Source organism: Haliotis rufescens, unplaced genomic scaffold, assembly GCF_023055435.1.
Source record: "Haliotis rufescens isolate VD_foot unplaced genomic scaffold, xgHalRufe1.0.p SCAF_24, whole genome shotgun sequence".
In the NCBI taxonomy this organism is placed as follows: domain Eukaryota; kingdom Metazoa; phylum Mollusca; class Gastropoda; order Lepetellida; family Haliotidae; genus Haliotis; species Haliotis rufescens.
In genome coordinates, this window is record NW_025963935.1 from 3,483,076 (window position 1) to 3,555,164 (window position 72,089).

General features: G+C 40.2%; 2 protein-coding genes across 3 annotated transcripts; both read left to right on the forward strand.

Moving 5' to 3' along the window:
• Positions 1–904: 904 nt before the first annotated feature.
• LOC124124266 (excitatory amino acid transporter 2-like) lies at positions 905–28,269 on the forward strand. Its single transcript, XM_048401892.1, has 10 exons — positions 905–1,022; positions 14,685–14,784; positions 15,137–15,335; positions 17,998–18,205; positions 18,371–18,564; positions 19,021–19,147; positions 19,485–19,718; positions 20,398–20,592; positions 27,367–27,501; positions 27,754–28,269. Exons 5-10 carry the CDS (start codon positions 18,393–18,395, stop codon positions 27,851–27,853), a joined length of 963 nt encoding a protein of 320 aa, XP_048257849.1. The 5' UTR covers positions 905–1,022; positions 14,685–14,784; positions 15,137–15,335; positions 17,998–18,205; positions 18,371–18,392; the 3' UTR covers positions 27,854–28,269.
• A 15,701-nt stretch (positions 28,270–43,970) lies between these two features.
• LOC125383567 lies at positions 43,971–56,038 on the forward strand. 2 transcript variants are annotated; one of them, XM_048402050.1, is made up of 2 exons: positions 43,971–44,984; positions 54,756–56,038. In XM_048402050.1, exons 1-2 carry the CDS (start codon positions 44,177–44,179, stop codon positions 54,761–54,763), a joined length of 816 nt encoding a protein of 271 aa, XP_048258007.1. In that variant the 5' UTR covers positions 43,971–44,176; the 3' UTR covers positions 54,764–56,038. The 2 variants fall into 2 exon arrangements, with proteins under 2 accessions (XP_048258007.1, XP_048258006.1); XM_048402049.1 differs by having other exon boundaries at positions 54,764–56,038.
• Positions 56,039–72,089: the final 16,051 nt, after the last annotated feature.

A 72,089-nucleotide genomic window follows, 5' to 3' on the forward strand; every position in this document is an offset into this window, starting at 1 on the left:
TGAATAAAACTTGTCCCCACTGCATGGCCGGCTAGCGTAGACGCTCTCTGCACCACTGTGCAACCACTGTGGGTTCCTGTCAAAATGCGACGTCTGGCGGGACTTCTGGCAACAATCCCTCAACATCTGAGGCGACGACGTACGGTTTGTGACGATTTTCGTCGAAGGCCAGGAATGCTTCTTGCAGTCACTGTTGCTGGCTGGAATTGATTTCGTACGCTGTTGTTCGAATCCAGTTGTCTTGTCGATTATTGTTTAAGCATGGCCTGCCACTCCGAGGATGGTCTCTGACTGCATTCGTCTGTTGCCAACGTTGCCATAAACATCAAATGGTGTTTCTGTGGACGTTACATTGTCTTGCAACATCACTTTGACTCGATCCTGCTTCAAGCATACCAATGGCTCACACACGCTCATTTTCGGACAGGTGTGGCATTTCGTAATGTTGAATAATTGCGTAATTGTGTTGTTTTTCTGAGTTGTTGTTGTCAGCACGATGCTAAACAATGCATATGGAATCCTGTTAAAAGCACATGTTTTTATACCCGTTCTTGGGTAGTGAATTGCATGGGGCTTGCATAAAAGTAAACTTTTGCATGGAAAGCATGCTTTTCTGTTGCAGGTGCGATTCCATACATGAAGTACATTATTGAAAACCAAAATTTACTTGTTTGAAAAATACACTAAAATGTTGGTGTCACAGGAACCTTTGTTGTAGTAGTATATGCTGAACTGTTTATATTTAGATAATGGATGTATATGCAGAGCTGTTAAAATTGCCTTTGATTCTGCTGTAAAAAAATGAACTGGCGTCTAGTTTTCTTCATGATATGGTTCAATTGCACCACCATCCTTGGGTCCATCTTTTTAAATTAATTTGTAAGTATAATAAGTGCCTCTTAATTCATTATATTCTTGCTGATAAAGGAACTGATTTCTTTAGGTTGGTTAACGTCAGATCAAGCTGTGGCTTAACAGACTGCAACGGAGGTGAGGACAACATCTGTGTAGAAGATTTAACGGTAAGATTAATGTTAGCATCAGACATTGCAGGTTTTATTCTTATGTGAGTGCTGTTTTTTAAGCATACACATCCTCATAAGAAGGCTGAAAAAACACATTTATATGCAGAATATGATGAACTGGAATAAACTTGTTTGACATATTGCGTGCTAACTTTAAACGATGTAGTTTTAGGGATGGCTCATCACTCTCGACGTACAGACTATTAATGGGAGACGTTCTGAAGGCACCGAGGCAAATCCTCTGACCTCGATGTGAATGGTATCCAGTATATTTACGATGCAGCCATAATCTATTTTAGAGCAAATCAGTGATCAGTTCAAGTGGAGTAGACTTTGATTTGGAAACAACTTTCAGCAAATCTAGGGCCTTTAGGCATCAGGCCTAATTCTGGGTCATTGGGGTCTGAGGTTTGTATTTCCTACAGCCAAAAATATATGAAATTATATCAATATACGAAAATGGAAATCATATCAATACAAAAACAGAAATTCTATGGATACCAAAACTCGCAATAGATATGTGTACCATACTCAAACAAATAAGTCCAAAAGAGGGACAGGTCAGCCGAAATTGGTTTGACAGAAGGTGACCTCTGAAACACTTAAAGCAACAACAACAATCATTACTCAGCCAGACCCGTGAACCTCCGGGATAGAATAGGTCTTCAGCAAACCATGCTTGCAAGCTCCTTGCCCAGCCCGTGACACCTTTGTTAAATCGCTGCCACCAGTGTGGGCGCGGCCATGACAAGAATCTTGAAATTTGCCTTCTAACCCCAAATGTACTAACCTTTCTACTTGTGTTTATGTCTTTGGGAATGCCATCATTTTTCATTTTGAAAAAGTGTACGACAGACCATCTTTTCGAGATGAATTTACTATATCAATAACATGATGAATGATTTAATGAAATAGAAATTCAAATTCTCAAACAAAGAAAGTAATTTAGGAGGGGTAAGTGTATTCGGCGTCCCGATAGTCTTCACTTGTTTTGTAAACATAACGGTCATTCGGTTGCGAGTTCAACTCCAAGCATGGTTTGGGCCACCCCTCACAGAGGGGCGTTCTGACAGGTGGCAGCGATAGTACAGAGAGCTCCGCGAACGGGCTATCGCTGCAAGGAGCTTGCCATACTTGCCGTAAAGGGCGACTATGCTTGTCGTAAGAGGCGACTAACGGGATCGGGTGGTCAGGCTCGCTGACTTGGTTGATGCATGTCATGGATCCCAATTGGGTGGATCGATGCTCATTTTATTAATCACTTGATTGTCTGGTCCGGGCTCGATCATTTACAGACCGCCGTCATATATAGCTGGAATATTGCTGAGTGCTGCGTTAAACAACAAACCAACCAACCCAATTGCGTGGATCGATGCTCATGTTGTCAATCACTTGATATTCTGCTCCAGACTTGATTATCTACAGACCGCCGTAATATATATTTGGAACATTGCTGAGTGCGGCGTTACACTAACAAACACACAAACAAACAAACAAACAAACATTACTCAGCCTTGCTTGACAACATAACAAGTATCTGTACTTAGTGGGAATTACTTTAAAATATACCCACACGCAAAATAAATGCAAGTCGAGTATGCAATTAACATGTTATTTATTTTCAACAGTAAAGACAAGAAATACTAATAGGGCAAGATTGACAAAAATTTGACTGGAGACAGTTTAATGGATTAAAAGGCAGATGACATAACTAGTTTTTTTCAAATGTTTAGGGCTTACACAGTTTCGGGTCAATACCCAAATTGTCAGTCAATACCTGGTGTGACTACCATTAGCATTGACCACTGCCACACATCTCCTGTACATTTAGTGGATACGACGATTTGTGAAGGCCCTAGGGATCCTCCTGCACACACCCAGAGCAGCTGTGCGTAGTCCATCGGCAGTTGTAGTGACTGGGCGCACATTTTGTGCAGACGCCTTTGAACCTAATCCCACGAGTGTTCGATGGGGTTCAGATCAGGACTGAGGGCTGGCAACGGTAGAACACGGATGTTGTGTTGTTGCAGAAAGGCCATGGTAGCTCTGGCAACATGGGGACGATCGTTGTCCTGCTGGAAAATGTGTTGTTGATGCTGAGCAAAAAATGGAACAACGTGGGGTCTGATCACTTGATCGATATACCGTTGAGCAGTGACGCCGTGTCCCCGACCTTGACCAACATTCAGAAAGCACATGGGTCCGAGTCTCGCACTAAGTCAAATCCCTGCCCATATCATGATGCTAGGTCCACCTTATGGATCCCTTTCCACAACGTTTCTGTCAGCGATCACCTCGACACTGCCAAATTCTGACTCTTCGGCCTGCATGGGAGACACAAAAGCGACTTTCATCAGAGAAGATGACACGCCTCCAGTCACGATGACGCCAATTGTGATGGCCCTGTGCCCACTGAAGTCGTGCTTGTCGATGCAGTGGTTGGAGAACAGGACGACATGCTGGTCGGCGACATCTGAGGTTGTTGGAACGGAGACGTCGGATCACACTGTCCCGGCTTATGTGTCGATTATGTGTTCCTGTGGTCTGTCGAGCACTTTCACTTGCAGTTAGGAACGGATGTCGCTGGTGTTGACGGGTAATCTGCCGGTCTTGTCGAGGTGTGGCGACCCTAGGACGACCGCTCCGAGGAAGGTCATTTGTGGTCTGTGTAGCATTATATCGATGCAGGAGACGGTAAATTGTGGTTGTGTTAACGATGATATACGGGAAACATCTTGGACAGACTCTCCAGCTTCCAAACGTCCGATAGCCTGGTTTCCCTGAATTTAAGTTAGGCGTGGCATTGTTGACCAAGGAGTGGTAGGTCCAAGAATCGGCCACAGTTTTATACCCACTACAGTTCGCGAGTTTCGCGAGAAATGGGTGCATGATACCCCCATAATGATTTAAATGGTGCGTTTCGGCGATTGTTTTTTTAGGTTGCGTTTTTACTCGGGGCTTCCAAAATGCAACCAAAAATATTAATAACACCATCAGGCTTCACTACATGCTAAAACTCGTATCAATTTATGGTTCGGGGTTTGTTACCTATTTGCTTAAAACCACTTGCGTTGCTTTTGCGTATATAAAGGAGTTATCATAAATATTCATTTATAGCTGGAATATAGCGGCGTCACACTAACAAACACACAAACAAACATTGCTCAGCCTTGGTTGATAAACACTACAATTATCTGTAACAAAAAGGAGGAATTACGTTAAAATAAAGAAGTGAAATTATCATATATTAATGTTCCTTTGTGTGTTGTTGATATGAACATAGATAATACATGACTAGTTAGTCTGAAAGGACAAGCTGTTGTTCATATTTACCATCCAATCGCGGTGCACTGTGCAACCCTACCCATATATTATTCCGTTCTACGCAACAAAAGACATAACATACGTTGGTGGTGTTCTTCCATGATATTGGAAAGGTAAGACTGATTACAATCCCTGATTCTACATAAGCATTCTTCGTTCCTAATGTCACGAGAAGGCATGATGTAATGTTAAGTATTCTACTCACCTGACATCCACCTGTTGATTTAACGGTTCTCCTCTCCTGAAGTCCATTAGCCGTGGTCACTATTCTCTACAACGAGGTCAAAGTGTAGTGTAAACTATTCTCCTCTCCTCTCGCCATGGTGTTCTGTTGGCTATTCTGCTTTTCTGTCGTCAAGGTATTGTTTTAACTTTTCTCGTCTTGTGACGTCAAGGTGTTGTGTTAAGTGTGCCCATCTCTTGTTGTCAAGGTATTGTATAAACTATTCTCCTTGTGATGTCAAGGTGGCGCATTCTCTATTCTCCTCTGCAGCGTTAAAGTTTCTCGCCTGTCCACAAGGTGTTTTGGAAGTCAGTTTGTAGTGTTAACTTATGTTCACTCTTGAAGTCAGGATGTGATAACTGTTTATCTCCTCTGATGGCAAGGGTAGTTTAACTATTCTCCTCCAGTCAAGATGGTGTCTTGTATTGTGTTAAGTATTCTATGCTCCTGACTTCCTGTGTTTCCAAGGTATTGTGTCAGCTATTCTTTTGTGACATAAAGGTGTTCTGTTAACAATCCTCCTCTTATGGTCCAGTGTTAAAGTGGATAGAGTATCTGCCGGCAGAGCGGAAGGTCAGGCGTTCCATCCCTAGCCGCGTCATATCGAAAAACGTCAAAAGATGGTACATATTGTTACACCGTGTCTGGCGCTCGGAATTGAGGGACTTAAACAAGGACTGGTCAGCTCGGAGTCAGTATACTGTGTCTGAGTGGGGTATTCATGTTATACTGTGGCATGGTATCTCAGTGTGCTCGCACTATAACGTAGGCATTAATCCGGACTGGAACAAGCAGTCACACACACGCACGCACACGTACATACACGACGCTATGTGTGTACTGTGTTGATTGATCTCCTCTCTTGAAGCAATGGTCTACTACTCCTAACTATTACCTCAGCTAAAGTCAATGTGTTGTCCGAACCAATCTCCTCTCCTGTCGTAATTTCTTCTTGTAAACTGTCCTTCTCTCATGAAGTGCTGGGTTTGTGTCCTTCTCTCTTACTGTCAAGGTTTTATTGTTGTTGTTATTGTTGCTGCTGTAAGCGTTTAAGAGGTCGCCTTCTGCCTTAGCAATTTCGACTGACCTGTCCCTCTTTTGGGAGTCATGTATGTGAGTAAGATACACATATCTATTGTGAATTCAGATATAACATAATTACTGTTTTTGTATTGATATGATTTCTCTTTTCGTATATTGATATAATTTCATTTTTATTGTTTGCTCTGTTTATACACCTTCGAGTAGCTGTCCATCTCTCAAAAATAGAGTTAGTTTGGCCTTCCCTATTGCATCTCTTGGCTTTGGGAGATCTACGACAGAGAGAGGAACTAACAGCAATTCTTGTTTTAACCGAGGACCGGATGGGACTTGGTCTTGACATTTCAGTTACAAGTTAGCAATGGATTAAGCCTGATGGACATACCTTGTCATCGTGCTTTTTGTGACGCTGAGTCTGAAGCGCGAGATGGCAATTTCAACTTTCTTTGGAGTGTGAGTTTGGCTTTTGGTGGATCTTTGGTTAAATTTTGTGTAACCATCTGCCGATCCTACTAGCGTCCCACTGGGCCTGCCATCTTTGGGCTATGGAGGCTTTGATTTTGATTTTGCATTTCATCTCTTCTATACTAAAGGGAATAGGCTGTATCTCTGCTTTGTCTACCGGTAGTTCCGGTATGAATTGCCTCCATTTCAACAGAGATTACTGACTGACCATCAGGTATGCTGACCGAATGTACTTGGGGTTTGAAGCTGTGGATTTAGATTCCGTAACCAGTACTGTTGTTGATAGGATTCTTAGATCCATCAGTGTGTATATATAGGCCCAGCTGTCCCAGGTAGTTTGAATTTTAGTGATAGCTCCTGGCCGTAGTAGTGTTGTTGTTTTTTTTTAGTAACTTCTGCTGTCAAAGCAGTGTCCACTTTGGGAGTCCAGGGAGGGTGTAACTTTGTAGTGGCTGAATGTCATTACAATTGTGACTTTGGATGAGTTTTCGTACTAATATCCCAGATGGCCTCAGGGTTTTTTCCGAGATAGGGCATCATCTCAGGTGTTTTTGTCTTGCAATATCTTTTTCACCAAAGCGTTTCATGTTCGTCCCCAGAACGATAATAATGCCTGCTCTCTTCTTAGTTTCAATGGGAGTTCTCCTGTTTCTTCTTGTAGTGTTTCCTGTGAAGTACACGTAGCTGTACTTGTGGTTAACATTAAGACTCTGTATTGTATTCTGTCGAGGCGGCTGAAGACAGTATTTGATGCTGAGTGAAAGGCCTCACAACCATAGTCTACTTTGGATCTGATGAGTGATTTGTAGAAGTCCAGTTGAGCGTCTCTCGATGTGCCCCAAGAAGTGTCTGAAATTGCCTTAATATGTTCAGGTATTTTTGACATCTGTTTTCCACAAACTATATATTTGCGCCAAGTGAGGTGTTGATCTAAGATCACCCCAAGAGAAATATTGCAGGTTTTTCAAAGTTGATTGGTTTGCCTTTAAGGGAGACACGGGGTATCATAGCATCTCTCCCCCCCCCCCCCCCCCCCCCCTGTGTTTGAATAGAACTCCCACAGATGATTTCACTTGAAAAGGTAAACCCCCTTTTATTGCACCAATGATCTACTCCGTCCAGGGCTGACTGGAGTTCTTTTCTTACTTGTGAAATATCTCTCTGCTTTACCCATATTGCTTCATCAGCGAATTTTAAAGTTTGGGCTGGAGAGTTGACATGATCAAAAAGATCATTGATCATGATGTTAAACAAGGTCGGGCTTGTAATGCTGCCTTGTGGCGTGCCATTTCCAGTGACATAAGATCAGATTTATTGTTCCCTATTATAACTGATAGCGATTTCTCTTGCAGGAAGCTGTCTATGAAGTTTAACACGTTCCCTTCTACTCCATCTTTTGCTAGTTTTCTGAGGAATCCGTCATGCCATACCATGTAGAAGGCTTTGCTTAAGTCCAAATATACTGTGGCTAGGCATTGTCTGTTTAATTGAGCTTTTTTTATTTCTTTTTCCAATACTAGAATGTGATCGAATGTACTGTCGGAAATGCTAGAAAACTGCTTTTCTGGCTTCATTTAATAAATAAGCGTCATAGGACTATAACAAGAGCATATATCAAAATAACATACATTGCCCTAATCTAGTCCGTCCTAACTGACACTGTGATTACCCTTAAAATGATGATCAACTAAGTCTCAAAATATTGCTATTATTGTACTTAATTTGCATTTGCGTTGATGGAGTAGCAATGATGGATATGTACTGCATTATATTTGCTTGGAAACATGATGCAATAGTTAAGAGTTATGAAATTGGATGAGCTTTCGAATGTTGCGGTTTGGGTATCCAAAAGTATTTTGTTGTTCTACAGATGATTTTTTTTGGAGGTAGCATTTATCTCTGCTGATGACGTATATGAATATGTACCTTTGAATGTTGTGTTATGTAATTCGGAACTACTACTAATTCCACGGACCCTTTACACTTATATATAATTAGCAAGGATGGGCACAACAGGGTTGAGCTCACAATGTCTGACTGCCACATGTAAGACAACGTGACCGTTATGTGCTGCAAGCACATATGTCCTCTACTTTACAGGGTTCTTATTCAGCTGAATGTTCTCTATGAGTTGAACTTTTGTTATATATGGTCTGAAGTCAACAATGTCATATGTTCCAGTATGGTCGCCTTCAGACTAATCATGGAATGGGCAACAGTATCTGATTCCCGGACGTTATATTAACGCGCGTTATCTATGACAATAACGCTGACGTTGTTTAAAATGGGCAATAGCTGAAGTTCCAACCAGTCTATGAACACATCACCTCCTTTAATTTCCTAGAATGCTGGCCTATATTTTTGCTGTATGGGCGTTGGCTAACTTGAGAATCTTTGTAGGTTTAGGCTTACCCCTGATTTCGTGTTTTTTGCTCCTGACTGTTTTAACATTTATTTTGCATTTGGAGATTTGCATAAGATGCCATGACTCTTTTTTAGAAACGTCTATAAGCTGTCTTACGTTTGTCCTGGCTGATTTATCATCCCTTTTTGACCTATTTAGGGCTTTCCACTCTCCTAGTTTTTGCTATTTCCCTGTTCAACAAAGGGTACCGGGGTTTTGCCAGTTTTGTGGTCTTTTCTAAATGATTTTTCAGGCGCGGCAGTAATTGCATTGGTGAGGTTTTGGCCAAAAAGATCAGGATTATCAGAAGTAATTTCTTAGGATTCGAATGATATTCATTCCTTCATGAGTTTAGGCCAATCAGCCTTTGCATAGTCCCATCTGGGCTGAGGAATGGTCTGTTCCTCTATTTGTCCTCTAAAAGACATCAAGGATTATTCCATTTTTGCCTACTATTTGAGCTAGTCTCGTTAGCTCTCCATGTTTGTTGCATGGGTAACCTTGTGCGATATTTTGGCTATGCGTAATTCATTGCCACAGTTTTAGGGAGATCACTTAGGTTTCAAGGTTTCCTACGTTTGAATCAATATTTGTGGAGGTTCCGCTTTTTCTGCCTTCCCATATTGGGTGTACCCAGGTAGTGTGAATTTGAATTTTTCGCCGAGTTTAATCTCCTGGATTAGAATGACATGTGGCTTTTGATGTGGTTTTATGTTAATTACTCTCCTCTTGTAACGTCAAAGTGTTGTGTTAACTGTTCTCCCTTCCTCAACACATTCATCTCAGGTTACATATGTGATGTTTGTGTCAACGATTCTCCTTCCCTTATGTCGAAATGAAGTCCAGGTGTGGTGTTGAAAGTACCAAAATCTTGAAGCCGCCATGTCCTGGTAAATATCATCTTCCACTAAGGGGCTGGTGTATTGTGTACTACTTTCATTTCTTGTCGCTGGATAGAATAAACTTTTAGGCACGGACGTCCGCGCTTAGAATTTCGATCCCGAAAATAGTGATGATTCTAGGGTGTCTTGGGAGGTACCGGTTCTGACCCCAATTGCTATTTTTAGGGCTTCATATTGAATGAAGCTTAGTTTTTTAGCGGATTGTTCTACAATTGTACTGAGGACAAGTATTCTGAGTTTGGGTGTAAAATTCGGCATGTAAGTCAATTGTTTTTTGAGTGTTAATTTTGAGGCCCCACTGTGAAGCCCAATATTGGATGTCAGTAAATATAGGCTGCATTGTTTTTTGCAATTTCTTTAATTGAGGATAATGAAGTCCAGATTGAAGCGTCTTCGGCGAATTGAGCTGTGGATGTGTTTTGTGGAATTTTTGGGAAAATATCATCAATGAATGCAATTTAGAATTCTTCCATCTATGGCTTTATCCTGATTTTTTTTTAATAAGGCCGTTATGCCAAATCATATCAAACCCTTAACTGATCAGTAAAAATTGCCAGTGTGTATTGTTTTTGTGCTTGTGCTGTCTTAATGTCATGTTCTAAATTTAAAATGTGGTCTTAAGTTTGGCGATTTGGGGTAGGTCGCTCTGGTCCTCCCTGAGTAGAAATTTAGAATTTTAGCCGGTTGTTTGTTAGTTTTATCTTTGTTTGTGTATATTATATTCGGGGAGGGGTTTGATTTAGAATTGCATTTAATGGTCATATATTTATCCTAAGAATTTTCGAATTTTGTTTACCTATTTTCAAAGTACTGGTAAAAGTTTCCCAGTGCTTCTATTTGGATACTCCTATAGGTAATTTGGTTGAATTTCTGATTTTTGTTTGCCACGGGGAGTTTAGTAATGTCTTGTTTAGCTTTATTGAACACCTTTTTTGTTAATTTTCTCGAATTGATAATGAATGTGCTCCAACAGGATACAGGTTTATGTGTGATTGGTTTATGTTTTTTTTGGAGATGCATTGAGATGCTATGTCGTGTAATCACATGTGTCGACAGTTGCAACTGAACTTAGATGACAGAGATATGAGTTGTTCAACGTACAACTCTGGATAAAATGTTTGATCATTGTGGTTGTATTCTGTATGTGCTACATGGCCACCATGTACTGTTTCTAACACGTGGAACTAGTAGGATCAGATAAACCTCGTAAGGAAAATACTGTCAACTATGTCAGATGTGTTGAATGTGACAAGGGCTTTGATAATGTTACTTTGTTACTAATGTTACTCTTTTTATTTCTATCTTGTTGCATATCTCATTGCGGTATTGTATTTGACGGCCATTTCAAACTTTGTAGATTCACCAATTTCTGATCAGACAACTAATTAAAGTGCCGACTCTGCTTATGTCTGAGATTTGTTATGAATATGGAAAGGGTTTTATCGCTTATATTTATACGATCTATGAAATACCATTTTGTGCACCCTTTGTGCATCTATATGTTGTGGAGAAGTTTTAATCCATGTCGGACATATTTGATTCGGCGGTCATCTTTAAAGACCTTCTTTTACCAAATATTCATAAATGTATAAAATCTAAACAACTAAAGACCTAAAGAAATTCAGGCGTTTGCTGTGGGCGTGTCAGAGAATCATGTAGTCAGCTTGAAGTCCTGCTATTAACTTTTTCATGGAACTTCAGATCAAACACGAACCAAGCCAAAGAAAACACGGGACATAACTGGTGGGATTCGGAAGGTCACCAAGCGCGTCATGCCAGACAAAAACTTCGTGCGTTTCATGACACTAACAATACCTCTGATCGCCTTGCAAACACTAAAGCATGGAAGCACTATAAACAACTGTGTTATCAGAAATATACATGCATCGAGAGCGAGAAAGGTCATTGTGACACGTGCCAAGTGGGGCCGGGCGTTGTCCCGCTGGAAAATCTCACGTTGGACGGCAATGGCTGGCAGGAGGTGTGGTAGCAGGATGGTGTCTCTGTAGCGTATAGCCGTCAGGTTTCCCTGGACGTGGACAAGATCGGTATGATCAGTGTAGGATATTGCCGCCCATATCATCACACTCCCTCCACCAAATCTGTCCACTTGACGCATGCAGTTAGAGTCATAACGTTCATGAACATGTCTGTAGACCCGGTTCCTACCTTCACGTCTCTGCAACAGGAATTTGGACTCATCGCTAAACCAAATGCGTCGCCAGTTGCGAAGGTTCCAGGCAGTCACATGTTACACCAACGGAGACAATGAGCACGATGATGACGACGTAGCACGTTCCCGACGTAGGGTCTTCTGGCTCTCAGTCCATGTTCTCTCAGCCTGTTCCGTACAGTCTGGCTTGATATCCTCTTAAGTCCTGGCACCCTGGCTGCAGTGCTCTCACCCGTAGCAGTACAGTCACGCAAATGGAGTACCCGGATGTAGCGCTCCCGGGCTGTTGTGGTGACTATAGGTTTTCCTGTACGGGGACGGTCATTTGTTGTGCCTGTTTGGTTGTAGCGAGCTGCAAGCCGTGATATTGTGCTTTGGCGAACATTCAGACGTTGGCAACAGAAGATTGGGACTCTCCAGCCTGCAGTCTTCCAATGGTGATGTTCCTTGTGGCAGCATCAAGACGTGTACCTTCATATTCAGCACCCTTCAACTAGAATAAATGAAACGTCTTCTTTATATGTTTAACTTTAGTTAAACTCAGTAGAGTACTTGCCAAGATTCTTAGAGATTAAAACATTGAAACACCCCACAAGACCCTGATTAAATTTAACCTTTTTGCAATTACTAAGGGCATCTATGGAAAAGTGAGTGACGTTAAAACTATCAAAAGATTGAGAACAGGATCATTACCTATTGAATGTGCAAAATGGCAACAAGTAACAAACCAGATGTCAATCGATGCACTCGTTTGAGTTACAGTAAATGTATCTCCAAACAGAACCCACAGGCAGAGGCTTCATCAGAGATCGCGATCGATTCTTTGAAGATATGACAGAACTGGATTTAGCATCTGAAATGAAAATGCAAGGGGTTGCATTTGTGGAAAGATTTACCAGGTGTCACGGTACCGAAACAATCCAAACAAATACATACCTATTTTCCTTTTCTTCACCAGCAGCACAAAAACAGTAAAAGCAGACTACTGTAAAATTGATGTACAGTTGTTCATCCCAAACCCATTGAGATGTTTGAAATTTAAGCAATTTGACCATGGGATATATTGCTGCACATACAAATCACATGTGCACATTGTAGTGAAACTTCTCATGTCACTGGGGACTGGAACAGTGATTTCAAAAAGTTTAAAAACTCATCTGCAGCTCATCCTTTATACAGTAAGAAATGGACAGTTTGAAAAAAAAATGAAATCAGCACAATAAAATGTACCACAAACATCACATACACAGCAAAAAAAACCCGTTCCAAATACTGACAAGCATGAAGCCTATGCGTCACTTACTAAAACACCCACAGTTATAAAATAAAAAATTCATCGATTTGACATGGGTCAGTTCTATCAGTCCCGAGATCCTCTTACCTTCTGAATCTTCTACAAAGACTGTTGATCCCATAACAGCTGTACAGACTTCTGAACCTTTACCTCCTTCTGTGACACCATCTAAATCAAATCATATCATATTAAATATCTGAAAGCAATTGAAGTCTAGGTTTTTCGCAGGTTGAGATGTGAATCTCTCATCTCACTGGGCTTCATTTTAATTCTTAATGGAGTTATTTGTGTCTATCAAAAGTATATATATTATCAGACCCAGCGTTAATCTATAGACACCGATAGTACCCTTACAGCTCAAATAAGAACACCGAATAGTCAATTGTCTGATGTCCTTACAACGATAATGACCCCGACAGCATGTACACGTGGGCTTCACTTGTATTTAGAGCGGTAGAGGTGAACTGGTCAAGCATTTTGCTGGGTCCCACGTGGGACACAACATATATTACCCATAATGTATTAAGTAAGAATATCGTAGATATTGTCTATGCCCAGCTACACTATCGCCTACACATTATTAATTAAACTGACAAGAATAAACGTTAGTCCAATGAACATGTACTTGGTCACGCACTATCAAGCACTATTAGCCTGTTGTGTGATGAATGTAACTGAGCTGACTTAGGTTATCACAGAATAAGTTCAGTTTGGCCATTCGGAGCTGCCTACCGTTTCAGCAGCTTGCTTTTGGCTACATCATCTTACATGGCCAATGGATGTCTTAAGTAGAAACAGTGTGATCCTTTATTCTGCTTCTTTATCCCTCTTCCTTGAAAATAATATATGCCACCTCACAGCTATATATATATATATATATCAAAACAGAGTCAGTGAGTTGGTGTCAATGACATGCGTGTGGTCCAAAATTGTGGTCCAAATGTCTACTGCAATCCAGGTTGGAAGCAGTGTTTGTGTTGTTTCACTTGGTACTCAACAATATTCCAGGTACATAGTGGAGGGAAATGTGTCTTCTTGCTGGGTGTCTGAATTCCACTAACACGTACCACATCTTAAAACCGATTTATAAGCAAATCACTCTGCACTACGTGGGACAGATCTTAGAGCAAGGTATGCCACACCAGCCAGAAACACAAAACCTGAAGGAAGCCTTGGGCATTTTGTCTTTCAGAAACCAGAGCGATGCGATTTGCCATGATCATTTGTACATTGTATATCCGTCAAAAAAATCGACGCTTTTTCGGAAGCTCACCAATTAATCAATTTTAATGAATTTTCCGTCGTTTTCCCGTTCTATGCCAATATACGGAAACAAGCTCAAATGATTTCTCTAATGGAAGTTGACGTAGCCATAAACAGACCCAAGTCACACAAAAGGATAATGTCCCAAAATGTGCCGTTGGTCAGAAGCCTGCCTTGTCTGATTAATGTTTTTTACCCATTATTTTAGTCTACTTATAATCAGTTGAGAAGATTGTGTCATATTTCTTTTAAAATGCACAGGCAGTGACCATGACAAAACCTTTGACACACTGTTTTTCTCTGGGTATTAATTCTGTTTGGCCAAATACTTGATTTTTATGATCAACCTATTTCCAACATGAACATACTTGTCAGACCTGTTGTCACACATGGATACAGAGTGGCCTCAAACCAAATTCACTCACTCCAATTCATTCGTGGATATTCCCTTCCATTTGATGACAGTATTCGTGAATAAGTAGTCGAAAGGTTTCAACACTAACATCTTATCACATGAAAAAAATGCTGCTTTCCCTGAATTAAATTGATTTATCCACATTATATTGAAAGGCAAAGACAACTCTATGAAATGTACACAGCGACGAGCACAGACGATGCCACTCAGATGCAAGTCTTCAGAGCAGATAACAACTCATCAAACTGGAAGAGAGTGAGTTCGGTTTTACGCTGCTTTTAGCAATATTTCAGCAATTTACAATGGCGGGGAACACTAGAAATGGGCTTCACACATAAACTGGAAAAGAAAGGTAATCAAATTATGTTAAAACGCACTGTCAACTGTTTTTCTAAATATGTTGTATTACATTGAGCAGATGAAAATTCGTTGTTATGGTGGAGTTGGCGATACATTTGCTGTGCTTATTCTACACCAAAATGTTGATAATATTTTGTGAAATAACTAACATCTCAAAATAGAACTCTGAAACCACACAAGATGATGACCACAACATTCATGGATAGAATGGAGCAACATCACTTCTACCATGTGTCGGTATTTTCAGCTCCGATGTTGTCTGAAAACCAACTTGCTCCTGATAAGAACCATCATATCAGTGGTCCTTGGAGTGATTCTCGGAATGCTGACTCGTCGGCTAGAACCCACCCAAGACACTGTCAGCCTTATCGGTGTCCCAGGGGACCTGCTGATGCGCATGTTCAAGATGTTATTGCTGCCTCTCGTCACCTCCAGTATGGTCACAGGTCAGTGAAGCCAAAACAGAATTCATCTAATATAAAAATATAGTCAAATTAAAAACTTCACATTTTTAAAAGTAATCCCATATATGGTATACAGCGGACAAATGAATAGCGTGTATGGCCACCATGTGTGTTGACAACTGCCAGACAACGCCTCATGGATCTTGTGATGCTTGTGAACACATGACTGGGAAGCCGACAAAATGGTGCCAGGATCTTGCAAATTCTGTGGTTGGTTCTGGAGAGTGCGCAGACTTCTGCCAAGAGCATCCCAGATGTGTTCGATGGGATTGAGGTCGGGAGACCTTGACGGCCAGTCCATGACGTTGACTCCCGCATTCTGAAGGAAATTCCTTGTCAAAATTGCTGTGTGGGGTCTGGCATTATCGTGTTGGAAGATCAAACCGGGTACTTGTGCTGCCATAAAAGGCAGAAGTTCTGGTGCCAGTACCTGGTCGCGCAGCAGCGTTGAGGTTGCCACTGATGACAAGAAGCCTGGAATGTGCATTGCCACAGAAAGCACCCCACACCATGACACTTCCGCTTCGAAATCTGTCAACTTCCTGTACACAACACTGGGCTTAACGTTCATGACGGCGTCCCTACACCCTCGCCCTAACATCAGCAAATCGAAGATTAAATCGGGATTCAAGACGATTGAAGACGACCCACAGTGTGGCCGTCGTGCTTGAAGGTGAGCAGTTCTCAGATGGTTTCGAACAGTTTGCGCACTCAGTCTACCCCTAAACAGTTCATTTCTGGTTGATGTAGCGGTCAAAAATCGGTTACAGAGGTGACGTAAGACAATCTGACTATCCTCTGCCTGTGACGGCACACGAGGTCGACCTGGCCGAGGGCGATCAGCGGTGGTACCTGTTTGGTGTAGACGCGTCTGTAAATCACAGTCAGTCGACTAAAACCCATCCTTGCGACTTCAGCTACGGACGTTCCCGTCTGCAAGATGCCGATGGCACATTCACGTTGCCCATTTGAAAGCCGTGGCATTACAAATGTCCGTAAAGACTTTTGTTGTCTTGTGTTTTTCTCTTATTTTAAATGACTGCTAACAAGTATGGCTGAAAACACTTACGGTATTATAGCCACGTGACCAGTTGCACGTGAAAAAACACTTTTGCCACTATAGTGCTTTGCACATGATTTTAATCGATTCACCTGCACAAAAACGGGTATCTAAAGACAATACGTGGCCATTACTGTTTAAATACACAGTAAGGGCCCACACTGATAACTGGTCAAAATGTTAAATTTAAGGATTGTGAAGTTTTCAATTTGGTTCAGTATATGCAATGGAAATAACAAAAAGTACATGTTTACTTTACGGTGAAATACCGAATTTAATGGATACAAATTTAATGGATATCAAATACGAATGTCTCAGTGACAACATGGGTTTCAGATGAGGATCTTAAAGATCAGTCTTGTCTTGTCAAATAGCATATTTAAACCATCTAAGTTGACGTTTTCAGTTTACTGCTGTGGTCACTGGTGTCACAGTGGCGCCTCAATTTGCTGTGGAGACCTGCATCACTTGGACATGTTTAGTATGATCACCCAAAACCAATATCATTGGTTAGAATCCTGGTTCGACCTTAAAATATTTTTATGTTTGTCACTTCTATACCCATTTCTGTGGATATCACGAAAGTGGCAATGTACGAGGCAGGCATTCTGGTCAAACAGAGATGCAGCTATATGCCTACAAGCTCCCATCCGATCTGAAATTATGTCAACATGTATATATCTAAATGTTTGCAAACATAGCTTCATTGTATGCAATTGTTTTTGTTCTGAAGCAGTGATATATTTCAATACTTTCTAACATTATTTATGTATGGCAAAGGCAAAGTAAAACTCACGTGGATAGTATTCACTCTCAGTTATAAGCCTTAGAGGACAGGGGGATTTAAATGGTATGTGTTGGCCAGGGGGACCAATATAATGTTAAATATCGACCTTCAACTTAAATCAAAGGCCTTTGTGCAAGATCACTATTCGACTTTTTAGACAGGTGTTTACAAACTCAATGAGTTTAGAAATACCTTGAAAACTCCAATGGTATTAGAGGCATAAATACAATTCACGTGGTTGATATGCATCTCAGGAAACAAAAGACGGTTTTGAAACCAAGAAGCCTTCTTCTGTCATAATGTGGCTTCTGTTAAATATATGCCGATTTAAGTGTGCGGAAAGGGAAATCGTTCATATGCCATAGTGTTAGGGACGCGCAAAGGTGAAACGCTATGACGTGACCAATTCAGAATGAATGAATCGTGTAAAAATTAAACCACGATTCTGTAAATACATCTTCTACTGCGGTACAGTCATGGAGGGATCATGGCTGATATGTCCTTGACACCAAATTCGTAAATAGGAAATACCCCCTGTTGGCAAAGGATCTCATGGATCTCAAAGGACAACTTTCTATTTACATATTGTCAGGCTAGCTGCCACCTGTCATAGTGGGTAGGAAACTCTAAAGGGCAACGATGAACATGGATTATTAAAAAGAATGGTATCCATACATTAGAATTTGAAAATAAATAAATGCAAATTGCCAAACGTACTGTAGCAAAGTATGAGTATTTGTAAATGTAACACCTGTTACCTGTCCTCTGAACATTTATATCTAACCAATGTTTAACAGGTGTGGCAAATCTAAACAAGTCAGGTGGAAAGTTAGGAATCATCGCGTTGGGGTATTACATCTGCACCACTATTACAGCCACTTTCCTCGGAATCGGACTGGCTGTCAGTATACGACCTGGGGAGGTTACCAAAGCTGACCCAAGTCCCGACAGTGTCTTTGACTAGCCATTACCAGTAACCACGGATGCCATATTAGACCTATTGCGGTGAGCCTTCTTTTGATGTTTATTATAATGTCTCTTTTATAAAAAAAATCCCAAGCGATTCACACATTCACTCTTTGGCTCCAATATTTTGTAAAGTTTCCCTATCGCTCTTGCATAAGTTGGACTATGCAAGTATGATGTAATAAATGAATGTTCCTTTATCAGAAATATCGTCCCCGAAAACATCATGCAAGCTTCATTCCAACTTTCCAAAACAACATTTACCAAAAACATGGTTGAGCCTGTGAACACTAGTGAAACATCGGTATCACAGACTAATCACAGTTCAAACAACTTCAAATATGGTGGGTATATCTGGCAGAAATCCGTGAACTACCAAGACGGCATGAATGTCTTAGGTAAGTGAGGGACCGAAGGTAAGATACATACACACGAGGTTGCATCATACATGTAATAAAGTAGGTCTATAGTTTAACGATTGTATAGATTGTTTGAATTATAAAGACAGTCTTATGAATGACTGGTCGTTCTATGGTTGAAATATTGTCGACGTAACGTTAATTTGTTACTTACTCACGCTTACCATATTCAACTATTTCTTAAAACTTGCAAACAAATTCAGAAATATGTACAATAATTTAAACAACATGTATACAATATACATCAAGTTTACGGATAGGTCATAATGCCCTTGCTGGATGCCTTTCAGAACCTGCTTACTTTAGTAATTATGTCATCAACATATTAAGGTATAAATTATATAGTGCATTCTGATGCTGTGACATATATGTTGATAGTGTATGCTACTGATCAATGACTGTGCTGCAGAAAGTCTGGTTTATACATTTGTATAGGGATCCTGATGTTTTTTGCGGTGTTTGGTGTGATGCTAAATAGGATGGGCGAGTCTGGACGTGCTATGCTGGACTTCTTCAACATTCTGAATGAAATAACCATGAATATGACAAAGCTGGTTATGTGGTAATTATAACAGTTGACCAGCATTTAACAAAATATAACTATAATCACTCTGAATGTATCAAAAGCTGGTGTTCACATTGATTTTGCGTTAAATCCAAATATAAAGTCAGATATTCAAGATTAAAGGTGACAGTTAAAGAACTCAAAAGCCATCATTGGATTTTGTAAGCATGGTAAAAGTGTGAAACGAAGAGATCAGACAAGAGGATAGTTTGATATTGCCAATGATGTGTGCGTAATGTGTGCATTTGGATGAATAATGAACGTAGCCTCATCCACGTGGCACAAAGACGTTGTCTCACTCGGCTTACAAACTGTATGTTGTTATGTCTTTCAGGTACAATCCTATTGGTATATTTTTCATCATTATGAACAAAATTCTTGAAGTACCGGACTTAGAAGCAGCAGCTAAGTCACTGACGATGTACATGGTCACTGGTCTCCTTGGTTTAGCCATCCATGCACTGATCGTGCTGCCAACGATCTACTTCACACTGACCAGGAGAAATCCTTTCCGTGTGTCCCTGGGCATGATGGAGTCTCTTCTGACTGGACTGGGTACAAGTTCCAGGTTCGTTTGCTGTAGGGTAGTGGGAATTCTTGTCATCATTAACATTATGCCTCGCCCACTTTGATTAGGATTGGATTTAAACTTTTGTCGCTGATATTGAAACTGTGGTGTATTGATAACGTATCCATCCTATCATTGTGGTGCCCAGTCATGGCTTCCAAAAAACTGTTCACTTTATTATCTTGAAATTTGATGTTATATGGTTTGTGCCAAGAGCATGATTGCATGTCTAGGACTTGGACGGGGTTAACTGAATGTCCTCAGCTTTCATTCCTCTACACAGCCTAACTGTAGCCTGAGGGCGCCCTGTTTTGTCCACACGATCCATATCAATTTTAAATGCAAAGGAATTCTAGATTCTATAATGCCCACAGGCCAAATTAGCTGTGAAACTATATGTAAGGACCACTGGGAATCAGTGATGACACCAGGCGTTTGCCAAAAAGGTAAGTATGTCAGGTCCTACCGGAAGCACCCGCCAAACACACAATACCGAGACTCTCGGAGTGGTAAATGTATGAACTGCATCATTTGGGCTTACTACCCTCATGATGAGAATTAACATCTTCTTTTTTTCTTGTGACAACCATGAAATACTGAGGTCATAATCTGACATGCAATGAGATATAAGGCACAGACACATGATAGTGTCGTTAAGTGTGTTCATATTCTGTTTTAGCGCAGCGGCCCTGCCTGTTACTCTGCGCTGCTGTGAAGAGAAGCTGAAATTCAACAAGACCATCTGTCGGTTCGTGTTGCCTATAGGAGCAACAATTAATATGGATGGTTTGGCCATTATTCAGGCTGTCACACCTATCTTCCTGGCCCAGATGAACCAGAGGATGCTCGCATTTGCAGATTTAGTAGCAATCAGGTATAACAATGTGATGTTAACAACATTGGTTGGTTGGTTTGTTGTTTAACATCGCACTCAGCAATATTCCAGCTATATGACGGCGGTTTGTAAATAATCGAGTCTGGACCAGACAATCCAGTCATTAATATCATGAGCATCGATCGACATTATTGGGATCGATGACATGCAGCAACCAAGTCAGCGAGTCTGACCACCCGATCCCTTTAGTCACTTCTAACGACAAACATAGTCGCCTTTTACGGCAAGCATGGGTTGCTGAACATCTATTCTACCGTGGATCTTCACGGGTCTGTTAACAACAACGTGTATGTTTGATCACTTTGCTCGAGAGCTTTTGATCGATATTCAATATCAGGTTATAGTTAATATTACACTGCAAACGCAAAAACGTTTTTCCGTATATGGACGAATATACAACGTCTCCTGAACACATTCGTACTATCGGTCTTCTGTCCTAAGTACACCGTTATTTGACATCGGAATTTACTGCAAGAGAATGCCCCACCCTTTTCTTGAATGACCTTGCGTCTGCCAGTGTTTCTATTTCTCAGCTTTCATTGGACAGCTCTCGCCTTTATGATTACAGGCTGGGCTCCTAGCGGAAGTGCTTAATCCCACGCATCCGGATTGAAAAATTCCTTATTCAATTTTTTTTCATGCGTGCGCGGATTGTTTATAGCACGTTCTTGATCTTATATGTCGCACCTGATGGAAACTGTTGCCTGCCTTTCTCTTTACACAACGCAATGATAATGGTGATAACTCAAACTTGTTAGGAAAGGGCAAGGCTCAGGAACGGCTATCATATAGAAAATTCCACAGTGAAATATTACCAAGAGATACGCAAACTAACATCAAACTGCAACTATAAATTATTTGCCGACACTAACAACTTATTTTTTCAGAAGATGACCAATTTATATATATTGCCAGAAAAAAAGGATACAGTTTCTGATATGGGCAGTGGTGCAGCCTAGCGGTTAAAGCGTTCGCTCGTCACCCCAAAGGCCCATATTGATTCAACACACGGGTACATTATGTGAAGCCTATTGCTGGAGTCTCCCGCCGTGATATTTTTGCAATCGAAGTAAACTCACTCATTAGTTTCTGATGTTGCTTGCAACATTGACCCGGGGTTTCCCTTTCTCGTATCAACAGGACACTTACCTAAAACCGTATGCAGTGATCACAGTAATATCATAATGTAGTCGACCATGCATAGTCCAATAAAAATCGCGTAGAAAAATCAACATCCTTTTCGTAAACTGCCGTGCATATTTCGGCCGATTGCAAACTTTTCAAAGCATGTGAGCCGACAACTTAGCGACCAGAGATATTTTCCAAATCTTTTCATGTTTTTAATGAAGGTTCTCACGTGATTTGATGCACTTCGCGAAGTAATACCCGTTTCGTTACACAATAGATCTCGACTACTGATCAGATCATCTACACTGGGCGACACAATTTTATTTGAAGCAGTAGTATACATGATGGCGATCCTGGCTCACCACCACCTGAACCATTCCCGGACCCTATCAATGCTTCTATGGGGGTCTTAAGTTTATGTGAATTATATGATGACTATCCATATGTATCGAGGAAACCTGAAGCTAAATTGTAATGAAAATATTCTCTATTATTATTTTTACTCATAAGCATACCATTATTTTGGACATAGTTTTATTCAACATTTTTATTTAGTTCTTTGTTCATTTTACTACGGGACCTTTCTCGTCTTCACAATTGGAAAGAAACAACTGATAAGCATATTTGGATGGCTTGTTATCCATGATAAAATATACACCTTGTGGTAATTCTCGCCATTTGATAATTTTATCCCGGAGCATAAATGCTTTGAGAGCTTTTTCAAGTTCTTTTTTGTTTGCTTGTAATTGTCCATTGATACACACTTATATAAATATTTATCTAAATGGAACTATTAAAGAAACATCAATATTAATTAATAATGGATAAAATTTTCATATAGCTAGCGAGGATATTGAAAAGGTATGGCAGCAATACAAAAACTAGCCGCAGCAGCTAAAGTATCTAAAGATGTTGCCAAGGATTGGTTAAAGAAACAAGCAATATGCGTTATATACCAAGGAAAAGGTTAGATATTTTTATAACGAATGAAGTTCATCAGGCTGGCCTCTTATTGTTTTCATGATAAGGTAAGACGAAAAACATATAAATATACTTTAACCGTAGTAGATGTAGCTAGTCGGTACAATGAGGCTGAACCATTGGCATCATAAGATTCAACCGAAGTAGCATATGCACAGGGCCGCATTAATAAACATGGACCACTAAAATGGCCTGAGTTATTTCAAGTAGATCCTGGTCACGAGTTTATGGGATCAGTAACTAAACTATACTCTACAACAAAAGTTCCTGTGACACCAATATTTAAGTGTATTTTTCAAACAAGTATAGCTTGGTTTTCAATATTGTAGGACATGTAGGAATCAGAAAAGCATGCATTCCATGCAAAAGTTGACTTTTATGCAAGCCCCATGCATTTCACTACCCAAGAATGGGTATAAAAACATGTGCGTTAACGGGATTACATATTCATTGTTTAGCATCGTGCTGACAACAACCACTCAGAAAAACAATAAAATTACGCAATTATTCAACATTACGAAATGCCACGCCTGTCCGAAAATGAGCGTCTGCGAGCCATTGGTATGCTTGAAGCAGGATCGAGTCAACGTGATGTTGCAAGGCAATTTAACGTCCACAGAAACACCATTTGGTGTTTATGGCAACGCTGGCAACAGACGAATGCAGTCAGAGACCATCCTCGGAGTGGCAGGCCATGCGTAACCAATAATCGACAAGAAAACTGCATTCGACCAACACACCTACGAAATTGATTCCAGACAGCAACAGTAACTGCATAAAGCATCCCTGGCCTTCGACGAAAATCTTCACAAACCGAACGTCGCCACCTCAGATGTGCAGGGATTGTCGGCAGAAGACCCGCCAGACGTCCCATTTTGACAGGAAACCACCATCAAGCACGTCTACAGTGGTGCAGAAAGCATCTACACTGGACGGCCATGCAGTGGGGACAAGTTCTATTCACTGACGAGTCTCGTTTTCACCACAGCCACACCGATGGACGGATTCGAGTGTACTGACGTTGATGTGAACGTTACGTCAATCATTAAGTCATGGAAGAAGATGGGTGCGGGGGCGGCAGTGTTATGGTATGGGGTGGGATTACAGCAAGACAGAGGACCCGTTTGACAGTGGTAGAGGGGAATCTCAATGGACAGCGCTACCGTGACGAGATCATCGTCCCTGTTGTTCTACCGTTTTTGCATCATCATGGCCCAGGCATTACCTTTTAACATGACAACGCCCGGCCTCATATTGCTCTACTTGTTCAGGATTCTCTTCAACAAAACAACATGAATGTCATCCCCTGGCCGGCTCGCTACCCTGATCTCTCACCAATCGAGCACATGTGGGATAAGATGGAACGGTACCTTCGACGTCAACCACGTGTTCCACAGACACTCCAGGAACTTCGAAACATGCTCCAGCAGATATGGACAGGACTTTGTGCGACGCCTGGTCCATTTCATGAGACGAAGATGTGTTGCTTGCATTGCAACCAGAGGTGGACACACATGCTATTGATTTGTAAATTGACATTTTGGCATGTTCATGGTTTTTTTTATGAAATCACGCATTTGCTGAAGTCAGTATGGCAAATTAAACCATTTGAACACTTACAGGAGTCTTTTATCTGTTGCAAACCGAAATTGTTTCAGATTTGGTAAAAAACATAACTTTGCATTAAATCTTATTAAATGTCACAGGAACTTTTGTTGTTAAGTATATAAACAAAGCACGATGTTGCAATCGGGCGAAGTGAAAAAGTAGCCAAGCTATTGTTGAAAGATTTAACCGGACATTATCAGAACATTTGTTTGGATATCAGTATGGGAGTGAAATGAAGTCAGGTCGATTAAGATCAACTGAATGGGTAACACGATTATCAGCTGTTGTAACAAGGCTAAATAATGAAGTAACAGTATTAATTGGGAAAAAACATCCGATGCCATTAAAACGAATCATCAGCACTGCGGGGTAGCAAAGAACAAAAACTTCCCGATAGAGTAAGCCTAAGCTATTTATACCAGCCCGGTGAACTTGAAGGAGGCCAACGTTGTGCAACCGATCCGATTTGGTCTCTTAAGATATATAACATTAGTCGGTTGGTTATGAAAGAAGGCGAGCCTTTTCTATATTATGTTAAAGATGGGTCGGGCAGGGAATTTGTACGAGAAGAGTTGCTCATTGTTCCAAGCCATACAGTATTACCTCCCTAAGTGATACCTATAGTTACACCATCCTTATCAATCCATCTCATTGTATCTAAGGGGGATAATGATTATTCTTAACCCATATATCCTGTGCTTTTCGCTTCTTAAAGTATTCATCCTCTGTTCTAACGTCGAATAATGCCTCTTTATACTGTTCGTGTTTGATATGCTACTTTTACCACATACTTCTTAACTCCTTTAGCTTTTCTTATCTCCTCTTTATCAGACTTTTTTTTATAGAATACTTCTTAGATCTTAATCCAACATGCTCGGCAAAAGGAGTTCCAGCACATTCATCCTTCATATTACCGAAGACCTTTAAATTACTGTCCTTTGCAATGGATTATCTTTTGGGTAATCACTTGGATTGTATATATCTATTTTTTCTGCCATATCTTTATACTCATCCTCGCTTTGTTTATAAAACCTCGCATCTACCGCCGTATTGCTTCTTACGTTCATTGTAGTAAAAGTCATACATTAAGAGTTTGGATAAGTCATGAATACCCATACCAACGTATACTGGTGTGTTGAATTTGATATTACTCTTCCTCATATATAATGCCGCGAAGCCTTTGTCAAATATCTTACTGCTACTAAAAGCTGGCCTGGCTGTAAGTTTCCTAAGACTTTCTTCCTCATTAGATCTGACCAATTTAACATCAACATGCTACCTCAGATTCTCCATAGTGTTACCAAATACTGATCGCTGGTACCTATCTTTCTTAAATCTGTGTTCAGCCTTATATAGGGCTCTATTCAAGGACTTTGATCAAACTTAAGAACTCTGTGACTTCCGAATCTTCAGCACCGAGGAGAGGCAAAGAACAAAAGCTTCCGGATGGAGTAAGCGTAAGATATTTATACCAGCCCAGTGAACTCGAAGGAGGCCTACATCATGCAACTGATCTGATTTGGTCTCTTAAGAGATAGAACATTAGTTGATTGGTTATGAATGAAGGCGAGCCTTTTCTATATTATGTGTGTATTTTCTTTGGTTCATGCCTAATGACAGATATTACTTGATATTTCTATAGTGGGCCAATTGTTTTGTCTTATCCATCAAATTTGGTACGGGTTTTTGTACGTTAGCTAACTTAATATTGCCCATCAAGTTATGCTGATATTCGGACTTCCAATTTCTTTGACCATTAATCTTTCGGGAGCTAGCGGATAACTGTTATTGTGTTTTTGTAACTCTGTTGGATATTCTAAGTCAACTTCTAGTATGTACCCTTTATCAAAATCTTTGGGAATATTATTCACATTGATATTGTTTACGTATTCAAAGCCGCCCATGGGTAAAGGTTGACTCATAGCCCACCAGTACAAATTGTTGGCGTAGAGATGTAATATGTGTGTAGTAGGTTTACTCGAATCATATCCTTCCAGTCATTTATTATTGGCATTAGAATACCTTGTCGCTGCCAGTGATATACCACCTCTTAATTCTTTCTCTACAAACAAGTGCATATTATAATCAGTGAATAATTTTAGTTCCACATGGGACTGGAATAGTACCATGCCGGATCCAAGCCATATTGTTTTAAACGAGTTTTTTCTAAATATCTCAGATATATCTGTGAGTAACAGTACATCAGTTTTTAAGTAAAAATCATGATAATCGCCTAAATTCTTACAGCCTAATTTATCCGACATATTAAGAGAGTGTTTATAATCACCATCGGTTATATAAGATTCTGTTAAGTTACTATAGAATGATTAAACGGGTGGTAATTTAGTTTCTTCAAATTTAGACCACGAGTCAACCGATCAGTTTGACCGCCATCAGTCTTTGAGAGAGCTTGCATGATCAGATGAAAGTCATATCCTCTAAGATTATGAAACACAACGGGGATGAGGATTTATTTTACGCTTCAAGTTAGACTCGTTATGCGCGGCTCCTCTGTAATGACCTATGACGAGACAATGATCTCTTACAGAATCCCCATTCACGTGTTTAAAATGAGGCTTTTCCGGACACTTCATGGGCCCTCATCATTCAATCTCACTTCACTTTTCCGTCCACAGCCAAATCGACGTCTTTGTGTTTGCAGTGATGAAGGACATTTCAAGGAGTTTTTTAAGGAGTTTTGGAATAACGAAAGTGTTTCAAGAAAATCAATGATGATAATTACAATTGGAAATGACAGGACAGAACAAAAATACAAGTTTATATCTTAAAAATGTATGTCACATAACTCCCGAATATCTCTATGTCTATTTGGCGTTTACATTTCCATTCCAGCAACAATAAGACTAGGATTTGCTCAACATACATAGTAGCTATTTTAAAATCCAGATGAACAACACAATGGCAAATACAGCCACAATGTTTGTATCTTGAACTTATTGGTAGCGTGACTTAAGTCAAAGCAAACACTCCAACAAACCTACAACATTATATTACCTGAATACCATGTTTTCCCAGCCTGTCTGCAACTCTGGCAAGTATCGGTGCTGCTGGGGTCCCAGGAACTGGCTTCATCACCATGTTAGTGGTTGTGGCTGCTGTGGGTTTACCTGTAGAGGATGCCTACTTGGTGCTGACTGTGGATTGGTTCATGTAAGTATGTCCATGGTCACTCCTGTAAATATGATTTACAAAATGTACAGAGACAACATAAATATTAATTAGCATGAATTGTGATTGTTTTTATATCCAGAAACACTTTTTCAAGCGACTTACAGGCACATCACATTTGTCCGAACCTAAGTAATGATGGAATAAGTAATACCAAGGAGTTCTGTTCCCTGAAAACCTGTTGCTGTGTGTCATGTTTGAAAACAGGCTTAATGGATCAACTTTCATTTCTAGGATGCGCATGGTGACACTGGTGAACGTCTATAATGACAGTTTGGCAGCAGGAATACTCACGAGATACTTCACCCTGACTCCCAACTCAGAAGAGCCGTGAAACTAGAATATCTCGACCTTTTCAATTAAGCTGGGCGTTGATTGTTCATTTGCTTTCACTCACTGAATTGCTTGACTCGACTTTTTAATGGCCGTCGTGATATGGTTGGAATATTGCAGACAACATATACGCCATCACTTACCTATTTCAAGAGCAACTTTTTAATACTTCCATTTCTTTACTGTTTAATCACATTTTATATCAACCTTACGTCAAGGTGTGCTTCATTCAGTTTAGTGATTTATTTCAAATGGCTTGTATGCTTTTTCATCTCTTCTGGAGATGTTATACTGGGAGGCTCAATTCCGGATACAACTATAAACTATTTAATCAGGACATTCGACACCCTCATCAGCTTTCATAATGTAGTATCTATTCCGATTTCAAAAGTGTGCATTGTTTGGTATGTTCATTGAATAAAAGTGGAAATGGTTTGAACAGTTGGTGTTGGCAGAGCTTAAAAGAGTTTCACTGCTATAAATCTCGAAGTCAATTCCATTTTAGGATCTTCTTAATCTATCATCATGCTTTTAACTTCTGGGAAAACTATTCTATGTATATCTAAAGAGGTTATCATGCGAGTGTGTATGCTCGACAAGGCTCGCTAAATACAATGTTTAATCCTAATGCAGGATATTTACCATCCCAAAACACACAAGCATGATAACCTCTTTATCATATAATGTCATTCTTTAATTCTGTGCTTGAAAAATCGCTTTCCCTCTCTCACAAACATTACCGAAACATTGCAAGTTTTCCTGGAATGCGCGCATTAATATTTATTACGTCTCAGGGCAAGTGATGTGTCAGTCGGACAGTGATAGTAGCCAATATAGTTCCAACTGAAATCTGTTTCATATACAGTGGCGAAGCAACATATGCGCAAAATAACAATTGTTTTTACTTGCCTTTCGCGGCATTCTATCGGTCTGTCCGCTAGAGTAACTGCTATTTGTCAAAGGGAAGCTACTCTAACCCTAGTCGTCACGGCCACGTTCAGACGATGACAGTCGGCCTGTCCTGTCATAACGTTAAGAAGTGCAGTCAGATGTACAGACAGAGACACAACGAAACAAGCTAACAATTCAAACATATTTCGGCCAAATCCAACTATTTAAATTTGTGGAAAAGGTTTCAAGCCGCAGAGGTCTACAAGCACAGGGGGGCACGGGTGGCCAAGTCGTCTAAGGCGCCGCGATTCGCTGTGCAGAATTGCGTCCCTTGGGCACGCCTGAAACCTATGATTGTGGGTTCGAATCCCGGTTCGCCCCGATTATGTTTCTAGGTTTGTCAGCACCATACCCGTGCTCGTGGGTTTCACCGAAGTGGTAAACGTCTGAGACCTGCATCACTTCGGGCTTTCCTCCCACATAAAGCTTACACGCTGGATATAACTGTAATACTGTTAAAAGCGGCGCTAAATCCAATTCACTCACTCACTCACTACAAGCACGGATATGGATACTGATCCCGCTTTGCTAGGCCTAGTGCCCTCGAAAAATTGTTTCGAAATTCATATCTCCAAAGTTGCCAAAACTTATAAAATGCCTTAGCTACGTCACAGTTAGACACTGATTTTCAGTATATTAGACTGTTCTTTTGATAATGATAGCAATAATCCCAGTAGTTTATCCAGGTTCCCGATGGTTAATCCTGACTCAATCGCCGAATGACAATGGTGACGCCATGTTTGTTTATAAACAGTGAAAGTAGTCACTACTTGACCTTTGATATTTGCATTTCTATCCTCATATGACCCCAACGGATATCGTTTTATTCCGTTGGCTTTATCCTGCCGAGAAACATACCCATTATATGATAAAAATACTTATTTCAATACTTACTGATATACACCCAGGTAATGTAAAAGTATTCAAACAAATACTGATCAAAATAATGTCAAATTAGGTTAGGGATTTTATGAAAATGTAATACATTTTAGATCATTCGCAGTATTGATCCGAATTTAATGTTGCTGTTGGACAATGCCAGCGATTTAAAAACAGAATCCCTTAAGTGAGTGAGTGAGTGGGTTAAAATTTAACCTCGCATCAACATTATTTCAGCAATATAGCGACGAGACCAAGTTAAAAACATTTTAAACATATTAAAAACAAGTTGTGAAACATATTTGAGAATAATATATTTAGAAATAATTTATGAAACAAATTTAAGCATCACAATATTATATATACTGTTTTAAAACACGGGCTTTAGGCCACCAGTTACCAAAGCCAGGCCACCTGACATAGGATCATGGGGACTTACAGTACCTCTGCTTCCTGCATGATGCCCCAGCAGGATTTACGTCATCACTTTAGCGACTGGTGGTTGTGAACAATACTAGCCAATATTAAAAAATACTCAGGAATGAGTTGGCTTAAAATCACTGGTTGATGATAGTTACATTGATTATGATAGGATTACGTGTCACACAGGGGGACAATAATTTTACGATACTTTAACCCCCTTCTGACCCCCGAATTCTGTACTTCTCCAATTGTTTTTCTCTCAGTCCCTGAACCATATTATTTGCCCTTCTGCCCAGTGTGCTGGTAGAGACGGGACTTGGCTACAGTGTGCTGGTAGAGACGGGACTTGGCTACAGTGTGCTGGTAGAGACGGGACTAGTACACAGTGTGCTGGTAGAGACGGGACTAGTACACAATGTGCTGGTAGAGACGGGACTAGGTTACAGTGTGCTGGTAGAGACGGGACTAGGCTACAGTGTGCTGGTAGAGACGGGACTAGGCTACAGTGTGCTGGTAGAGACGGGACTAGGTTACAGTGTGCTGGTAGAGACGGGACTAGGCTACAGTGTGCTGGTAGAGACGGGACTAGGTTACAGTGTGCTGGTAGAGACGGCACTAGTACACAGTGTGCTGGTAGAGACGGGACTTGGCTACAGTGTGCTGGTAGAGACGGCACTAGTACACAGTGTGCTGGTAGAGACGGGACTAGGCTACAGTGTGCTGGTACAGACGGGACTTGGCTACAGTGTGCTGGTAGAGACGGGACTAGGCTACAGTGTGCTGGTAGAGACGGGACTTGGCTACAGTGTGCTGGTAGAGACGGGACTTGGCTACAGTGTGCTGGTAGAGACGGGACTAGGCTACAGTGTGCTGGTAGAGACGGGACTTGGCTACAGTGTGCTGGTAGAGACGGGACTTGGCTACAGTGTGCTGGTAGAGACGGGACTAGGCTACAGTGTGCTGGTAGAGACGGCACTAGTACACAGTGTGCTGGTAGAGACGGCACTAGGCTACAGTGTGCTGGTAGAGACGGGACTAGGTTACAGTGTGGTGGTAGAGACGGGACTAGGTTACAGTGTGATGGTAGAGACGGGGCTAGGTTACAGTGTGCTATTAAAGACGGGACTAGGTTACAGTGGGTGGGTTGGTAGAGACAGGACTAAGGTACAGTGTGGTGGTAGAGACGGGACTAGGTTACAGTGTGCTGGTAGAGACGGGACTTGGCTACGGTGAAGTGGTAAAGACGTGACTAGGTTACAGTGTGCTGGTAGAGACGGGACTAGGTTACAGTGAAGTGATAAAGACGGGACCAGGTTACAGTGAAGTGGTATTGACGGGACTAGGTTACAATGAAGTGGTAGTGACGGGACTAGGGTACTGTGTGCTGGTAGAGACGGGACTAGGCTACAGTGTGCTGGTACAGACGGGACTTGGCTACAGTGTGCTGGTAGAGACGGGACTAGGCTACAGTGTGCTGGTAGAGACGGGACTAGTACACAGTGTGCTGGTAGATACGGGACTTGGCTACAGTGTGCTGGTAGAGACGGGACTAGTACACAGTGTGCTGGTAGAGACGGCACTAGTACACAGTGTGCTGGTAGAGACGGGACTAGGCTACAGTGTGCTCGTAGAGACGGGACTAGGTTACAGTGTGCTGGTAGAGACGGGACGAGGCTACAGTGTGCTGGTAGAGACGGCACTAGTACACAGTGTGCTGGTAGAGACGGGACTAGGCTACAGTGTGCTGGTACAGACGGGACTAGGTTACAGTGTGGTGGTAGAGACGGGACTAGGTTACAGTGTGATGGTAGAGACGGGGCTAGGTTACAGTGTGCTATTAAAGACGGGACTAGGTTACAGTGGGTGGGTTGGTAGAGACAGGACTAAGGTACAGTGTGGTGGTAGAGACGGGACTAGGTTACAGTGTGCTGGTAGAGACGGGACTTGGCTACGGTGAAGTGGTAAAGACGGGACTAGGTTACAGTGTGCTGGTAGAGACGGGACTAGGTTACAGTGAAGTGATAAAGACGGGACCAGGTTACAGTGAAGTGGTATTGACGGGACTAGGTTACAATGAAGTGGTAGTGACGGGACTAGGGTACTGTGAAATGGTAGTGACGGGACTAGGTTACAGTGAAGTGGTAGAGACGGGACTAGGTTACAGTGTGGTGGTAGTGGCCGGACTAGGTTACAGTGTGGTGGTAGAGACGGGACTAGGTTACAGTGAAGTGGTAGTGACGGGACTAGGTTACAGTTAAGTGGTAGTGACGGGACTAGGTTACAGTGAAGTGGTAGAGACGGGACTAGGTTACAGTGAAGTGGTAGAGACGGGACTAGGTTACAGTGAAGTAATAGAGCCGGGACTAGGTTACAGTGAAGTGGTAGTGACGGGACTAGGTTACAGTGAAGGGGTAGTGACGGGACTAGGTTACGGTGAAGTGGTAGTGACGGGACTAGGTTACAGTGAAGTGGTAGTGACGGGACTAGGGTACTGTGAAATGGTAGTGACGGGACTAGGTTACAGTGAAGTGGTAGAGACGGGACTAGGTTACAGTGTGGTGGTAGTGGCCGGACTAGGTTACAGTGTGGTGGTAGAGACGGGACCAGGTTACAGTGAAGTGGTAGAGACGGGACTAGGTTACAGTGAAGTGGTAGTGACGGGACTAGGGTACTGTGAAATGGTAGTGACGGGACTAGGTTACAGTGAAGTGGTAGAGACGGGACTAGGTTACAGTGTGGTGGTAGTGGCCGGACTAGGTTACAGTGTGGTGGTAGAGACGGGACTAGGTTACAGTGAAGTGGTAGAGACGGGACTAGGTTACAGTGAAGTGGTAGAGACGGGACGAGGTTACACTGAAGTGGTAGAGACTGGAGTTTGTTACAGTGTGGTGGTAAAGATGAGATTTAGCTACAAAGTGCTGGAAGAGACGGGACTTGGTTATAACCCGTTATACAAGTCCGAGGTTGGACCATGTAGAGAACAAGTGACTGTCAGGCTTCATTAGACCATATGGTTAAATTTATGTTGATGGTCAACATAGAGTAAGAGGCCCAACGAGTCGGGTTTGCTCTTTTTAAACAAAGTGAGGAGAAGAAAGAGTGACAGTTATAGGATATATTCACAATGTAAATGACACATGGAAATTAAAAATATCTATTAACAGTACAAACAGTAATATTCATCAAAAGAGAAACCAATTCTGGAAACTATTAAATGATATTTAAACTTTATTTATCCAGATCCTAAGAAGCTAACAAACCACTTGAGGAATATTTACAACACTAAAACAAAGAGATATGCACACAGAACATCAGATAAAGTATTTCTTCTTTACAAAATAATATATCCGACAAAAAGTAAGAATAAAAGAATAAACAGTTGCTTTGTAGACTTTCATTCAGTTGACAGATCACTATTCCTTACAGAGATGCTAGCAAACAAAATCTGAAGAAATGTATTAAAACTAATATCACCACTATATCTCTTATGAAGTGAAAACAAACAAGGGTATTTCAAAATCCTTAAACGCCAACTTTGGGGTACGACAAGAGTGAAATTTTGTCTCCCACATTATTTAATATATTCCTCAATTATCTTCCACCCTCTATCAAATCTGAAAGTTTTAATATAACACTTAATGGTTGAAAGATTTGTCATTTGTTGTTTCCCGATGACTCAGTACTATTTGACAATATCCAAAAAACATTACAAGTCTTACTTGATGGTCTGAGTGGATTCAAACCATGGCTGCTTTGTCTTTGACCGTGATCGGACTAACTGAATTGCTTGTTCAACACCACTTGGCATTGACGGAACTTCTATATTTCCCTATCCTTTATCTTGATGATAGAACAATTCCATGAAAAACGTTCGTCGCCAACGGAATTCAAACACACGAAGTCCGCACGGAAGGCTAACGAATTAGTCTTCTACCAGGGCAACATTGGAAAACATTTGTGAAATTAACAACTAAATTTTACTTACATCAGGACTACTGGCTTATCAAATTATGAACTGCGAAATATGTATTATTCATTTTTTTATAGAGTGTGTTTCTCTGTGCATTATAGTAGTTATACAGTTCTGTAGCCTTTATTCCATAGTAGAAGTGCTCGAGTTGGTCCAAATTTAATGGTATACTTGCCCTGGAATATGCATTTAATAACCTAGATCGGCAAAGTGCGAGGCGCACATGTGAAAGTCTCGGGGAACTCATTTCACGTGCTTAACGCAGGGCCGACTAACAGTGTTGCTGCATAGTGTTCCTGAATATCTTTCAAAATACCTTAGGCAAAACAATGTTTTTAAGCATTTTAGGTGCCATAAATGTTGGACATGGTTTAAGTACACAGTGTTTAAGGTTGCGCGCCCCGTGGTTTAATTGACCATTTAACGATCAGACCATGTGTCTTTACGATCTTACCTATACTTAGGGTCTAACCCTACAACAAATAACCCGAAGATCAATTTTGACAGAACAAATGTTGGTGATAGATAAACACTAGTTACGGATAAATATAATTACTTAGGAATTACATTTTAAGCAAATGGTCGCAAATGTTTTCATGTTTTTGATCTAAGCGTTCATGTGATTTGATGCACTTCGCATCCCGCATCCCGGTTCGCCCCGATTATGTTTCTAGGTTTGTCAGCACCATACCCGTGCTCGTGGGTTTCACCGAAGTGGTAAACGTCTGAGACCTGCATCACTTCGGGCTTTCCTCCCACATTAAGCTGACACGCCGTGATATGACTGGTATACTGTTCAAAACGGCGTTAAACCCAACTCACTCACTCACTCACTCGTGAGGTAAGGCAGTTACACCCATACACGTACAATAACCGCAGTCGTAGTAAATAGGTTAGACTAACACTTAGTCCATGGAATCTTATATTGCACAATACCCTTCTCGACACTAAATTCCAGATTTTTTTTTTTTTTATAAAATAAATATATTTCACAGTCATGGTGCAGGACTTTGAATTGGTAACGCAGCTCATAAACTGATATGCATGGCTGGCTCCCTTTTAGATCGGTATGTTGCTGACACTTCTCACGGTTCTGTTTCCAGTGCGCATCCCGCATCTCCAATACAATAAACCTCTCCTGCCTTTTGAAATCCGATTGTATACATGAAACGACCTTCGGGGCGTGGGAAGAAATCTCGAATGTGATGCACATAACTTGCAAATTATATATCTAAATTGAAATATAGATCCAATGATCCAAGTATCGCGCATACACACGTACGCAGAGATTTTCGGCCAAATTCATATCCTCAAGACTGACCCAAACACTACATGCGTTTTGCATAAAGCAGCCGCTTGGGTAAACTATTTTTTGCAACTTCATAAATGAATATAGGAACACTTGGAACACATGGAAAAAAACTCTATTACAAGACCACTGTCAGTCTGGATTTAGAAGGGGATACCGAACATCAGATAATGTATTTGTTCCTTAAACATAAATGTATTCTACAAAAAGTGAAAAAATATATACAGTTTCTTTGCAGGCTTTTAAAGGTCTTTGATTTGGTTGAGACACAAAGATATGATGAAACAAAATCTGAATAAATGTATGGAATATAATATCATCATTATATCTCTTACGAAGTGAACCCGAAAGGACATTTCACAACCCCAACATCGGGTAGAGACAAAGATGCATTTTGTCTCCCTCATTATGTAATAAACTCCTCAATACGCTTCCACTTTATATCAAATCTGAAAGTTATAATATTACACTTAATGGTTGAAACATTTGTTATTTGTTGTTTCCTGATGAATCACTACTATTTGCTGATGTGTTTTAAAAACCTACAATTGTTACTTGATTGTTTAAGTGTATTTTCAGCAACAAAAAGCCTAAAGATAAATGGTGACAAAACAAATTTGGTCATACACAAATACTGGTTACGGATAGATATACTTACTTTGGAACTACATTTGAAACAAATGGTAAATTTAAAAATAGTGCTAAACCTCTATTGAAAAAGGCCCTAACACCTACCACAAGCTTTAGTCTCCATAGTTAACCAAGATATACCTACAGTTCTTACTTGCAAATTATTCAAAACATTTATAGAGCCAGGAATCTCATATAATAGTGAAATCTGGGATATAGAATTAATCCTCCTTAACATCTCTGATTCATTCAATGATTCTCGAGAAACTACAGCTCTGATTTGCAAAGCATTTTTACCACCAACTGTGCGTCGACAGATATTTCCAAATCTTTGCACGTTCTCAACTAAAGCCCTCAAGTGATTTGATGCACGTCGCGAGGTAAGAGCCTTACATCCATACACGTACAATAACAGCAGACGTAGTAAATAGGATGGACTGACAATAAGTCTTTGGAATCTTATATTACAGAATACCCTTCTCGAGTCTAAATTCTAGTTTGTTGTTTTTTCATAAAATAAATATATTCCGCAGTCACGTTGCAGGACTATGAATAGGTAACACAGCTAATGAACTGACATGCATGGCTGGCTCCCTGTTGCGTCGGTATGTCGCTGATAGTTCTCACGGTTCTGTTTCAATGTTTCGTAGTGCATCCTGCATCTCAAATACAATAAACCTCTCCTGCCTTTTGAAATCCGATTGTATACATGACACCACCTCGGGGCGTGGGAAGAAATCTCGAATTATGTATCTAAATGCAATATATATGACAGCAGCAATGGCAGGTTCCAAGTGTTAAATGTACAAACACATTCAAAAAGTTTAGGCCACATTCAAATCCTCAAATGTTTGCAGTATATCGCTCCTATGAAATTCGCGTATGCCTGAGTGTCCAAGGGGTTCTAAATGCATTTTCGACCTCTTCCCTAATCGAATTCTCAAATGGTTTGCTTGTGTGAACGCTGTCAAAAGATAGGCACCGCTTCCCTTACATCGCCGCTACGAAATTGGCGTGTCCAAGAGCATCCCTGGGTCGTTCTTAAGCCATTTCAGACCTCGACCTCGCGACGCGATTCGCCTTCATGCGAATATCTACATTTAAAAAAAGTCGCCCTTATGCCAACAAAAACAAAATAACACGTGGCTGTAAATGCCTTGGATAACGTTTTGTTAAGGGCACAAGATGGCATCCTGTTGGTTAAATGGCTCCCGGTCGGATCTATGTATTATCGTTCAGATCGTCTTGACATTGCGCCGCCATTTTGTTTGAAACAATGGAAAGTGATATGAGAGGTGTAATGTGATTGGTCAATAGGAGGGACATAGAAGGGACAAAACTCGTAAAAGCGATTGGTGGCGCTACGATCGAGTTTGGAAATTACAGCATAGTTTGGCAAGGGTGGAAACTGGACCTTTATAGTCAGTTAACGCCCCTGCCTAGGGAAAATGTAAAAAAAAAAAAGGTGAATAGACGAATAGGATGGGAATACCAACTCAATCTATTCTTAGAAAAAGCAATATTAAACGAAATTCAGATGTCCTATCACCAGCATTCAATAGAGACAATAGCGTCATAATTAAACTCTCTCTTCAAGGAAATTCGCCAGATGCTAATGAAACCAAAGGCACCGGAAACAACCTCAAAAACAACTATAAAATCATCTATATATTAACTACTGAAGTTGGATGACATAAAAACTCCCACCCTATTACATCAGAGACCGTTCACTACATGTTCAAACAACGGGCTGTGTGGGTCAAGTGATGGGGAAAGCCTTGTTTGTTTCTAGTAGTAACCTGATACATTATGTGGCTAGTTAATACTGAGAGGAATTTCCGGAGGGTGGTAGGGGTAAGATAAATTACTGGATAATACTTTTTTTACTGCTTCTTTGACATCCTAAAAGATAGGCAAATTTATTGCATTTGACCTTTGACTATATTCAAAGTTTTCGATGTTTTGAACATATGCATTGTGTGACAGACAAGAAATCAACGTAAGTTATGAAATTATTAATCTAATTATTTCATGAATAAAACTAAATATATAGAAAATAAGAAGTTTGATTTCTCTTGGTTGGAGTGTGTTCAATAATAGTTTGTTTTTTTATTGTTTGTTGTTAAACGCCCCATACAGCATTATTTCAGCTATATGACGGTGGTTTTTAAATAATCGAGTCATGACAAGACAATCCAGTTATTGACATCAAGAGCATCGACCTATGCAATTGTGATACGATGACATGCCTCAACAAAATCATTGAGTCTGATCACCCGTTCCTGTTAGTCGCCTCTTACAAGCATGGGTTGCTGAAGGCCTATTTTTACCAGGATCTTCAAGGGTACATTTTGAACATAATGAACAATAAAAGTCTGTGTATGTTAAGACGTGTGTATAAGTAGATTGATAGTATATCGATACACGCCAATTAAATTAACAGCATATGGTTCAATGATGAGCTCGTTTTCGTATTTGTGTTGGCTGGTAGAGAGAAGTAGTAACAGTAGTGACTGGTATCTGATTGGTGCAAACAGGTGTCAAGTGGCTGTCTGAGAAGGCTCAAATTGCAGAATAATATTATTTTCCCTTCCGCTCATTCCTTACCTTAATGCTATAGCCCAAAATGAAACAAGCCTAGATGTTCAACAGGTTCAGGCTGATTTTTCCATCCCACAGGGGCTCCTTTTATCAAAATAATATATACTGAGAATCTAAGCCTAAGTCTCACCGTGAAGTATAACTATCCAAACGATCCCGTGCAAGTCTAAATGTCTTCAGATTTCGTCAGACAGACTCTCCATGTTTCAATCGATATACACAGACAGCTACGTTTTGTTATAAATTCCGAGTGTCTATGGATGTATATGTGTTATTCACATACACACAATTAATTAACGTTGTAATACAATGAAAATATATCTCTATATGTATACATCAGTTTAATCTACTTTTGGCTCTTTTTCTACAGGAGGTTATGGGGTGTTGACTAGTGGTTACATAACACCAGAAAGCCAAGTCCGAATCCAAGTCATTATTTCATGGTACGTCTTGTATGTGGGAAACGAATATCGCAATGAGCTGAATATGGCTAAACGTTGGATTAACCTGATAACTCACTCATTTATTCAATTTTCTTTATATACTTTCCACAATCATCTGTGATCACAAATCATATATATAGATATATACCCATCAGAAGGTATATCTCAATTCATCAAAATGTCCATACATATATGTCCTCATATGTATGTGTTAAGCAACTCTCGCACTCTTCCTTGAAGATAAACGCTAAGCACTTTTTTTCTGTATAAATTGATATATAGAGGTTATCACGCGAGTGTGTTTGGGGATGGTGAATATCCTGCATTAGGAATAAACATTGTATTTAGCGAGCCTTGGCGAGCTAAATACATAGTGTTTATTCCTAATACAGGATATTTACCATCCCCAAACACACAAGCGTGATAACCTCTTTATCATATAATGTCATTCTTTAATTCTGTGCTTCAAAATCGCTTTCCCTCACTCACAAACATTACCGAAACATTGCGAGTTTTCCTGGAATGCGCGCATTAATATTTATTACGTCACAGGGTGAGTGATGTGTCAGTCGGACAGTGAAAGTAGCCAATATAGTTCCAAATGAAATATGTTTCTTACACAGTGGCCAAGCAACATATAGGCAAAACAACAATTGTTTTTAATTGTCTGTCGCGGCAATCCATCGGTCTGTCCGCTAGAGTAACTGCCCTTTGTCAAAGGGAAACTACTCTAACCCTAGTCTATGAGACGTCACGGCCACGGTCAGATGTTGTTGACAGTCGGTCTGTCCTGTCATAACGATAAGAAGTGTTGTCAGATGTACACACAGCGACAAAACGAAACAAGGTAACAATTCAAACATATTTCCGCCAAATCCAACTAATTTGTGGAGGAGGTTTCACGCCGCAGCGGTCTACAAGCACAGATATTATCTACTGATCCCGCTTGGCTAGGTCTCGTGCCCTCGCCAAATTGTTTCGAAATGTATATCTCCAAAGTTGCCAAAACTTATAAAATGCCTTAGCTACGTCACAGTTAGACACAGATTTTCAGTATATTAGACTGTTCTTTTGATAATGATAGCAATTATCCCTGTAGTTTATCCAGATTCCCGATGGTTAATTCTGACTCGATCGCCGAATGACGAGTGCGACGCCGTGTTTGTTTATAAACAGTGAAAGTAGTCCCTACGTGACCTTTGATATTTGCATCTTTATCCTCATATGACCCCAACGGATATCGTTTTTATCCGTTGGCTTTATCCTGCCGAGAAACCTACCCATTATATGATAAATGTAAATATCCTTTTAATGTCAACACTGTTGCAGTGAACGTACAGCAGACTTAATGCAAGCCTAATATCTAATCTCTAAAATGAATATTTTTTACAAAAAATAACAGTTGTTAAATAATAGTTATAAGATATAACAAAGAGGAGTCAAGAGACTTTCTTCATTTTGCCAAATATTGGGCAGTTTTGAATATATATTTTTCAGGCCTGTATGACAGATTTACCTGATGCGTTTGCGTCTAATGACTGAGTCAAGCTAGTTGAACAAGAATCTTCATTATAACGTTTTCTTTTGATTGTCAACTTTTAAACAATGTTCTGAGCAAAAATATGGATCAACGTACATCGAAATGTGCCGACATATATACATGTCCTCTCATACATGTACATGGGATGAGTCAGCTATGTTAATACTTCAATGAAATTAGCAGGGTCTTTTATTCAGAAATGATCAAATCATCAATTTAAAGATATTAAGTAAGTATAGCTGTTGTATGCATTCAACCATGTTCGTCAATAATGCAACCTTGTATAAATATATATTGAAAGATGAGTGTTATCAGTGTTTTTAATGATAGTACCGCAGGAAAGCATGACACTTTAATACACATATCAACCTAACAGTTATTAAATAAGAGCAACATGTACATAAAGAGTAAAGGTTTGGTGCGTATATATCCCACATTACTTTCATAATGTGTGCATGTTCTGTTTATCGGGACTCCTGTAACCGGAAATAAATGTCATAAGACGATTCATACGGGTAAATAGAGGTAAGCACGCGAATAAACATTGTATTTAGCGAGCCTTGGCGAGCTAATTATACTCACACGCAAAAGAAACGCAAGTGGTTTGAAGCAAATAGGTAACAAACATGGAACCATAAATTGATACGAGTTTTAGCATGTAGTGAAGCCTGATGGTGTTATCAATATTTTTGGTTGCATTTAGGAAGCCCCGAGTAAAAATGCAACATAAAAAGGAAATCGCCAAAACGCACCATTTAAATGAATATGTGGGTATCATGCACCCATTTCTCGCGAAATCGAAAATGCATGAACTGTATTGGGTATAAAACCGATTCTTGGATCTGCCACTCCTTGGTCAACAATGCCACGCCTAACTCAAATTCAGAGAAAACAGGCTATCGGACGTTTGGAAGTTGGAGAGTCTGTCCAAGATGTTTCCCGCGGCCGTATATCATCGTTAACACAACCACAATTTACCGTCTCCTGCATCGATATAATGCTACACAGACCACAGATGACCTTCCTCGGAGCGGTCGTCCTAGGGTCACGACACCTCGACAAGATCCGAAGATTACCCGTCAACACCAACGACATCCGTTCCTAAATGCAAGTGAAAGTGCTCGAAGGAACACAGGAACACATAAACGACACATAAGCCGGGACACTGTGATCCGACGTCTCCGTCGCAACAACCTCAGATGTCGCCGACCAGCCCATCCTCCTGTTCTCCAACCACGGCATCGACACGCACGACTTCAGTGGGCACAGGGTCATCACAACTGGCGTCATCGTGAGTGGAGGCGTGCCATCTTCTCTGATGAAAGTCGCTTTTGTGCCATGCAGACGGAAGAGTCAGAATTTGGCAGCGTCAAGGTGATCGTTTCGCTGACAGAAACGTTGTGGAAAGGGATCCATGAGGTGGAGCAAGCGTCATGATATGGGCAGGGATTGGACTTAATGCGAGACTTGGACCATGTGCTTTCTGAATGTTGGTCAAGGTCGGGGACACGGCGTCACTGCTCAGCGGTATATCGACCAAGTGATCAGACCCCACGTTGTTCCATTTTTTACACAACATCAACAAAACATTTTCCAGCAGGACTATGCTCGTCCCCATGTTGCCAAAGCCTTTCTGCAACAACACAACATCCGTGTTCTACCATGGCCAGCCATCAGCCCTGATCTGAGCCCCATCGAACACGTGTGGGATGAGGTTCAAAGGCGTCTGCACAATGTGCGCCCAGTCCCTAAACTGCCAATGAACTACGCATAGCTGCTCTGGGTGTGTGCAGGAGGATCCCTAGGGCCTTCACAAATCGTCTGATCCACCCAATGTACAGGAGATGTGTGGTAGTCAGCAATTCTTATGGTGGTCACACCAGGTATTGACTGACATTTTGGACATTGACCCGAAATTGTGTAAGCCCTTAACATTTGAAAAAACAACAATTATGCCATCTGCCTTTTAATCCATTAAACTGTCTTCAGTCAACTTTTTGTCAATCTTGGCCAACTGGTATTTCTTGTCTTTACTGTTGAAAATATAAAACATGTATACTGAATACTCGACTTCTTTTGCGTGTCAGTATATATACTGTTTATTCCTAATGCAGAATATTTACCATCCCCACACATAATCGTGACGATCTCTTTATCATATAATGTCATTATTTAATTCTGTGCTTAAAAATCGCTCTCTCTCTCTCACAAACATTACCAAAACATTGCAAGTTTTCCTGTAATGCGCGCGTTAATATTTATTACGTCACAGGGTCAGTGATGCGTCAGTCGGACAGTGATAGTAGCCAATATAGTTCCAACTGAAATCTGTTTCATATACAGTAGCGAAGTATCCGTTGGCTCTGTTATAAGGTTAAAAAGGCATCTCAGAAACGAATGATGATAAATAGAACCCATTAGATATAGTTCGTGACAGAACTTGTAATTGGAAAGGAATCAATAGAGAAAGACATTTCACATTTATCATTGGATTGGTCTCTGGCTATTATCCATGAGTTAATGAAACAAATGGGGAATTACAAGGTATAATCCATTTGGAGCTTCGGAACGAGTCACGAAATCAATAGAGAGATGAGCAATCTGGCACGTAGGTTTTTGGTATTTTTCCGATGGTGACACACATGAGTTCATGGTCAGATATAAACTTGTAACGAATCAAATGGAGATATTGAGACATGTGACAAGTACAGGTCAGGCTCGAACACTATAAAATGATACCCTCAACATTAGGAGAGTGGTGCGCGGTTTACAGTCGATCGAGTCGAATCCCGATCGTTCCAAGTTTCCACCAGCTAGTGACGAGCCTGGCCAGTCTGATCCTGTCCTGTATTGATAGATGGGCTGAGAGTAAGTAAAACTATGTGAGTATAAAACTGGTGTTGCGTTTCTTTATTATGCGGGTGTGAATGCTGATAGAGACAACTTGGAGTAAGGGTCATTAGGCCAATAACTCCTTGACGGAGCCGAGCCGTGGTGGACAAGGCGAGGGCAATGTCCTTGCTTAATTGACCACAAGGACCAGGAACGGCAATACATTTAGTAACTGTAGCAGGGTCGCGCTGGACCCCCGAAGCCAGTTACGACATGGTGGAGTATGCGGGTTTTCTCTTGAACAAAATGTTTAAGACGATCCCATTCTTTGTTTTTCGTATTGTCGTTCCCATCCTTCAATTCCGTCTTCCCACCCTGACTTATTTTTGAAGGTACGGTTTCACCTTTGACGCATGGATAGGGTATTCTGTCTGGTAATGTCTGGTAATGTCTCATACACTGAATTCTGCATCTACGTCAAGTGACCGTCTTGCCCCCACTCGCCTCCTTACTGGTACGATTTTCTCGAATTCCCCCGAGTTGTCATAACTCAACCGCCCTCCCAATCACCCCCACCGCCCCCTCCTCCCCAGGAACCCTCCTCGCCCACTATTTCTGACCATAGTTTGGACTTATCACCTTCTCCCGACGAGCTTTTACATCGGTACGCTTGTGTTCTCCCTGACGTTTATTCACTAAGTTCGTCCTCAGGCCCCGAGGCACAAAATCCAACCCCTGACTTCAATATGGGAGATTCGACCTTGATGCCAGAACATTTCACTGGTAGAGACACGACCCATGCTGCTGAATGGCTTGACCGTTTTCTTCATTTTGGAAACTTTAAAAAGTGGACTGACGCACAGAAAGTAGAAGTTTTCCCACTATTTTTGAAGGACTCGGCGTATCTCTGGTATAAAGATCTTATACCATCGCTAGGGGAAGAAATCATCATTTTCGATGAGGTAGAGAGATTATTCAGGGACAAGTACGTCCACCCAACTGACCGGTGGGCCCTTCTAGAATTTTTCGTGAGTCGTAGGTTATCCCCAACTGAGCCTATAGACACGTATTTAGCGGATTTGACCCAAACAGCTAGCCTATTAGGTAAGACTGACATGGACTTGATGGATGCATTTGTTCGGGGACTGGATGACGGTACGAGGCAACACGTGCTAATGAAACAGCCGACGGCTCTGAACGAAGCTGTTTCGTTTGCACGTTTGGCTCGATCCATAATCCCTCAAATTGCAGAAAATACAGGTGTCAAGTTGGCAATCGATACTCTGAGAGACCAGATTGCTACACTCGCGGCAAAGCTCGCACCATCGTCGTCCCAGGTTAATACCTTCCAGTCACGACAGAATCGATATTCCCAACCCCCCAGACAGTCCTCTAGGTATACAACTCGGCCGTGGCAGCCTCCCCGACAGCAGTTCCAGCCACTCTCGTATCCGGACGGACCACACCAGCAGAGAAGCCAGCCCCCTCCTCAACGCACACAGTACAACACGGGACGGACCATGGCTCGGGCACGCCCCTGTTACAGATGCGGTGGTGAGTATGATTTCTCTCACCCTGATAGATGTCCCGCACGTAATGCAAGGTGTCATTATTGTCAGAGAGTAGGACATTGGCAACGTGTTTGTAATGCCCGGTTGCAGTCCAGAGCTACTCAAAGCAGATAGCAATTAAGTTCACGACCACGCAGGCCACCTTGCCACTGTGCTGCGCATGTTTTTGACCCCACTAATTTGCACTCGCGTGAGTCGCCAGTTACTATTTTACCAAGTTACAGTCGTCCTCAATCGCCTGTTTTACAAGTCACTTCAAAAAATGACAACAAGCATAGGATTTATGTTATTTTGGGTGAACAATTAGTTTCTACAATTGTGGATTTTATGACTCGGGTCTGTGGAAAGAAATCCCCATTCAAAAGTCTGATGTGACCTCTCTTCAGGGAATAGGTCAAAATGTTGTGCCAGTATTAGGACAAGTTTTCCTTCCCATCATTATTGGTGATTCCCACATGGAACAACGCTTTCAAATAGTTGCAGAGTTAACGTCACCATTGTTTTTTAGGATTAGATTTTCTGATTCAGAAAGATGCTGTCTTAAATTTCCAGTCTTGTACTTTGTCGCTTCATAATGGCTCCACAGTTGTTCCAATTTGGGCAAACAATGATATCCCACCCCTCGTATCGGATCCCCATCCACAGATGGTAGAGCAGGAACCCATCCCAGTTCGAGCACTGCAGGCATTCACAATTCCCCCTCAGTCTGAAACCATTTTCCCATTTTACATGGGTTGCTTTCCCGTCTGATCAGGTAGGCATATGTGAACCTAACCCAGTCCTATCGGAAACACATCAGGTTTTAGGTGCTCGTTGTCTTGTTTCGGCAAGTTCAGGGAAAAGCGTGTACCAAATCATTAACACTAACGATTTTGCTGTGGACATTCCAAAAGGTCATGAAGTTGCTCATTTCACTTTGGTACACTGCGATGAAATTACGCCTCTACAGTCACATTCCCCCTCCGAATCGGAACCCTCCCTCTCTCAGTCAGAAATAGACGCGAGATTACGTGAGTTGAATATTGATTTTTCTTCATCCCACTTGTCACAGGAGCAACAAGCACAAATAGGTCAGTTGATAGCCATCTCTCAGAAATTGGGTTAAATGATTCAGTGCAACATGATATTGCTACAGGATCGTCAAGTTCAGGAGTTGGTAGACTTAGGCATATGTGAACCAGATCATGATAGCCCCTGGGCTTCTCCAGTTGTTATGGTGCCTAAGAAACAGGCTAAGGGTTCTCCTCCATCATGGCGTCTAGCCATCGACTACAGAGTTGTGAATTCGTGCTCATTGCCGATAGTATTCCCAATGCCGAGATTAGAAGATGTTCTTGATGTTTTGGGCACAGCACATGCAAAATATTACACAACCATAGATCTGGCAGAGGGATATTGGCAATTAGCGCTGAATGAAGAAAGTAAACCCAAAAGTGCATTTGTGACAGCTAGTGGTACCTATCACTTCAATCGTATGGCCTTTGGTCTGGCCTCTGCCCCAGCAACATTTCAAAGACTGATCAATGACGTTTTCCGCAATCTAAATTGGCGTAAAACAATGTGCTATTTAGATGATGATTTGTGCTTCTCCTCGGATTTTGAGGCACATTTAGCAGATTTAGAAGAAGTATTTTTGTGCCTACGCAACGCAAATTTGAAAGCGAAGCCATCAAAATGCCAATTTGCTAAACTGCCACTTGCTTACTTGGGACATATTTTTTCAAATATAGTGGAGTACACGTAGACCCTGAAAAAACTAGCGTGATAGCTTCGTTTCCGACGCCCAAAACGCCAAAAGACGTTAAAAGTTTTCTCGGAATGGTAGGATTTTATCGTCGCTTCATTCTAAGTTTCTCCAAAGTAGCAGCTCCTTTACATTCATTGTTGCAAAAGGATACTAAATTTGTTTGGACGGAAGCACAAGAACAGGCAACCTCAAACCCTCAAATCTGCTTTGCTAAAACCACCAATCTTAGCATTCCCAGATTTTGAAAAACCATTTATCCTATACATAGATGCTAGTGATGACGCTCTAGGGTATTTGCTCGGTCAAAAGGATGCCGAAAACAGAGACGTGGTAATAGCCTACAGTGGTCGTGCTCTGTCAAAAACAGAGAAAAACTATGGAATTACAGAAAAAGAATGTTTAGCAGTAGTATCAGGTATCAAACATTTCAATGTATATTTGACACATGCCCCATTTACTGTAGTGACAGATTACAGAGCTTTACAGTATTTGAAAGAGCATAAGGACCGCTCAGCCAGACTGAGCCGCTGGTCACTCTTTTTGAGTGATTACACGTTCACGGTTCAGTATTGACCAGGCAAAAACTTGGGTAACGCAGATTTCTTGTCCAGATTGTCTTACCCAGAATGCCCACAAGAGTTAGATGACCCACTTTCAGATATCCCCTATTTGTTTGCTACTGATACGAACAGTACAGACAATGATATCGCCACGTCCGATGACCAAGGCGACCAAATAACGATTGTGCCTGCAACAGACGTTACATCAGAGTCGTATGATGCCTCCACAATTGACGACCCTCTCAGTGTATCGTCCGACCCCCTAGGAGATTACTCCATAGCACAGAGGCAATATGACGACCATAAACTACGGGCGCTGATTGATTGCATTAAGTCTCAAACCTTTTCTACTGATGACAAGGACACACGTACATTATTGTTACAAAGCCAGGATTTTATCCTTGACAATGACATATTGTACCACTTATATGCGCCGCCCGGCCGGGGCCACAGGAACGACATAATCATTCGTCAACTGGTGATACCTCAGTCGTTGGTACAACATGTTTTACAAGCATACCATGACAGCTTGTTAGCTGGACATGTTGGTATTGACAGAACATTCAATGCTATTAGACAGAAGTACTATTGGCATCACATGCTGGAGGACATAAAGCAGTATATTTTGTCATGTACTGCCTGTCAAACAAATAAACGTGACTTTCACAAGAGACCTGCCCCATTACAACCATTACCAGTCCCTGGTAAATTGTTTGATCGTGTTCAAGCTGACTTCCTAGGGCCCTTACCACCCACAAAAGCAGGTCATAGGTATGTTTTTTTGTTAACTTGCGCCTTTTCCCGATGGAGCGTGGCTATTCCGATTTCCTCGTTGGAGGCTGTGGAAATAGCCAAGACATTCTACTCAAAATACATTTGTGTTTATGGGATTCCCAGAGTGTTATTGACTGATAATGGCACTTCCTTTACCAGCAAACTTTTTACGGCGGTGTGTTCAATATTGGGGATCAAACCATTGAAAACTAGTAGTTATCACCAACAAACTAACGGAGCTTGTGAAAGACTAAATTCGTTTATCGTGCAAACGCTCCGCATGTTTATCAATGATAACCAGGACAATTGGGATGAGCTTCTCCCTAGTGTGATGTTTGCCTATAACACTAGCCCGGCAACACAGAGTACTGGATTTTCCCCCTACTTTCTCCTGTTTGGTCAAGAATGCTCCGTACCCGTTGATGTTGAATTACAATCATTTGAACCCCTCCCACAAACAATTAAGCAACGTCATATAGACGTTACTAGAAAATTGGCGCGTACCAATTTACAAGAGGCTCACAACAAAGCCAAATATTACTATGACAGGAACACCTCAAATCCCATTTTCCAGCTCGGTGATAAGGTATGGCTTAATTCCAAGGCACGTGCTGTTGGGAAATGTAAAAAGCTAGGCCAGATATTCCAAGGACCTTTTTACATTGCGGATGAACTGCAACATTTCATCTATAAGTTACGCCGTTGTAATGATCACAAAGTCCTGAAAGTTCCGGTCCACGCGAACCGGCTTGTTTGTCAACCCGAAAGATAGACCAACTAACCCAATTCCAGTTGTTGCTACGGGCAACCAAACGATTCTGTCTCAATCTGACAACAATCATACGGAAATGACCACCCCGACGCCTCAGACATTAACCCCCAAGCAGGCACAGAATCCCGGTTTTGATTTACAGGAGGATGACGTTTTCATAGTGAAACGAATCTTGGCGCATAAAATAGTGAATGGAGAAAAGTACTACAAGATTCACTGTGAAAATTTCACTTTACAGGAAGCTACATGGGAACCCGAATCTAATATCCCTCAAGGATTGATTCGTGATTACATGATCCAGAAGTCATTAAAAAAGAAGCGAAAACGTTAGAATATATCTGAATATAGTTGTCGAATAGTGTTTCAGATTAATTGTTATATTTCGTTTCCTTTTCAGTTACCGCACTGCACATTTCATATTGGAGACGTCTAATATTGATTTTTGCATGTGTTTTATTTCAGGTTTAGAATTACATGAGGCTATATGCATGGAGCACGGCTCATACCGATACATGCTATAGATCATTTACTACGGTGTTAAGATGATTCAATTGTCACAAGGTTATAGGAAAATACAAACGTGCATATCTGTTGAAAATGTCTATTGTAACTGTCAAATATTGTGTGTTGAATACTCCGAATACTCGGATTATTTACAGAGATGTGTTGGTTGACATTGAAGAAAATGAATCATGTTCATGGGTTATGGCCGCAGATGTATTTCGCGGGCCACGAGAATACAAATGAGTTACAATATATGAGACATGACGACTACGGGTCGCATGGTTATATACTCCTTCTACGAGATGATTCTGGCTGCACATGTATTTCGCAGGGCACTATAAAGCAAGTTCGCTTTGTGTGTATATATACGAGAAAACAAATGAGTTACAATATACGTCAAATGACAGCCACAGGTCGCATGGTTATACAATACGGTTACAAATACAGTGAAGTGATATACGATGATGAGAATTGAGATACAGTCATGTGAACTGAATACCGTCATGTGACGTGGAATACAAAAACGAGACAATAAATAATGTTGTGATGATATATGTTGATACTGTAAAAGAAGTTCACTATTGTTGGATGTTGCTTACTCGCACGATTCCCAGTGTGAGATTATATATTACCTACTTGTGACAATTGTTATCATGCTTCTTAGATACAGTCAGCGAGTGAAGATTCGAGATGAATACAGTCAGACAGTTACTAGGTTTCACAAGACATGGAAACCTTTTCTTACAAAACATGAGTGATCTATGATATTTAGTTTGAAGTTAATAATTATGTTTATACACTTATTTCTTTGAATTTTAGAATCCAGAGGCCTCCTCCGACCAGTATGGGTCTTATTCATTGTCATCGCGTTGGTTAGCATCCAGAATCGGGTTAATTCCGTGCATACGGAACTCCGACTTCCATGGGGAGTTGTCTTCGTACATATGTCCCGAATCGACATTTCCCAGAATAAATGGATTCATATCTTTCAATATAAATTGCCTGATTTAGATGGAATGGGCAATAGATCAAGATATCGAGACTTTTGTTCCACATATACATTGGCCTGTTATACCGTTTCGGCGATGGATGGATATATAGAAAAGGCCGAACGAGAGTTGTTCGCGTATTGGACAAATGTCCATAAAGACATTAACCTGTTAATTCCCCATATTAACATTTTTCACAAGGATTCCCGCACTAAACGAGCGATACGTCCTTTTATGGGATTTTTATGTCGTTCGCTGTTTGGTACTGCTACAGTCGAGGATGTTGAACGACTGGCGCGGTATGTTAAACAATTGTCGTTGCATGCTGCTAATACTTCTCGTGCTTTGCAAGTCCAAGTTCGTCAGATGTCGTCATTTATAACTAAAACAAATGAACGCATTTCATCCGCTCTCGCGGGTATTGAAACGAACCATAAAGATATTATACTTGTCACTAAACAAAACAAGATGTGGAGAGATTTATTTTTATCACAATGAAAATCTTGTTAGATCGCCTCACGTTCCTAACTACTATTAGACAAGAAATTAATGAAATGTATTTAGGCATTCAACAGTTAGTTAATCAACGATTGAGTCCATCTTTACTCCCAGTTTCGGAAGTAAAGAGAGCGTTAAAAATGATTCAAAAACGTCTCAATGCAGAATACCCGTTGTTTCACGTTGCACATAAGGATCCAGGTTATTATTATCGGGAACGCACTGTTCACTGTTCTCGGAATTCAGATTCAATTTTAATTTCGCTTATTGTTCCTATCCAGACTCATTCTACCCTCCTTGATGTATATCGAATAAATTCTTTTGGCTTACCATTTAATCAATCAAGTACGCATGTCACTCAGGTTATGAATTTACCAGATTATCTTGCTGTTTCGGAGGCTAAAGATCAGTATATTGAATTTTCGGCTAGGGATTTTCAAACATGTTATGGTGAACACGAAAAACACTGTCCAATTTTTCACAGTCCGAAACCAACAACATCGCTCACATGCGCACTTGCTTTGTTTACTAAAGACACACAAGAAATTAAATCCTTGTGTGATATAAAATTCCGATTAAATGGGCTACGTTCAATGGCTCTCGAAATTCAACCAGGCACAATTCTTTTAACTGGCATAAAAACCATAATATTAACGTGCAAGGGTCGCATTGAGAAGCCTCCAGCTTGTCAGATTTGTATATTTAAAATTCCTTGTTACTGTGCGTTGAAACTGGATGAATTCGACATAGACATGAGAATTCATACATGTGTGAAAAAGTCAACTGCTTCAAAATTATACCCACCTAATCTTTTACTTTTATGGGAATTTTTTAATGCATCCATCTTGAAAAACATTGATAGTTTACAGCCCCTTCTGAAAGATTCCGCTTTTAAGATCCCACATTTATTAATTGATGATAAAGTTTTCGATGAAATTCGTAGAAAGGACACAGAATTTCAAGTTGATTTACGCCTTATTTCTCAACGTATGAAAAAGGCACAGGTCATTTCGGATAATTTAATTGATGGTAATTGGATGGATTCCCTCCCACCTTACGCTTTAGATGGGGATTTAACCAACCCATATCACTTAACGGCAAGCATAGCCGCGGGTTTATCCCTGTTTCTCTTAATAGTCGTTCTTTTCTTATGGATTAAAGTTTGACGCTTATTTTTTGCATTGACCTTACTTACAGCAGGCTCCCCAACTGACGGTTTGACAATTTGGAAAACACATCAAACTACCCCCTATCCAAATTATCCCCCTCCTTCATTTATGTCGTTGATTAAATCCACTATTTCCATGGATGTTTTTCTGATCATATCGACAGTATTTCTGGTATTCATTTTGCTTTTTCGAAGAATAATAAAAGTCAATCGACCGGTTACGTCACTGGTTTTACATTTGACAAATTCCTTTGCTTGTGATGAAATTATGGTCTCACAATTTTATCTTTGTCCCCGAGACCTCACGTTAACCGCTGGACATCCTTTAACTAATGTTCGTATTCAGCGGGTATTCCTCACTTATTATTTACTGTTTGATTGTCACAATTTGCAAATTCAAACCCCGACACAATCTATATATATTTCGGGAAAAATTTATGTAAGTTGGCTAATGGCGTTTCGTTTAAAACGATTCCTTCCTTCCACGACAGGTGTGTTTATGGTACTTCAACATTGTGGAGTCGCTTTTCCGTTACCTCTGACATGATTAATTTTGAGATCAGTTCCTCTGAGGTTTCTTTAAGCCCTGTTGATCTCTCCACTTTGGCCGGCTGCCTTGAAATAATGATAATGGTTTCGTTGCCCAAATAGGATATTATGGCACGTATTACTTCATAATTTATTGTCTTTGTTATATCCCAGCCTTTTAACGACGGGCCACTTGTCACCCTCAGCATCATAGTCGGTAGGGTATGCTAGTATTTAAGGCCCCTACAACCCCACAATCGACCCCACTCTCGTCGCTTCTTTCATTGGTATCGGTGAGACGTTGTTTTTTCACTTTTGTCTATCACATTGTACAGGGTGTCTTTGTGCTATTTGGCTCATTCCCTTGTAAAGGATTTTATTGTTGAGATACAGTTAGGCTCCATCTTTGAAATTTTTGCTATTTCTTCTCTTACTCCTCTCTCCGTGTTAAACTTTTTGATCATGGATGCCCTCTATAACACCACCTATTTCCAATGGTTAGCTTATGATAAGGTCTTGGTGGTTGACCAGCCACTGGCGGACACCATACGAGGCGATTCGGCTCGTATAGCTGAAGGTCCGCGCTCCTACACGACTATCAGCTGTCCGAGATTTTTACGTGCACTTCCATTTTGGAGGTTAGTTTTGTACTTGGCAGGATTATTACCCTGCCTAATTGACCTTCGACAAATGGACGACGCATCGTTGGAACAGGTGACAATATTGGCGGAGTATTTCCGTTCACAAGGCCTGTTCCTTACCTGTGCGCAGACTGCCTTATCAAGAACGGCCCCCTTTAGCATCATGGAATTATGGATAACGCGGGCCAACCTTAACTTGCCAATACAACTCACAGCGTCTGTCAAATGTTTTGACTTTTTGGAAATAGAGTATGGGCTGCCGTCGTGTCGAATTGTGCACCATACGCCTATTTCGTCCACGTTTAATGCCCCATTAGTGGCCCAGGTGGTATCTCAGACACGGAGCAGATACCAAAGGTGGTTACGACAGCCGCTGTGTGTCTACTGCAAGACGCCAGTTGTTTTTTAACTCGAGTTGACTGTACGGATCGTCGCGTTGCCATGTTGCTTTGCAACAATCCATAGATCGTACTCTCTCCGTTTTAGGTCGTTACCTAGATTCTCGCTAAACGTCCCCGAGGTCTTTTGTCCGGCGTGCGGTGCCCCTTACCTGAGAGGGCGACTTGCCCTTCAGGAGACCGAAACGGCGTCGCTTCCTCTGTTGGAAGGCTGTCTACGTCGCCATCAAATTTACCGGCGGTCTTCTAGTGCTCCATTACATAACTTACAGCGTTTCCCAGACGAGAGGCGTTCCTCTCCTCCACTAGTTGCCGCACGGCCCCTATCACCAAGCCGCATCGACTCGCCCAGCAGTGGGTCATCATCCTCTTTTGATCCCGACATGCCTCGGTTAGAAATAGCGTGGTCGGATGTCGAGTAAGGTTAATTTAACCGTTACTTCGACTTCACTACTTGTCCACTATCATTTCTCTTCTTCTGTCCGCCTCACCTTCATCTATTTTTAACTCCCTGTAATAAGTGTCCGACGAGAGTGTTTATAAGATCCTATAGCGACATTGATTTATTGTTTCCGAGTAAGATTGTTAGTCATTAATGAAACTTAGTTAAGGATGGTAACGGATAAGCATCCTAGCGACATATAGTCTCAGATTATCTTGCTAGTGCAAGCATAGCTTTATACGCCTACGTTTTCATAGTTATCTAATCATTGCTTCATGTAAACGTAATTCTAGGTCTTTGAGTGTCCATTCTCTGTGTATCAATGTGTGCTCTCAGTCCCACCCTTGATAATTTTATATGTTGTTCCTTTTGATATTGATAACTACAAAGCATTTGTTGAATGTTGTTGATTAGAAAATCATGATAGTTTATCCGACTGTAATGTTCAAGCAGTCCATGGGTTGTGCAATTTGATTGTGCTTATTAATGTCTTTTTCTGATAATATGTGACTACGCAATTGGACCTGTACCAATTAATCCAAACCTTCGATTCCTGCCGTTAGCATCCTTATATGCAGATATGTATTTGCCAGAAGACTATTCTTGTGTCTATAGTCTTATTGTTACAGGCAGCTGTCTGAGCTGCAGGTGGCACATCGTTCTATGTATTGATATTTCTATAATTGGTATGGTATTCGTCACTTCTTGTTCGTGAATTACCAGTCTTTTTAAGTGTTGTAGATGATGGCCGTACCCCATTCTAAAGGGCGGAGAGTCAAGCACCCCCGCTGTCGTCTGGTCCACGCCAAATCCTTGTTCTGGCTCCTTACTACACGCTTGCTGTCGAGGTTACACGCTGTCCTATGACCTCTGCTGCTAAACACAGACCGCTAGCCACAGAGAGTTATCTATATCTGTCAGCACCCCGACGTCTACATCTACAGGTGCTCATGACGACCGCATATACACTGTAACTCTGTCGGCATACAACAACTTTAGAGAGCGACCAGTCAACACTCAAGCAGTGTTAAGAAAAGTCGACCTCTCGCTTTGCCACTCCAGCCGAGGACCTGACTGTGTGCATAGACCGCGTGTTTTCAAGGATTCAAGAACGTTGGACAGCGTATCGCCAATTGACTTTTCGAAACAAAAAAGGAGCCAGTGAATTCGATTTGGACCAGCGACAAATGAACTTTCGTGAATGGTGGTGCCTTATCGTGGCCATGTGCAGTGACATTTGACTTTTATGCATCCCTATTAATTAATTCTACATGGTATTTGAATAATATTTCATGGTGTTTATGCTTTGTGGTTATACGAAATAACACAGGATCATTAACTTATTCTTTGCCAGGTAAATACATTTTTAACTGTAAAAGTATTCGTTGTTTTCGAAATTGTTATAACATTTGAAAATTGATTACAATTTTATATATATAATGATCGATCCTGTTTTACTTCCATTATGTTTATTGTGATTGTATTTTATATCTCAGACCGGAACTCGTGCTTAGATCGTCCGAGCTGTGGGCAGCTCTTGTCCACAGGCGGAGGATGTTATAAGGTTAAAAATGCATCTCAGAAACGAATGATGATAAATAGAACCCATTAGATATAGTTCGTGACAGAACTTGTAATTGGAAAGGAATCAATAGAGAAAGACATTTCACATTTATCATTGGATTGGTCTCTGGCTATTATCTATGAGTTAATGAAACAAATGGGGAATTACAAGGTATAATCCATTTGGAGCTTCGGAGCGAGTCACGAAATCAATAGAGAGATGAGCAATCTGGCACATAGGTTTTTGGTATTTTTCCGATGGTGACACACATGAGTTCATGGTCAGATATAAACTTGTAACGAATCAAATGGAGATATTGAGATATGTGACAAGGACAGGTCAGGCTCGAACAGTATAAAATGATACCCTCAACATTAGGAGAGTGGTGCGCGGTTTACAGTAGATCGAGTCGAATCCCGATCGTTCTAAGTTTCCACCAGCTAGTGACGAGCCTGGCCTGTCTGATCCTGTCCTGTATTGTTAGATTGGCTGAGAGTAAGTAAAACTATGTGAGTATAAAACTGGTGTTGCGTTTCTTTATTATGCGGGTGTGAATGCTGATAGAGACAACTTGGAGTAAGGGTCATTAGGCCAATCACTCCTTGACGGAGCCGAGCCATGGTGGACAAGGCGAGGGCAATGTCCTGGCTTAATTGACCACAAGGACCAGGAACGGCAATACATTTAGTAACTGTAGCAGGGTCGCGCTGGACCCCCGAAGCCAGTTACGACAGCTCTATCCTACCGAGAAACCCACCCATTATATGATAAATACGATTTATCATCCAAAACTGGCTCTCACAGGATATATCCCCTTTGAGAGGTATTACACTTCTTACTAATGTGCCAGTGTTCTATCATAATTTGTTATATGCCATTCGTAATGACAGGGTTATGACAGTACATTCCTCGTAAAATGCATTCTCAAAATCATAAAACAATATCTGGATTATGAACAGGATCGGCCCAACTTTATAAAAATCATAGATCTTAGTATATAGACATGTGACTATGCCTCAGTCTCACATAAGGGTTTGGTGAAACTATTCCAGTACAGTAGTCTGTGTTTCGGTTAAGGATGCATATCGTACATAAATCACTACGTAGAGTGCACTATTTGAACGAGTGTATATCTTGCTTCAATCACTGACAACAGAGATGGGGAAAAGTCAAGACCATGTTAGATGTCCCCAAACACGTCATATATCTCTTCGTCAAAACTACTGTTCATCCCGATTTCACTAAACTAATCAAGTCACATGATCATCGTTTTCAGTGATTAGTGTTGACAGACTATTGTGTTTGGCGACCCCCTCCGTGGTGAAGTGGACAGAGCGTCTCCCCTGGGAGTGGAAGGTTGGTCAAAACAAAGACGTTACAGCCCACCTCGTCTCTTAAGTTTGATGCTTCTAATTAATATTATTGTACCTTGCAATCCACATGACATCCCTTTCGATTTTGCAGTTTTCACTTGCGGTTATGCCGAACATTGAAATTTGACAATTCAATATAACAGGAATTCTAGCCACGTTACAGTGTTGACCAGTAGAGATTCCAGGTTAAAATATATCCTCAGATTATTCTTGTTGCAGGAGCCGATTGGTGAAGACGACGTGGTTACAAGGTGTGACTTGACCCATTTTTTTTTATATCGTATACCGACGACATGGTTTCAACGTGTGACGTGGCAAATCGAGAGACATCGTATACTGATGACATGGTTTTAACACGTGACTTGGCAGATCATGAGACAACGTATACCAACGACATGGTTTTAACGCATGACTTGGCAGATCGTGAGACATTGTATACTGACGATATGGTTTTAACGTGTGACTTGGCAGATCGTGAGTCATCGTATACCGCCGTCATGGTTTTAATGTGTGACTTGGCAGATTGTGAGACATCATACACCAAAGTGTTTTGCAAAGAAGGGAGATTTTATTAAAGAAAGAAATTTAAGACACTCTCACAATTGTTGGCTTTCTGTATTAGGCTTAGCATTTTTTTACCAGCCCTCATATGTACGTTAAGAAGATATATTTTCAATGTGTATCAACTAATGACAAAAGTAACAACCTGTCAAATATAACCACAGAGTGTCTTTATTCTTACAAGGATTTGCTGTACATGATTTCCAAACTTTACAGGCTAGCTCTGCACGAGACAAAGGATGCATCTCGAGTGAAGGATCTATGACTTCACATCTGTTCACACAACATACAAGTTCAACTGATCTAATATGTCTTGAATATAAGTCTTCATATAGTGACCAACAGGTTTCTTTTTGCGCTGTGTATATATAATGTGTAAGAGTGGGATGTTTTGAATACATTACAACAGACAATGTTGCAATGGGCCCTGAATTATTAACAAAGAACAGTGAAGCTATAATCATGGTAAAACATTTATAACTAATTTTCCTATAATAATTAGATCCTAATCAAGTAATTTTATGAGTTATCATGGTGTAATATTTATACATCATTTCATATATTATAGTTTAGCAAGTAATACTTATCATCAGGTATAATGCATATATAAAATATCAGTAGTTTCAGTTATAGCTTTTCAGATAGATGCTAGCCTAAGGTAATGGGAGCGCACCTCCTAGACATACTGTTCAATAAAACAAGAGTTACGTCTACATAGTTTAATTGATTTGAAGCTTTTAGATAAATGCTAGCCTAAGGTATCAATATACCATCTCCCAGACAAAGGATATGTCTACATAGTCTTATAGATTACCTTGAACTATTTTATTTAAGTATATCTGTCATCACCTACAGGGTATATTAGAATAACATTCAGCAATTACTTCAATTAAGACTCATTAAGGATTAGCCCACATACAAGCTCGTCTATAGTGCATTCGGGATTAGCCCCCATACAAGCTCGTCTATAGGGCATTAAGGATTAACCCCATACAAGCTCGTCAGTGTACATTAAGGATTAGCCTCAACACAAGCTCATCTATAGTGACACCATAATCTCTTTCAAAGTATCCAGTTAATATGTCAACAAGATTAGTGCCAGTCCAACAGGATTAACAGGATTTAGTATTCCCCTCTGTCTAGCCATCCATTTAGCATAGGGCACAACCAATCGTGTATCGACCAATCCTATTCCTTTTTATTGTTCAATTTTTTTTTAAATACATACAGTAACCTCTTGTTAGGCAGAAAAGGGGTTTGACTCTCTTACAAAGCAGACCTCTCTCCTACAGCCCAGAGTGTTGTACCGACTCTCTGTGGCACCCTCAGTTATTTTTCCAAGATAACTGTAACTTGCTCATTGTTAATCGTTCTTGTAAATAAAATTGTAATTAGTCTCCTGTGACTCCGGCTCTTTGCTGACTAATTCCCCCAAGAAAAAACAGCACGCCATTTGGAAGGTATTGTTCACCCCGAACAGGTCCATAATACTATTATGTCCTACCGTTTGGGATGTAAATGTATTAGAATTACTATAGCAATTGCAGAAATATAGAGTACATGGACCCTCTATTACGCCTGTTACTATGTTGTGTATTTTAAACCAGGAAATACATCAATCAGGATGTAACCACATCACAAATGAATATGAGAAAATGCTCTTCACACTCAAAGTGAAATAATAGTGTTACGAAAACTAAATTCTCGAAAACATAAAACTAGAGTGTGTTTTTTTTTATGCGGATGCTTCAAGCTATTGTAGGTGTATCATTACAGGCTGTTTGCTGAGGATTACAAGAATATATGAGGATTGGCATAACATACATCACAGTGTATGTAATTCAGAAATGTTTTAAAATGTGCAGACAATACATTATCAATAACTACTACATACAATATTCTGACATTAATGTATAATTACGAAATTTATCGCAGGTAGGTACCCTGGTCATAAAGTCCAATAGTTGCTTGGCCAAATGGTTGCTGCTGATGGTGTTCTGATCGACGGGTTCTGTGAGGAAGACAACATGGTGAATTGTATTATCTTTAGTAGAACAGCGTCTCATAAAGACCTTGGGAACGGTGGGGTAGCCTAAGTTGGTAGACTCGTGAGTGAGTGAGTTAAAATTTAGCGCCACAGATTAGTTTACTAAAACCCATGTTTATTGGTGTTCTTTTTTTTAAAATTCTTACGTCTCTGTTAACGTATGTTCTCAATCAGCGTCTACTTACCTCACTGTTAACGTATGTTCTCTATCAACGTCTACTTACCTCTCTGTTAACGTATATTCTCAATCAGCGCCACTTACCTCTCTGCTAACATATGTTCTCAATCAGCGTCTACTTACCTCTCTGTTAACGTATGTTCTCAATCAGCGTCTACTTACCTCTCTGTTAACGTATGTTCTCAATCAGCGTCTACTTACCTCACTGTTAACGTATGTTCTAAATCAGTGTCTACTTACTTCACTCTTAACGTATGTTCTCAAGCAGCGTCTACTTACCTCTCTGTTAACGTATTTTCTCAATCAGCGTCTACTATCTCTCGGTTGCCATATGTTCTCAATCATCGTCCACCTACCTCTCTGTTAACGTATGTTCTAAATCAGTGTCTACTTACTTCACTGTTAACGTATGTTCTCAATCAGCGTCTACTTACCTCTCTGTTAACGTATGTTCTAAATCAGCGTCTGCTATCTCTCGGTTGCCGTATGTTCTCAATCAGCGTCTACTTACCTCTCTGTTAACGTATGTTCTAAATCAGCGTCTAGTATTTCTCTGTTAACATATTTTCTCAATAAGTGGTGTTTTTTTTGTGATTTGACATTAAACGTCTGTAGTACGACTTCCAGTGATCATGTAAATGAGGTTGGGTGGAGCATTGTTTTTATTGGATCCTAATTACTTTATGATGGTTGGGTCACTTTGTCTCATCTCCATTGCTGTGACGCTGGGAAAGGACAGTATTGAATTAATGAGAGTAGGTTATATCATGGAGGATACATTCTGGGGAGAGGGTTCTACTAATTACCGTACCACAGAAAGAAACCTGTAAACGATGGCCTTTGCACAATGGCCGCCAGGAGAGGTAAACATTGTGCTAAAGCAGTGGATGTTTTTACGGGCTTGTTGAATAAATTCCCAGCGCTACTGTCAATATATTGTCTACTTCATCTTTGATCATCATTTTGGCATTTACAATACCTATTTTTTCAATGTACATTAATAGTTTACTAGTCATATGTTTAAGAGTATTTGTCAATTGTGTTGAGCTTACAGGAAATAAATTTAATTCATGATAAATATGAAACGTCTCATGTAAAACATGACGTAAGTACGATAGTAAATAATAATATTCAAACTGCATTACAATTCAATGATAACAAGATACATATGTATCCCTACAGCCTGTACCCCACATTCAGAGCCAGGAGGAACACTAATTAAATAAAGGGAAAACTTTGCCCTTACATATATGCAGAGACATCATCTGAATATGACTATATGTGTAAATGCTACGATACTGTAGCTATCTGCACGAACTATGAAACATCACGGAGACGAAGGTCGTAGATGCTATACCATTTAGATTTTTTAGTTGATAAAATACATTATTTGGTACACAAAAATGTTTTGAATTCATTGTCATAATAATACAGATAGACATATATTTCAGTCAATTTGTAAAATAACTGAACATTCCTAAGTGAAAAGTTTACACATTTTGACTGTCAAAATATAAACACAATAAAATAAGCAATGCTAAGGATAAATACTTACTTTGTGTTGCAAGTCAAAATAGTGTAAAGCATGTGACTTATCAAAATTTCGTGACCATCACCGATGCTACCCACAAAGATACCTACATTTCCTCATTATTTCCAAAACTGTATTTCATTTTGTTGATCAATCTGACAATACGCCCTTATACTATCAATAAAAGTGACAAAATGCGCTTACGAATTGCGCAGCACGGGTTGCTAACTAGTCTAGGTTTCTGTTATATCATCCGGGTACTTTTATGGGGAAAAAAACAATAACAAAGGCAGCAACCAGTCCCGGGGAATTGCTTTAGATCAGTGCCGCTTTAAGGGAGAAAGGAAATAGTTTCCAATGACTATTGGACGAAATTGGAAATGGCTGAACCTGTAGATGGCATCAAATCCGTGATAGATGTGACGTGAACTATATTGGGAAATGAGAGAAGAAATAAATAGTCAATGGTTTTTTTATCATAAAAAGCTCTCTGTTTGGTAAACAACAGTTGTTATTTTTGTACTTTCAAGAGGAATCCCAAACCTTCTCTTACTCTGTTATGATATATTATGTCTAAGTGAAACATTAAAGCATTAACGTGCAACAAAGCATTTTCAAATGACGTGTTAATTTGCTTACTGTTGCCATAAATGTGTTCAGATTAATTTAAACTATACCAATCAACTATAATTTGCTTCCGTGTGTCAATGCGTGTAATTCTTGCATATTGACTGACCAGTTCTCATCTGAAAGCAAAGTTTGGTGTTTGTATTAACCTAATCTCTCATGTCAGTGACTGATTTCAAACATCATAGTTGGTGTTACTTAATCAGGGCCCCAACTCTGTGTATCTACTTTAATGTTTCGCCCTCGCGATCTAACGTTCTAGCATAGACATTCTCTTATACACAACAGATGCGTTCTGGACATATTATCTTTCGGTTCCATAGCCTGTACAGCCTTAAAATTGACTTTATTAATCTTCGAATGTTACGTCTAGTACACACAAACATGACCGTTTAACCTATTAATTGATTCCATACATTTCCTACAATATTGAAAACCAGACTTTACTTGTTTGAAAAATACACTAAAATATTGGTGTCACAGGAACTTTTGTTGTTGAGTATATAATCATTTGTTCGGTGGTGCGGAGTCCTGGCGGCTTTGAATCATCAGGTATTATTATTTATTTAAATGGAAATTGATTTTTCGTGACATGAACTTTATCATATAGTTCTAAAATATTAATTGTCATAGGATATATGGAATAGCAAATCATTTTATAGAGCTAAAGTCAGTGTGGTTGAAGAAGAAATATAGGTTATCACGCGAGTGTGTTTGGGAATGGTTAATATCCTGCATTAGGAATATACATTGTATTTAGCGAGCCTTGGCGAGCTAAAACATAGTGTTTATTCCTTATACAGGATATTAACCATTCCCAAAAACACCAAACACGATTATGTGATCCGATAGCGACTTGATGGCGCTTGATCGCCACCCATCCAGCCTAAAATGTGGCGATCTTGCACGATCAGTTCCCGCCCCATTCGCGATCCGATGTGATCAGGATGCGCTGCAATGGCGCTCAATTGGCGATCCGATGGCGATCATTGTGATCTATGGCGCTCTTCTCTGATCCGATAGCGATCGAGTTCGATCTATGAAGATCCGTTAGAGCTCAAGTAGCTCTCTAGGCGATCTGATTGCGACCTGATCGCCGCAAAGGGGCCCGATCCTATAATAACCTGTGGCGTTCAGCCGCGGTCCTCAGTTCTGTGCTTGGCAGCAGACTGGTATCACCATGAACCATAGAGATGCTGCCATATTACAAGTGATTTACAATCTCGTGAACCATGCCATCGTGACCCAGCAGATTGCTATTCTGGCCCAGTAGCCTCGAAGAAGAAGGAGAAGGAAGGCTTTTTGGGTGAGACCCTGGAGCGCCATTGGAGAGCGCCACAGGGTGGCGCTCCAAATCGTGAACAAACAGTGAAGCACAATCAGAGCTATGGTGATCCGATAGCGCTCCGATTGCGACCTTGGCGATCAAGTAGCGCTCCGATGGCGATCTAGGCGATCAATTAGCGATCTGATGGCGCTCTGGGCAGAGCGCCACGGATCTTTGTGCAGGGGAGTTGACAGGCGGCGACCTTGGCGATCATGGAGATTAGTTAGCGATCCATTAGCGCTTTTGGCGATCTTGGCGCTCTATATGGCGCTCTTTGGCGCTCTCACGGAGCGCCGTGGATCGCCGCCTAGTGGAATGGGGGTATTACCTTCAATCATAACTTACAGGTATAGTAAATTACCCAAGTTACCAAACTTTCATGGACCTTAATAAATATTGAAATAAATGTGCATGTTACCACGTAAATTGTAATGAAAAGGTAAATTGTAATACTTGCAGCAAATTATAATATCTTTTTACGTAAATTGTAATAACCTTATAAGTTTAGTGTCAAAGACGTTAAATGACTAGAACCTATCCTTGTCAGGGTTGGTACAGGGTTTATCGTACTATCGTCATTAAAGTGTGGGTGTGAGGTCGTTATCGTACATTGTTGTATAATTATATGTATATATAAACGCATTTGAATTTCATTTCTATGGTTGTCCAGAAGAGGATTAATTACTAGAATGAACTTAGTTTTCTTATTTATTTGAGAAATACTCTGTGTGTTTTGTACTTAATTGTAATATATCCTATTGAAGTGAGAAGTGCGCATGCGTGAGTAATACAGGTCGGCGTTTCTGGTTGTGGGCAAGATTTGTGAATATTAGTATTATACACAAAGTTTGACGTTATACAGAACATACAAACACAAAATGGGTGTACCGATTGACATTTGGCGAGCAAGAATTGGCACCTTCACCCAACCTAGTGGTGTGAAACAGATAGGCAAAGTTTTGCCTTACTCCCCGTCTTCAAAATGGACGGCACTGATTGACCTGTCCTACCACATGGTAATCTGTACAACGTTATTGCTAACTATATGGTCTTCAGGTCTTACGGTTACATCATGGTTACAGTGTATTTATCCCACATTGATTCCGCCACCATCTTTCTGTGATGCTTTAGAAGCTGTTTGTGTCAGGAAAATGTCTGGATCTGTTTTAAGTCCTTTGTTTACATACAACGAAATCAGGAGCCACATCCGCAACCACCTATGTGGAAGGTCATGTGATGATGTATTTGTGCGAACTACTCAACTATATACAGACAAACCCTTAGCAGACAGAAGTTTAACTCAACATGGAGAATCATCTTGCGATACCTTTTCTTCACTCCACGTCAATGACAACTTGAACTTGACCCAGATGTGTCTAAAATGTGTTGTGCAGATGCTGTTATTGTGTTCTGGGATAGAACCTAATCCTGGTCCTGAGACAAGAACAAACAGTGGGGCTAAACAAGGAATGTCAACGTCAACAGGTATGACAGATATTGATAAATCTGACTTTGAAAGACTGCTGTCTGAAATAAAGTTGGTTTCAACTAAAGTTGATAAAGTTCAGACTGATTTGTCTTCCAAACTATCAACGATGACTGCAACGCTAACTTCACTTGCAACAACGGTTACTGATTTGAACTCAAAATGTGGTCATTTGGAGAAACAAAATACATCCTTGAGAAAAGAAGTGGAAACACTCACTACGAAACTGGACTACCTCGAAAATCAAAGTCGACGAAACAATCTCTTGTTCCACGGTATACCGAAAGTTAAACAGCAAGAAACCTGGAAAGATTGTTAAGACTGTGTGCGAGAAATTCTGAAAAACACTATGGAGATTGATACTGACGTGGTTATTGAAAGAGCTCATCGTGTTAACTGGGGTAAATCAATTATTGTCAAATTTCTGGATTTTAATGTAAAATCAGCTGTACTTGGCAAATCAAAACTCTTGAAAGACACTGGCTATTCGGTATCCGAGGACTTTTCCTATGCTGTCCGACAGAAACGCAAACACCTCAAAGTGCTGATGGATGACGCTAGAGAACGTGGTGAGAGGTGTCGGTTGCGATTTGATAAACTTATATTTGAAAACGGGAAAACTATGACATATGATCTGGAAACAAACTCCCCTGTACAGCTCGCCAAAACACAACCGCGTGCACACGCGCTGACCGAGAGGCGGGAAGGCGACACTCTGCACGATACTGCTGAGAGCTAGGAGGATGGCCGGGATCCGCGTGGATGTCTTTCGTTCATGTCATGGAATGTGCAAGGTTTGAGGAATAAACTTAATAACTCTAGCTATGTCAGTTTTTGCGAAAATTATGATTTATTTGCATATCTGGAAACCTGGAAAAGTTGTTCAAAGGAAAACTTAGAAAGCTCGTTTGAACAGTACTCGTGTATTTGAACAAGCGTGACTACAATAATAGAGGCGGCGTGGCTGTCTTAGTGAGGAAAACATTAACTAATGTGATAAAACACGTGAACACTTCATTTAGTGACTGTATATTTCTTGTGATAGATTCAAGTTTCATTGATGTTCAGAAGGATATTCTTGTGTGCTTTGTTTACATTCACCCTGATAATAGCTCTTTGGTGACAGATACCCGAGGACTCAGAGGTATTGATTATTTAGAGTACTGTTTACTAGAAATGCTAAGAGATTACCCAGACGTTCATGTTATGATGGCAGGAGACTTTAACGCACGCATTGGTTTACTGCCTGACTATATATTATGTGATGACGATATTGATTACATTCCATGTTTACGTGACATGAACTATGAAAGTGACGTCTTCTCAATTCTAAGGAAATCGAGAGACGCTTACGTTAATGACTTTGGAAAACAGCTTATCGCTTTCTGTTGCACATACGGGATTCACTTTCTAAATGGGCGTTTTACCAGCGATGCACATGGATCATTCACGTGTTTTGCAAACACTGGGGCCAGCGTTGTCGACTATATTGTTGCTTCAACTGATTTATTTTATTCATTATCAGACTTTACTGTTCAGACACGTACTGAATCAGACCATTTCCCAGTTACTTGTAGTCTTAAGTGTAGCCCTAATGTGATAAAACCTGCAGATCAAATAGAAAAAAGTGTTTCAATACCGAAATATACATGGCGCTCTCAGAACGTTGAACTTTTTTGTGTATCTTTGAAAGACAGATTACTTGAGATGCCAGTTGGAGATATATCTCAGTGTTCTACATCTTCTCAAAAAGCTGAACATTTGACATCTATAATTCAAGAGTGTGCTGAGGACAGTGGTATGGCTGTAAGCAACAGTCGTAACACTAACATTAGCCTCCGTGGTCTTGTGGTAGAGCGTCCGCCCGGAGAGCGGAAGGTCCGGGGTTCGATCCCCGACCGCGTCATACCAAAAGACGTTAAAAGATAGTACTTGTTGTTACCCCGTCTGGCGCTCGGCATTAAGGGGCTAAAACAAGGACTGGTCGGCTCGGAGTCAGTATACTGTGTCTGAGTGGGGTATTCATGTTAAACTGCGGCATGGTATCTCAGTGAGCTAGCACTATAAATCGGCATCAGTCCGGACTAGTACAAGCAGCCACACAAACACACACACGTACATGCACGTCGCTATATAAGTGCAATAATCTTGGACGCGACGTTAAACCCAATTTCACCTCACCACCTAACATTAGCAGGTGTGCTTCTTCGCCGTGGTTTGATGCAGAATGTGAAAATATGAAACGCTACAAATACAAACAGTTAGACATGTTTAGAATTAGTGGAGATATAGATACTTTAAAGAACTTTCATGTTGTCCGCAATAGATTCAGAGAAATATGCCGGCAAAAAAAGGATGTATTTGAAGAATCTGCTATTGTAAATATTCTTAACTCCTGTAATGATAAGAGAAATTCAAAACATTTTGGACCGAACTGAAATTTCCCCTACGGAAGCCACCCGTAACAGCACCCAGTGTTGGTGTTTCTCAGTGGATTGATTACTTTAAAACTGTTTTGAATATTACTGATAATGTAACTGATGTGGATTTTGTTGCGTTCTGCAAAGCTGTTATTACAGAGCATAAATAGCATGAATTGTCATGTGTGTAACGATGAGGGTGTTGACAGTTTGTTAAATCAAGATATAACGGCTAAAGAGGTTTCAGAAGCCATAGATTCCCTCAAATTTGGTAAAGCAGCTGGTCCTGATGGTATTTTACCAGAGATGATAAAGTATGGCAGTGATGTTTTAATTCCACATCTTCTAGTTCTTTTTAACAACATTCTATGCAGAGGTAGTTTTCCAGATCAATGGTCTAAAAGTATTATCTTCCCTCTCCATAAGAAAGGTAATGTTCATGTTGTTAACAATTATAGAGGCATTTCCTTGATGGATATTTGTGGTAAGGTTTTTACCCAGGTTTTGAATAATAGATTAAAGCATGTTGTTAAGTTATATGATAAGCTCCCGGAATGTCAGGCTGGCTTCCGAAAAGGATATTCCACAGTGGATAACATGTTTATTCTTCAATCATTAGTGCAGAAATATTTGTCAAAGTTCATAGACTTTCAGAAAGCTTTCGACTCTATTAACAGGGATCTTCTTTGGTTTGTTCTACATTCAAAAGGAATTCATGGGAAACTATTTACTATCATACAGGACATTTATTCTAAAACTCTCGCTTGTGTTAAAATTTCAAAGAGTAGCATCTCAGATTATTTTAACAGTCTCAGTGGTGTGCGACAAGGGTGCGTTTTAAGTCCTCTTTTGTTTTCGTTATTCATAAACCAGTTGGAAGAGGACATCCAGCAGTGTGGTGGTAGAGGGATATTTGTACACGAGGATTTACTGGAATTGGTTCTTCTCTTATATGCGGATGACTTGTGTATTTTTGCAGATTCAGTTCTTGAACTACAGAAGAAGATTGATGTTTTACACAAATTTTGTAACAAATGGGGTCTAAAAGTTAACATGGATAAAACTGATATCTTAGTTTTTCGTAATGGTGGTAAGTTAAGGAACTACGAGAAATGGAAACTGGGGCGTATGCCTGTCAAGGTTTCTACATATTACAGTTATTTGGGTATTATATTTTCAAACAGGCTGTGTTGGTCGAAAACAGTTCAGACATTAGTTTTGAAAGCAAGTAAAGCTTTAATTCCTATAAAACAGCTTAGTTATAAACTTCGAAATATCGCTCCCAAAGTGTTGTTTAAAATGTTCGACTCTCAGATTAAACCTATTATTTTATATGGTTCAGAGATTTGGGGGGTTCATAAATGGTTGTTTCTCGAACGTTTCCAAGCAAAGTTTTGTAAATTTGTTTTGGGTATCGGTTCCAAATCTACAAATGTTGCAGTGCTCGGAGAGTGTGGTCGATACGGTATTTATATTGATTCTTACACAAGATGTTTAAGATACTTCTTAATATGTCTCAAGAGAGATTTCCAAAACGGGTTTACGATATGTTAGTTAGGTTTGATGCCGTTGGTAGGAATACATGGGTTTTGGCTATTAAGAATATGTTATATTCTCATGGCTTCGGACATGTGTGGGAATTTCAAGGTGCTGGTGATCCTGAATATTTTATAAGTGAGTTTAGACTGAGGGTTAAGGACTGTCATGCACAAACATGGTATTCTGAATTGTCTGGATGCTCGAAATTAGAACTGTATTCATTATTTAAGACATCATTATCACTTGAACCGTATCTATTAAATGTATTATCAAAAGAAAAGCGACGTATGCTTACCCTTTTACGTATTGGAGAACTGGGAATTATGCATAACACAGGAAGGAGAGATGGCATCGATAAGACACTCCGGTTTTGTCCATTGTGCAAGTTAAGGGCAGTTGAAAATGAAATTCATTTCATTCTTGTTTGCCCCATTTATGAAGATATTCGCTCAAAATATTTCCCATATTTAGACTTCATTACTGGTAATAATCGTAAAGACACACTTGTTAGAATGTTAAACTCTTCTGATGTAAACCGCCTTGAGAACTTAGCCAATTATGTTAAAAATGCTATCTGTCTTCGTTCTTCTTACCTGTAAATATTATTTCTTGCAGCACTTGATGTGAAACTAATTTGTATATATATGTACGTGGGCCTGAGGCCTTATAACCGAATAAACTGATTGATTGATATCCTATTGACGATTTTCATCATATTTTTCATATTTAACCTAATGGAATTATATTTCAATTGGTAAAGTAGGTAGTAATATACACAATGGAATAATTATAACGTAACAAACTTACACAAATATATTGATGTGTAAAAGTGGAACGTCTGACTTCTACCGACTGAAGCAAATTCATTTATTTTGCAACTGTATATTTGTACATATTTTATGCGGAGAGGGGTTTACTAAGTTGCAAGAACTTGTCCCCAATACATTTCTCATTTTGTTCTGTGAATAAAATATGTGAATAGGGGGTGAATAATAAAGAAAAATGTAGTGTCAGGCGGTGATGAGAAACATGGAATTTGTTACATGGCCTTAGCTGGATAATTGAAGGCGATTCAACATAATATTATTTGGGTAAATTTACAGCTGAAGGGAATACATAAAAAAATATTGATTAATATTGATAATAATCAGAAAGAAAAGCATTTTGCACTGGTGAACACATAAAAGCAAACATTCAATTGACTTGACATGCCCCTAACAAGTAACGGATTAAGTGAAGATGTATATATCAAAGTTTACTATTGAAGGTCCCTTTACATATCAATAGTTGTATAAGGATTACTGTTCACATATATAATAACTGTGTGTGTCAATCATGCATGTTTTTTCACTGCATGACAAAAGTATCTCGAGCTATATTCGTACCGAAAAATTATATACATAATTTTTCGGTACGAATATAGCTCGATATATATCATTTTTCGGTACGAATATAGCTCGATATATATCATTTTTCGGTACGAATATAGCTCGATATATATATATATATATAGGTTTTACTTTTTCCGAACAGTTGGAGTACATATATATATATATACAAAGGTACAAAACTGTTTAGGGAAGTTTGGTACAGCATTTATCGTACAATCGTCATTAAATATGACTTAGTGTGGGGTGTGAGAACTTTTTGAAACTTGATATATCGAACATTGTTGTATATATATATAAACTCACTGGAGTGTTATTTCTGTAGGTTAAGTACGTGGTTATTAACACAGTGTATTTATGTATAAATATATATGTTTTGGATGCTTTCCTTGCATTTAAATTGTGTTAGCAGTAGTTGAAAAGAGCGATTCAGCATGGAACCAAATTTGAAATGGGGTAAAACAGTTGTTACATAGTGTATGGAATACCCTCTGAAGACATATATTGCAGTCTCAAATTTAGAAGTCTTAACTCAATTTCAGAAAAAAAGTGATAAGGGTAGGCAATTAGAACTAGGTAAAAAAATCGGAGGGCAAAATATAATTTGACTTATTGGTAAGTCACCAGTCATTTCATTGGAATTTTAAGAGAGTATGTTATTACAGTGCTTGATGTTAGCCCAAATTACCTTAATCCTCTTAATCTTTCAGAGGAGTTTTTCAGGGGATTATTGTACGTATATATTTCGTATCAAGGTTTCTTAGCGCAATCCACCAACGATTGTCGAGTTTAATGATCTTCAAGTACGTTTCAAGGTCAAAGAGAAAATTTATTTTAGTGACAAACATATTTTATTATAAATTTTCAATTCCTTTCTATTTGGATACAAGCAGATATATTTCAGCAATTGATTGCAAGAAATTTATGATAATTTGTATACTCTTTGAAACTGTACAAGAGTTATCCCAAAATACCGGATGTTATTTGTGTATGCACGGGATCTGTCAACTCATTTATTGTATTTGAATTCCTCGTCAAAATAGAATGAATTAAATTCCCTCATTTGTTTCAAGAAAAGGATCATGTACTCCTTATCAACTCGTATAGCGTTCCCACTGCAAATCAACACACTGATTGACCAGCCTGTGTCTGTTCCCTTCGTCATCACTCGTTCAGTCGTGTCAAACTGGTCAACGTACTGGTGAAGAAGTCATGCAAAAAACATCTTGAATAGCCTTATATGAGTATTGAACAATATGTCACAATAAAGTTATTTGTCGAATATACGGTTGTGTAACCCATCATTTTGAACCCGAGGATGGATCTTTCAGTCATTTGACACCATTCGATGCTTGACGACACCCTTTAATGACGATTGTAAGATAAACCATCCCTAACTTAACAGTTTTATACGTTTGTCATCATACACATTATTTCTCGAATTGTACATGTGAAGCGCAAGCTCAACTGACAAAGATCATTTCTAGTCATTGGCGTCTTGGACACTACGGTAGTAAGGTTATTACAATTTACGTAAGAACCTATTACATTTTACCGCAAGTAGAGATTATTACAATTTACGTCAATTTTTATTACAATTTGCTAATTGCAATTTATGTCAAATATTATTACAAGTTACGTTGTTATTACAATTTACGTCCAAATTATTACAATTTGCTGCAAGTATTACAATTTACCTTTTTATTATAATTTATGTCGTAACAGTGCATTATAAAATCAGCTTTAATCAATTGATAGGGTTTTTCCATACTTGAAAATCTAGACTGGACAAGAAGTTTTCTGACTTGCTTCCCATCATCCCTGGGGTTCTGCTGAAATTTAAAAAATATATATCTCCGATTATATTGTAAATATCAAAATACTGAAAAAGTGTTTCACTTATGACATCCTCTTATAAACCTTTCTCTCACGACTAGACTGGTATGTTAAATGCCGACTGCGTATCTCCACGATTGTCTCATTACTTTGTATGTATGTTTCGCTTGTCAACTTCTATTTGTCACCA

What these genes read in the sequence shown, in the direction of transcription:
- LOC125383567 (XM_048402049.1), top strand. Translation starts at nt 44,177, where the DNA reads ATGGGAGATTCGACCTTGATGCCAGAACATTTCACTGGTAGAGACACG. An exon ending in CCCCTGTTACAGATGCGGTG is followed by an intron (nt 44,985 to 54,763) that starts GTGAGTATGATT and finishes TAAGTGTTGTAG; the next exon opens with ATGATGGCCGTACCCCATTC.
- LOC124124266 (XM_048401892.1), top strand. Translation starts at nt 18,393, where the DNA reads ATGCAAGCTTCATTCCAACTTTCCAAAACAACATTTACCAAAAACATG. An exon ending in AGACGGCATGAATGTCTTAG is followed by an intron (nt 18,565 to 19,020) that starts GTAAGTGAGGGA and finishes ACATTTGTATAG; the next exon opens with GGATCCTGATGTTTTTTGCG. An exon ending in ATGACAAAGCTGGTTATGTG is followed by an intron (nt 19,148 to 19,484) that starts GTAATTATAACA and finishes TATGTCTTTCAG; the next exon opens with GTACAATCCTATTGGTATAT.